Source organism: Stegostoma tigrinum, unplaced genomic scaffold (genome assembly GCF_030684315.1).
Source record: "Stegostoma tigrinum isolate sSteTig4 unplaced genomic scaffold, sSteTig4.hap1 scaffold_58, whole genome shotgun sequence".
NCBI lineage: Eukaryota > Metazoa > Chordata > Chondrichthyes > Orectolobiformes > Stegostomatidae > Stegostoma > Stegostoma tigrinum.
Window position 1 is genome coordinate 1,089,122 of NW_026728516.1, and position 72,089 is coordinate 1,161,210.

General features: G+C 45.8%; 3 non-coding genes across 3 annotated transcripts; 2 read left to right on the plus strand and 1 right to left on the minus strand.

Annotated features, from left to right (window-relative positions):
* The first annotated feature begins 18,374 nt into the window (after positions 1-18,374).
* Positions 18,375-18,447, plus strand: trnav-aac (transfer RNA valine (anticodon AAC)). The gene has a single exon. It is a non-coding gene; the product is annotated as a tRNA-Val (tRNA).
* A 4,334-nt stretch (positions 18,448-22,781) lies between these two features.
* On the minus strand, positions 22,782-22,873 carry trnar-ucu (transfer RNA arginine (anticodon UCU)). The gene is given in 2 exon segments: positions 22,782-22,817; positions 22,837-22,873. It is a non-coding gene; the product is annotated as a tRNA-Arg (tRNA).
* A 45,866-nt stretch (positions 22,874-68,739) lies between these two features.
* trnai-aau (transfer RNA isoleucine (anticodon AAU)) lies at positions 68,740-68,813 on the plus strand. Its single transcript has one exon. It is a non-coding gene; the product is annotated as a tRNA-Ile (tRNA).
* Positions 68,814-72,089: the final 3,276 nt, after the last annotated feature.

Sequence of the window (72,089 nt, forward strand, 5' to 3'; positions counted from 1 at the left end):
TAACTGAAAGGAAAAGACAAATAAAACCATACAAGCAGAGCCTTTCACCAACTGAGGGAGACGGAAGCAGCATTACAGCCGATAAAAGTCTGTTAAAGTTATAAAGTTGATGACTGGAAACTAATGCGATATTTTGATAAATATACTGATTCGACAGACAAAAGCGATAATTTCCCTGCTGCTATAATATAGAAGGGCAAAACTGACCTGGCTCTGACGAATGCTTCTAGGATCTGAAACGTTAACTCTGTATCTCTCCACACGCCTGCTGGGTCACTCTGTCAATTCCTATTTTTGTTTCAGATTTCCAGCATCCGCAGTTCTTTGTTTCATGTTAGCTTGAATATTGTTTGGGACACAGTTAGTTACCTCACAGCCCCTTTCCTTCTCCTCATAGGGGAGGTGATGCAATCCATGCAATCAATTGTCAGAAGAACACATCCGGGACACTAATGCCCTTTCGGGATGAAAATTGCCCACCCTTACCTGGTCTGGCCTACATGTGACCCCAGACCCACAGCAATGTGGTTGATTGAATGAATACTGCCGAGCCAGTAGTGCCAGTTAATGAATAAAATTAGAATGAGTCAGCAAAACTGGTGTCACTAAAAGCTAGGAGGGAAGATCTTCAACTCAATATTTCAAACCAGGGCCGTGGTTCCAAAAACACCAAATCTGAACCACGAGACAACCAGGGAACACGCTGGAGGGCTTGTCTCATTTCTCAATGACATTGATTTTGCCTTTCCATTATTGATCCTTTTGGTGACAGGTCAGTTTCTCCTTGTCTTCGAGTTTTTATCACATGTAAAAAATGACTATCTGGGCCATTGTGTCAGTGTGCGTCATCAGGCATCTATCTATCCTAATCTCAGTTTCCAGTATTTGGCACACCGTGTTGTGCATTCTGATGTATCAAGGGCAAATATCAATGAGATTAACACTGTAATCAAGGTTTTGTGACAGTAAAGGTGTGTTACAGCCCACTTATGGAACTCATCCTCACGTTTAGCCACAGAGGGAGATATACAGACACATCCCTCAGGATGACACTGACTCCAGGTGCTTAACATTCACTCTCTGTCCCCACACATGTTTCGCCGACAATAGGCAGATTTACATGGAACAGAAACAAGTTCTCCAGGCAATGAAACCTGTTGTTGTGAGATCGGAAATGAAACCAACAATGAGCTGAAAAGGTCCCCAACACTGCTCATGCATAACTTCCAATTTCATAGTTTAGCTTCGCGGAATCTGACAACAAAATCACCCGCCATATATTCCAAATTCAGATGAACATGTCAGCTTTCTAGCCTTGAAAATGGGCGAGCCGTACTCCAGCCAGGCAGGACTCGAACCTGCAATCTTCTGCTCCGAAGCCAGACGCCTTATCCATTACGCCACTGGCCCACAGTGTGCACCTGGCTTCTGGTTGAGTTGAGATGTTTACGGGGACCAAGGTGGAAATGTGATACATGAGGTGAGCACCACAAAAGGTAGCCTCTGTTGCTGCTTCACTTCAATGGACCCCACTTTGGGAAGCAGTAAATTTCACTTGCAAAGGAAGCAAATTTGTCCTCAGATGCCTGTTTCATTGTCATCTGTTTCTCTGCTGAGACTTGGCATCGTTTTATTCAGTTATTGCGCCAGTTTACGAACCAATCTAGTGAAACATTATTTCACACAATTACTAACCCTAAAGTTTCGTCCGGTGAAGTGGATGCATGTGACATATTTGCAGCAAACACCCTTCGCAATCATAGACTGAAATCAATTTCATAAAGAACCACCCCCATGCTCCCCTGAATATTAAAAAATTCAGAGGCAACAACGGCTCTTGCAGGATTCACGCCAGCAATGTCTCACATTTCTAACAGCCACCTGATGTGAGAATCAGACCACAAGACCAATGCCGCAGTCTGCTGATGCACCACTTAACAATAAATGAGGTGCCAATCATGCAGTGATGGTCTCCCTACCTCGGATGCAGCAGACAGAGTTGAAGTTCTATCTGCTCCAGAGGTGTGTAATAACATATCTGAACGTGTTGCTTAAAAAAAAAATTCCTATTCCCTGTTGCTTCAATGAATGCAGCAATGAACATTTTCTGTTTATTCTGTCTCACTATCCCGGAGACAGAGCTCTCTCCATCGGCAGACTCGTTAAACTATTTTTCCACGGGCAGGCTGTGCTGGGGGTGGGCCACACTTTGTCGCTGTCTCTCAAACACTGTCAGAAGGAAAGAGCAGAAGGGGTGGAGTCAGACTTATGCGGCAAGTTGTAAATGGTGATTTTGAAATTTCATGAAATGACATTTATCAGAGGCAGACAGAAAGATGGAGAGCTGCTGGGAAAGATAGAAGACAAAACTAGAGATTAATCTCTTCAGCAACTTAAAATGCGATCATTCTGTGCAGCCTGTTTGATGTTCAGAACTTGTCCGTACACCGGGCGTCCGTTTGTTTGTGATCTCCACAGCCGGAGTTAATGTCTGACACCAACAGTCCCACGTTGAGAGAATCCGAGTGAAGCACTCACACACTGAGAAACATTCCCAACGGCCCTGAGTTGCGGGGCTGCAGACTGTACAACGCAGAAGGGAGGTTTAATAATGAGCCATTGTTTCTCCCCCACCCGCTCCCTCACAGAGACATGGAGAGTGACGTCATTAATCCATGGTGTCATTCCCGTGCAGAAAGAAGCTGTTCCGCCCATAGATTGCACAGCGACTCGCTGCCTCTTGTATTTCTCTGTAGTTATTCAAAATCGGTGATATCTGTCCCGAATAATGGTGAACTCTGTCTGTGTCATGATGCAGTCTCTGACATCCTGATTCTTTTGTCATTCATGCCTGAAACAGCGTGGGGAATTATTGCCAGGCATGAAAACAAAAATACTGCAAGTAATGAGTTTCTACTTCACCGGTTTATTCCCATCTCAGAGAGGAAGTTTTACATTCCGTTCGGAGCAGACAGACTGAAAACAGGAGAAGACCATTCAGACCTTCACAAGTGTATCAGCTCTCCTGTGTGAACTTGGCCAGTGCATCAACATGACGAATTTATTTCAGATACCATAAGCTGAGCAAAGCAGAGAGCTGATTAAAATGCGTGGTGCGGGCCACTGCAAACCACAACTCTCACCTGCAGAAAATAGCAGAGGATGGTTTTGATCCAGCGATTTCTGGGTTATGACCCCAGCATCATCCCACTGCGCCACTCTGCTACATTGTTGGGCCATCTTCACAGGCAAGTATTCAACTTTCCATCTGCAGTGCAGCATTTCCATTCGAGGATGATGTTAAATGTTTTTCACTGTTGTTTTGTTGCACAGACGTATCACAGCTGTGCAAATATAACCTTTGTCTTATTTCCCACATTCTGTTGGTCGATTTCACTCAGAATCACAAAACTTTCACAGCACAGACAGAGGCCAGGCACCCTACCTTAGTTTTGCCACGTCTCCACAATAAGCAAATGATTATCACTTACAGTATCAATCTTTTGCCTTCTCGCTGTAACATCTGCACAGGTACTTTTAACATAACTGTCCAATTCCGTTATGTGTTGATTGAATCTGCCTCTGTCGCTGTCAGATATTGATTTACCGATCCTAACCACTCCTTGTGTGAGAACGGTCTTCCTGAAGTCACTTTTACTTCGTTTTCCTCATGCCTTCCAATCTCTGCCTGGTCATTCTCAATCCTTTCAGGTGTGGTGTGGTAGCACTTTCACGCTTTATTTCCACTGTCTAGACCCCTTGTGACTTGGAAAGCTGCATTCGGATCGCTTTACAGACTTCTGTTCCCCGAGGAGAAATGTCTCAACTTTCCAACCCATCTTCATTTCTGACGTACAGGTACATTTTAAACCTTCAATATTTGAACCTATCTTCAATGCTCCATACTCACAACACCTTCTCTGCCTCCTGAAACATTTTGTTTTGATGCAGCCTGGCCTGTTGTGTGTTTCCAGTCTCCTCTTTGACCACCATTCACATGAACCTGTTCACCGCTACCTCCAATCAGATCACATTCCTGTTTTCTGAAGTTTCACTCTCGAAATTGAGCAATACTTCAGCCTAAGGATTCAGAGTCCGAGTGCCTGTGTGAACATCCTAAAACTCTTCCTCTTCCTTTGAACAAGAGCGCCCCTTTGCTGTGTTCACTGAACACAGAATGGTACTTCTAGTCTATCCCAAAGTCAAGCAGTTCGACCGCATTTCACGAAGCTGCTTTTTGAGTTAATTAATTGGGTATTTTGACAAAATGAGTGTGGTTGTGTGGGATACAAGACAGGGCCCTCTGGCACTTCTAAATGCTGTAAGATCCAAAGCAAGAATCATATCCCTGGATCAATGAGCCACCTGTAGGCCAAATGGCCAACTCCCCAACCAAATGAGACTCACTTCATGTGACATACATCCCACATTGCTTCAGGAATTCCAATGATCAAACAACTTCCAGAACATCATCGTCTCATTCTGTCTCCCTGCTGCAGGGCGGTGCTGTTTGTCCATTAGCCCAGAACCGTCTCATTAAAACATTGTTTTTCTGCCTGCAAGCAGTGCTGGGGAAGGGCAGTGGCCTTTCGATCTTCTTCTCCCTCTCAGTCACTTGGGGTGGGTGAGTCAGTTACAGGCATACGCAGGTAATTACCAAATTGTGAACTTTCCCCCAACGCCTGTTATCCGAGAGATAGAAAGATGGTGAGCTAGCGGGAAAGAGAGAAGTGGACACAGGAGACTCTTCCCTTGGGTAAATTAAAATAAGTTCTTTTCTGGTGCAGCCTGTTTGATTTTCAGGATTAGTCTTCAAACAAGAATCCCGCAGGCAGTCTTTTGCAAAGCAGGCATTAGTTTCTTTCCTGCATCCACAGCAGGAGTTAATGTCTGACCACGTTAAGTGAATCTGAGTGAAACACTCGCTCACTGAGAGACATCCCCATGGGCCCTGAGCTACGGGGCTGCAGGCAGTACAACGTGGAAGGGGGGGTTAATAATGAGCCATTGTTTCTCCCCCACCCGCTCCCTCACAGAGACAGGGAGAGTGATGTCATAACCCCATGGTGTCATTCCCACGCAGAATGAAGCTGTTCAGCCCATCTACTCTCTGTCACTTGTATTTCTCTGAGGTGTTTTCCCAATTGGTGATATCTTGCCTTAATAATGGTGCCTATGCCGTGATGTTGTCTCCGACATTCTGCTCCTCTTGTTATTTACATCTTAGCATGGAGAATGACTGCAGGGCATGGAAGAATGTGTTTCAACTTCCCCAGTTTATTCCCGTCTCAGAGAAAAGGTTTACAAATCAGTTCAGAGGAGACCGACAGAGAACAGCAGAAGAACTTTCAGACCGTCTCAAGCATGTAACCTCACCTGTCTAAATTTGGCCCGTGTTTCAGTATGTGATATTTAATTTCACACACGTTAAACTATGAGAAGCGGGAAATTGATCAAAACACAGAACAAAACATGACGCACCTGGTGCAAAGAGGAGAGGATGGTTTCTGATGCTTCTACCTCACAGTTATGGTGCCAGCATGCTCCCATTGCACCACTTTGCTGTTGGATACAGTAGTTTTGTTCAGACAAGGATTCAGCTTTACATCTGGTGTGTGGAATGTACGTTCAAGAATGATGCCAAGAGATCTTCACTATTGTTGTGTATTATTCTGTTGCACAAACGTGCCATGGCTTTGTAAATATAACCGTTGTCTCAGTTCCCACACTCTGTTGGTCAAAATCTGATTCCATTCAGAATCAAAACATTTGTCACAAAGCAAGTGGAGACAATGCAGCCAGCCAAAGCTGTGCCCGCTCCCCGCAATGAGTAAATGAGTATCTTTTTTGCCTTCTCCCTGTAACTCAGCATATTGCTACTTTTAACAATAACCATCGAATTCCGTTTTGTGGTGAATGAATCTGCCTCTGTCGCAGTCAAATGTGTCATTTGCAGGCCTTCATTACTTTTTGTCAAAAAAACGCTCCTCTGCATGTCACTCTGACGTTTTCCTCATGACTTTAAATCTCTGCCTGATCGTTCTCGGTCCTTTCAGAGCTGTGAGCATTTTCACCCGCTGATTTCCTCTGTTCATACCCACCATGACCTGGGAAATTTCAATCAAACCAGTTTTCCGTTCAGCAAGGAGAGCTGTCTCAACTTACCAATTTCTCTAGATTGCTGACTTTGCCCATACACGTCACCATTCACATGAACCTGTTCAGTGCTGTCTCCAATTGCTTCCCATCCCGTCGGCCTGAAGTTTCACATGCATATAATTGATCAATAGTACAGCTGGACTATTCACTCTGATGAATAGCCCGGGTCCGAAGCATCAAAACTCCTTCTAATCTGATGCTACCTGACCCACTGTGTTCATTCAGCTCCATGGTGTGACGATTCTGACTCTGGCATTTGCAGTTCTTTCTATCTGCAAATTCATTCAGAGTAGGATTGTGTTGAACAAGAGCATTCGTTTTCAATTTGAACAATTCTTTTCCTTTGCTGTGTTCGCTGCAATCATAGCTTTGCCCCATTTCTATGACGGGCTTCATTGAAGCAAGTTGTTTTTTGGCAAAAGTGAGAGTTAAAAAAAAACACAGGGCTCATGCGGGATTTACACCTGGGACCTCCTGCATGTCAGTATTGTACATGACCCTACGTGAGAATCGTGCGTCTCGACCAACAAGCTGCCTGTATAAAGGTATTCTGCACACTCCCCCAACCCCCAAAACCCCAAATCCCCAGAGTGCGGTACATTTCGCATTGTTTCGGGAATTCGAAGCAACAGGAAAGTTTCAGTAATATTTTCTTCCCAATCTGTATCTCTGCTCCCCAGATGGTTCTGTTTGCCTCTTCTCCTGCACCGGGTTCACTCTAATGGCAGATTATTATCCCATTTTCCTCCAGTTGGATTACAAAAAGTTTTGAAAGATTCACTTAGTTGGAGATTAGATTTCTGTTTTGTTTCGCTTCCATGCTTCCACCGACCATATGAACGTTGTTCCTAAATTTGCGACGCAATTCTCCAGCCTCAGCGTGCCCTAGGATGAGGGAATTTGGATTTTTTGGACAGACTCCAAAGGCTGGGATTGTTCTGTTCAATAAAATCAGATTAAACAGATATTTCTTGGCGCTAGTGTTTGGATGAAGCAGACAGTGAGAAAATGTTTCCACAGATCAGGACCAGTGAACAGGGGGATCGTATTTTAGAGCATTGAAGATAACGAGAGTTGTATTTATACGAGACTTTTCACCACCAGTGATGATATCGGTTGACTATGGGCAGAGGTTGTTTTAATCTTGCTTCCTTCTACCCCATGTGATAAATGTTCACTGCAAAGACTCTCAGGGATCTCAAACTGATCTTGATCTCATCGAAATCAGACCTCATCATTGTGATGCATTTTGATCTGCTTCCAGCAACACCATGCATCTGAAATAAATATCTCATACTGATATATGGATCAAGTTTACGCTGGTGAGGTGGCACACTTGTGAAGGTCTGAGTGGTCTTCTCCTGTTCTCTGTTGGTCTGCTATGATCTGATTAAAGCTGTTCTCTGACATGGCAGGAGTAAATCGTTGAATGTGAAACACATCAGTTGTGGTGTGCTCCACGCACAGGACACCCTCCAGCAGTTGCTCACGCTGTTTCAGACAGCAACGTCCTCCCAGCAAAATGAAAAGTTGTGAATGACAGGAGGATTATCATATCGGAGAAAAAAATCATGGCACAAACACAATACACCATTATTAGGATAGCTATTACAGATAGTGAATAATCTCAAAGAGATACAAGGGTCAGAGGGTGACTGTGGACTCGATGAGCTGAACGGCTTCTTTCTGCACTGGAATCACGCTGCAGGTTTATGGCGTCACGATCCCTGTCTCTGAGACGTGGAGATGCCGGTGGAAAGTTCCACTTCACCTGAAGGAGGAGCAGCGTTTTGAAAGCATGTGACTTCACACAACCCTGTGGGATGGAAGTCTGGTATCCTGTGACTCCTGACATTTTCTACTGTCTCTGTGACAGAGTGGGCGTGTGAGGGAGAAACAATGTCTCATTTTTAACCCTCCCTTCCGCGTTGAACTACCTGCAGCCCCGCTGCTCAAGAACGTTGTGAATGACACTCACTGAATAAGTGTTTCAATCGGTTTCTCTTAATCTGGGACTATCGGCGTCAGTGAATAATTCCTGCTGGGTCGCAGCAAAGGAACCGATGTCGGTGTTGTAAAGTTTATTTGCTGCAAGATTGCTGTGTGAAGTTGAATCCTGAAATCAAACAGACTGCACATAAAGATCCTATATTAAGTTTCTAAACAGAATAGTCCCCAGTTTTGACTTCTATCTTCTCCTCTTTGTTTCTGATTCATGCCAGTTGACTAAAGTTTCCTGTTACCATAAATAATTTCCTGACATCTGATTCTGCGTCTTCTGCTTCTTTGCCCTTCCAGTGTTTAAGAAGGAGCTGCAAAACGTATACCATCTCCAAGCACTGCCTGCCCATGGAAGGAAATGGTTTAATCCATCTGCCATTGAAGAGACCCCGGACCTGGGGGAAAAAGAGAAAATAGCAGCTGCCTCAGAGCAGGGGCAGAATGGGAAGAAATTGTTCGTTGTTGCTTTCACTGCCCGAACTGAGATTTTTTAAAATGCAATCAGCCAGTTGAGAGATATTATTACACACCTTTTGAGCAGATGGAACCTTGAAACAAGCCTCTGACATCTGAGTTTGGGAAAAAAATGTCATTGGATGAGGGTCGCCTCCGCTACAAGTGAAAGGTGTAGTTGGCTATGTTGGTGTCGAAATATGATTCTCATTTCAGGTTATTAAAAGGCTTGTGAGAGGTCCCACGTTCAAATCCTGAACAAAAACTTGTTATCTGCAGCGGTGTACTCTATTCGCTGTTTGGCTTATTTTCACGAAAATCTTCGACAGCTTGGGAACGTGGTTTGTTGTGAAATCAAAGTCTGTCTGAGATCCCAAAGCATCTTTGTCGTGCATTACAATCACAGGCACTTTCGTGTCTGGCCTCACATTAAACAACTCCGATGATTCTGCATTTCTATTAATGATGCTCATGACACTTTTCTTGGTGAAATGAGAGAAATATTGTGTTTTGGTGGCTGAATTAACTGAACAATATCCGATAGAGAAATCTCTTCAGTTGTTTCTTCCCACTCAGATCCTTCGTCTCTCATTGCACCTGAAAGAGAGTCGGGAATAAGCCCTGGATCCAGCCTGGAGTCGATGTGAGGGCAGAGGTTGTTGGTGACAACATAGATTGATCAAAGTCTTGTTTTTGATTGGTGTCAAATGTCTTGGCACTTTTACACGAGAACATAGTTTCGGGATGAGGTGTGCCCAATGTTTTGGACAGAATGCCCTGTTCACTTCGTGTGCAAAGTAATACACCAATTGTTCATCATGGGGTTGAAACGCACAGCCACCTCCCTCTGGACAGCCTCTTCTTTCAGATGGTGACAACACCATTGTAATACTATTATACTGATCTTTTATTAATTAACCAATAAACACCCAATTTATTTTGCAATTTTCAGGAGTTTCCCGCTCCTCCTGTTGTAGCAGAGTGACAGAGTTCTGAAAGAAATGTTTCCAACCAACAGTGATTCATTTCCTCTCACTGGACACAGCGACAGTGATCTTTATCCAACTGCGGGAGCGGGAACCACAGCGTGACCGCACTTCTTCACATTAACGGTGAGCCTGAATTTTATAAACTGTGTCAAGAGCAGGGAGACAAAATGAGAAGGTATTCTTGAGACCCTTTGCTCTTCTGAATTCCAGGAGCAACATGGAATGCACTTCATTGTGAGTGAGTCTCAGCTGGTACAAAGCTGGGTGCAATTGGTGGCAATGGCTGGTTTGTCAGAAGGGTTTTTTAGCTGTACCGGGTCATTGGTTCAGGGGTATGATTCTTGCTTTGAGGATTGTGTATTATGGCTACACGAGAAGCCTCTAGTTCAAATCCCACACAGTCCATTTTTGTTTCCAACCATTGTACCAAATCTCCCAATCAACTGGCACACCCCACCCCGCCAAAAGAAAGCTGGGAACAATCAGTTCCGACATCCTGAAGTCATGAGAGAGCAAAGGAAACACTTGTTGATAACAAAAACAGATACCTCAGGATGTTAGCACAAGCAATACGACACTGGACGAAACCTCCATATAAAACAAATGAAGATGAGACGCATGAAATGCAGTGTGCTCAATGCTCTGGAAACCTGCAGTAATTCCCCACTCTGTTTCAGACAACAGGGTCCTCCCAAAGAAATGGAAAGTTGTGAATAACAAGAGGATCGTGACCGCAATAAATCAAGTCATGGATCAGCCTATTGGAGACAGCATAGCAACACAGGCACTATTATTAGGACAGAAATCCCCGCTCCTAAATAACCACAGAGAGATAAAAGTGACAAGAAACTCTCCTTGGGCTCGCTGTGCTGAACAGTTTCTTTTTTGCACGGGATTGAGGCCATGAGTGAGAGTTCTACGCAGATGCTCTTAATGTGGAATTTCTGGCGTCAGATATAATCGATATAACTCGTGCCCGGTTGCAGCAAAGTTATCGATGGCCTCGTTGCAAAAGTCTTTATGCAGGTTTGCTGTGTGAAGACAAATTCTGAACAACAATCAGGCTGTACAAAATAATTCACACTTATTTACCTGAGAGAAGAATCTCTGGTGTCCATTTCTCTCTTTCCCAGCAGCTCAACCTCTTTCTCTGTCTCGGATGACAGACATTTGTCAGAAGTTCCCAACCAAAGTTGCTGATTTCCTGTGCATGCGTGCCACTGACCACCCCCTCAAGTAATTGCGAGGAATCAGAAGAGCGCATATGCCCCTCTATCTCTCTCTCCAAGTACTGTTTGCAAGAGGAAGAAAATGGTTCAAGCCATAACTGAAGAGTGTCCCGTCCCAGGGCAAGGGAGTAACAATACCATCAGGGAGCAGGGAGACAGAATGGGAAGATGTTCTTCAAATGGTCGTCTGTTTCACACATAATTCTGTGGTAGAAATACAAGAGTTTTACTGGCTCATTTGTGGTCAACCGGAATGTGAGAGGTTCCAGATTCAAATGTCGGACGAGCTCTGGTTGTTTGATATTCGTTTTGCCAGGTCGCCCGACCAGCTTTTTGAGAATTTGGTAGCATTTCACAAAGTAGTGATTCTTGAAATAAGATTGAGCTTCTGAAGCAGAGGTGTCATTGGAGTGAGCATGGCGCGGCAACGCAAATAGTGAAAGTCAAATCAAGTCATTCAGATCATTTATCCATGCAGTCTGGCGTTGAATTATGCTCCACTTGGATTATCCCTAATATTTGGGCAGATAACATCAGTAAATGTGTACGCGAGGTGAGTGGAGACAGCGCTGAGCAGGATCACGTTAATTGTGCCGGATATGTGGAATGTCAGCAGTGAAGATGGTTTGGAAAGTTGGAGCAGTTCTCCTTGGAGAACCGAAGGGTAAAAGTGGGTTTATTTGAACCTTTCCAAGTCATGAGGTATCTATGCAGAGTCAGCAAGGAGAAAATGCTCCCTTGCATGAAAGGATCGAGAACAATTAGGCAGAGAATTAAAGTGATTGGGAAAATAAGTAAAAATGACAGGAGAAACATTTTCTTTTTCACACAGGGGTTGCCTACGATCTGTAATCACTGTCTGATTGTCACAAAAAAGCAGCTTCAATCAAATTATTGAAAAATGAATTAGATCATTATGTTAAAAGTAGCACTGAGTTCCAGGGAGAAGTCAAGAGAATGACACTAAAAGTTCTCCCCATGTACTCATTGTGGAGAATGGGCACAGTGAAGCTGGGTTGCATCGTCTCCGTCTGCGCTGGGACAAGTTTATGTTTCTATGTGAAATCAGAGTTAGACCAGCAGAATTTGGCAATTTAGACAAATGTTACATTTACACAAATGGAGCATATCTGCACAGCTTACAGACTTCATAGGGAGGGCGGTGCTGTCTGAATCAGCATGGGATAGTACTACAAGCTGATTTGTGGATCAAACAAGTGCACATTGCCATTCATGTCATCCCAGAGTGAGAGACCCAGAGATGGCCAATCTCTCTATCGTACATGTGTCTGCTCGCTTGGGTGGAGGCTACAAATAAAGCGTGAAAGTGGAAACACATGGCAGATTTGTTTGAGTTTGATGTGCTTACTGCAAGCAGGAAACTAAGGAAGATAAAGGATAAAGCAATTGAAATCTGCTTGCAGGAACAGCAAACACATTGTAAGGCGCATAGGTATCTCTTGATGCCTTGAATTTGGTTGATAGTCCTAGCATCCCTTTCGCGAGGCCACGCTGCTACAGAAAACATTATGTCACTGCCTCGAAACGTTGTGCCGTAGCGAGGCAAATATTTAATTGTTTATCAGAGTTTCATTGCAGCAAATACATCTTTTGCCAAAGTGAGGGGAGACTTCATGTAACAGACGTCATATAAGGAACTCTTTCAGATAAATAATCTCACTCCATCTCAGCATGCTGTGCGTCTCCTCGGCACTTTAACTGTCATTGTACGTGCACTGAATTTGTTTTGCTTGTTCTGCGTCTCTATCTGCCTGACTCTTACCTTCTGGGTGGTGTGATGCAATGCAATTGCGAAGCCAGAATAAGGCTGCAAAAAAAAACATGCACTCGTCTTCAAATGCAAAGGGAAACTAGCAAGTATAACTGAACGTTTTTTTCTGACTATTCTGAATTGTCTCCGTAAATCTCTGCTATCGGCCCTATACTGGGCTAACTCTTAACCCAATTTTCAATTTCACTTCAGCCCTAACTTCGTACTGATGTCATTGCCCTCTTAAGGTTTGAAACACTCGTCTTTACTCCTTCAAAGTAAACAGGAAACTCAGTCACACTGAGATCACATCTACGAGTTAAACCTTCACTCGAAGGAAGGTCTCGGGTCCAAAAAGGGAATGACAAACATTTAACTCTGGAATTAACAGCCAATAGGCTAGAAGACACGAGTAGAGATACAACCCATGACCTCCGATTTACAAGACAAACACACTCCCATCTGCTTCTGTGGTATTTCCGAATTGACTAAACCACTGCATTACTATGAGTGAGATTGTTTGGAAATATTGGAAAAGTAAGACAAACTGACAAGTTACTTGGTGTTAAAATACATAACGGGACGGTGAAGATAGAACAGCGAATGGTTGTGTTCAGACAAGACAGGATGTCATTCTAAACAATTCGGTCAAGCTTCCCATTGGCAGACAAACGACAATGAGGGGTTGGGTCGACCTTTGCAGCGATCAGTTTGCAACAGCTGAATGTAAAAGTTTTCCTGCAATTGGCTTGGCTTTAATGAGCGCATAAATGAGGGTCAGTGTAGTAATGATTTCCTAGCTCGGAGAAGGGAATACTTGCCTTCAAAGTCACGTCAGGAATGTTCGTTGGAATCATCCTAGGAATGTGAGGACTGTCCTTTGGGAGCATACAAATTACATCAGTCAATGCTCGATAGAGTTTAGAACATTGAGAGGTGAGGAAAGTACGTCCATTCTCAAAGTAATCATTTGGTTCATTCAATATAGGGAAGCATGAAGTGATGCTCAAATGGGGCATCAACACAGAAAGACAGTACACCATAATTAGGAGGGTTTTTTTTTACTTAAATGTAAATTTCAGATTCAGTTTAACATTTGGTAAAGGAATTTACTGCCCTGACCCAATCTGCACTGCAAGTGACGACAGCCCCACAGAGAGGTGTTTGAATATCACTTCCCTTGGAAATGGCCGAGAGTCAGTCGGGTTACTGGGATATTGACATTATAAATTGTTCCCACATTCCAAGAAGTAACAAAGGAGATGAGAGCTTTTGATCCACAGAGAAACGATGTCCATAATGTGATTAGACAGTAATTTGGTTCAGTTTATAAATGGAAAAAATAAGTCACATTAAGTCAGCAAAAAGATCATTGTGCAAGCGTAATGTCTGTAGTTCAGCCTCAATTGGATCATCGTATGTAATTTTTGTCATCGGTCTTCACCAACAATGCAGAGATTAGAAAATACACAGCTGACTATATTGGGATGATGGACAGGATGCAGGATTACATTCACGTGATGTTGCAAAATTTGGAAAAGTTGCATCTGAACCTGGGAAAATTGGGAAGTAAACAAACGTAATTTCCCTGACTATGCGAGTTTCAGAGTGCCTGTATAGGAGGATGATTCCCTTTTTCATGAGAATGAAGTTCAGAGAGGTCAGAGATTCAAAACCATCAGTGAATGATGAAGGAAATATTAGAACAGAGTTTCTTTCTCTCAGAGATTTAAGTTGGCAACAATTTTCCAGAAATAAAGTTAGAATCTGATTCCAGACGGTTTAAAAAAACAAATAAGAAAACATAGAAGGAGTGGATTTAACAATGGAAGAGAGTCAGTAGCTGGATCTTACAGGGATCGTGGGGGAGGTGTTGGGCGAAATGTAGGTGGTAGGGCAAGGGTGGGCGCAGGGCCAGGCAGGAGAATCAATTCAAATTTAAATGACTATAGGTGTAAGGAAATTTTATGAACAGATGATTAAGACAACGCGAAAACGCTTGTGGTTTTGAAAAGTACGACATATTCTTCACAGTGAAACCCATTATATATTGCGACAGGACCGATCAGGATTTTTCAAAGCAGATACAGGAAATTTAGAAGTAAATACATTTCGTGAAGGCGTGCAGTTGAATAGCGTTGACAATAAAAACAATTTATGAATTTGAAATGGGTGGCATATGTTTCCCCGTGAAGCATTAATAATAGAACTGAGGTTATTTTGTTATTGGAAACAAAAGTTATGCCCTAACAATTAGGAAGTGAACTGTCTCTGGGAGATGCAATTCCTGCTTTTATCGGGCGCCTTTTATTGACTGGGTTCAAATTCTGACAGAGGTGTGTTTTCATTCCGTTTCCAAGGGGGATGGATGAATGCCTTTATTATTCTAACATCAAATGCAGACGTGAAAAGGGGATGTTTGATGAAATTAAATCAAAAGAAATATTCATGAAATTGACTCCTTCTTGCTTTTGGCTGACATTTGCTATTTTGACGACTCTGAGTTGGCTTCCTTTCCTGGTTCATGACAGTAACCATAGCAGAAGCAGAGCAGCTCTGGCAGGAATCCATTTACTGCCCCTGATCAACGAATGATCCCCAGAAAATGAGTCAATGCCTGAGACTCTTAAAGATGGGGAAGGTGCCATGACTGTCTCTGTTCACCGGACAGTTCACCCTTTACTCCCTTCGGATTCCACTTCCCAAAGAATATTTAAAGATTCATAAAGCTGAGACTTGGTTTTCTGGTTTGTTTCTTTGCCATTCCTAAAAGCTGCATGATTGGGTCGGTGGGTTCAGGAAATGGAAAAGTGCCTACTCGCAGCTTGTGGGACTATTTCAGCTTGCCTTCCTTTGATGCCGCTGGGACATTAACTCGGATGCTCTTGGTGACGTTTACAAATGTAAGACAGTGAAAGGATTCTCGTTCATGTGCAACAGAAAGTCAAACCTCATCACGGCTTCAGTCGGATGAGAAATATTGAAATGGAAGTATAAAGATGCTATGAGCTGCATTCGAGCCAGAGAGAAAATTACAAACTCCTGATCTTGAAACAGATGCATCACCATTACCTTACCCAGTAGGGAGCTGAGGAAAGCACATCGGGTTCGTTCAAAACCAAGAGCATTCGGTTCCTAATGATCCGAGTGCAGGAATACAATGAGTTAATTGTTTTGTCGTTTTACTTGAAAGGATATTGGTGTAAGATGCCTGAGGGTATCTGTTTTGGAATCTGCCCCCACCCCCATCCAACAAACAAATCGTTTCTTTCTGGCCGTTTCTGATGGAGGATCGAGAATTATTCCTGGATCCGCCCTGTGACATACAGACTGGAATCAATCTCCCCTGGTCACAACAGGATGTTAAAGCACAAGAGAGAGGCTGAAGCAATCAAGGGCAGGATGAGGGGGACAAACAAATTGGAGAATGACCGAAGATGATTGGGGACAGGCAGAGAGCTTGGGAAGAAGTTGGATAAAATGTGCACGGCCTTTTGTCCCCCTTTGCTGGTAACGACGTCTTGTTGGGATACAATCACTTCTCTTAATCCTGCGCAGCAAAAGCTCGCTCATTGAGAGCCGGAGGTGCAACAATAGCATGTCTGCAGGCAGTTCATAAGGTTGTGTGCTCTCGCCACATCAGGCTCATGGTGTTTGGCGGCAACATGAGCCACCGATATTGGGGATGCTGCTTCTTTGTGCTTTGCTTATTCAGCAGCTTTTTAAGCATGGAGGATGTTCTCCTATCAGTTTTTAAATGGGAACATTGCTGCAGGGATGTGATGTGCCCAACACAAACTGTTCATCGTGGGGTTTAAACACACAGCCGCCTCTTTCTGGGCAGTTGCTTCATTCAATCAGTGACAGCGTCATATTGATAAACTATACTGATATTTTCACACTGAATTTGTAAACATGCAGCTTCTCGTTGAAATCTATCAGGATATTCCAGCTCTTCCTGTTAAAACAGGTGGCAATGAGTTCAGGAAGGTAAATTTCCAAACTACAATAATTCCTTTTACAGTTAGAATGATCTTTATTCGACAGCAGGCGAGGAAACTGCTGTCCCACGGCCCCTCTTCACATTACACAGTGAGGCTGAAATTTATAAACTGTTTAGGTAAAATCCAATGGCAAATAAAGAGATCAGGTTGGTTAATGCTGTCCACTTCCTGACTGGTGTCTGATTTAGAGGCAACTCTCCAGGAAATATATGTCATGTGGGTCTATTGCATGAACAGTGAGTCTGAAGTTAGAAAGGGGTAGTTATGGAGGGGTGGATTTCTGACTGGAGGTCTGTGGCCAGTAGGGTTCCATTAGGATAATACCTGGACCTCTGTTTGTAGTTTTTGTAAGTAATTTAGAGGTAAACGTCAGTCATCTGATTAAGTTTGCTGATGAAATGAAAATTGGTAGACATGTGGATCGGCCGGAAGGATACAAAGGATAAAACAGGATATAGGCCAAGTGGAAAGTTGGCAGGACACGTATGATGCATTTTTGGAGATCAAATGTAGGAAGAAAGTTTGTAGTAAATGTCAGGAGGCTGAGGAGCATTGATAGACAGAGGGATCTGGGTGCAAATCCATTGCTTCCTGAAAGTGACAACACAACTGGCTCAGGTGGGAAAGAAAGCCTACAGCATGCTTGCCTTCATCTGTCCAATCAGTGAGTATAAAGTTTACCAATCTTATTGCAATGACTTCAAGACGTTGTTTTGACCACATTTGGAGTACTATGCGCACGTCTCATCGCCACACTGCAGGATAAATGTGGAACCATTGCAGGGTGTGCAAAGGACATTTACCAGCATGTTCCCTGGATTGGAGTGGCTCCCTTGCCATGCCCTTGCGTCAGTGAGCCTTTCATTCTAGTAAGCTAACCAAAATTTCGCAACAGCACAGAAGCTGAGGGGTGAACTGATAGAGGTACATAAAATGAAGAGAGGGATGCATAGTGTGTAAAATGGGAATTTCTTTGCCGGGGGAAATATTAAATATTAGCAGGAATAGGATTGAGATGAGAGGAGAAAAGTATGAAATGAAACGTACAAGGAAACTTTTCTTCCACTAAGTTTTTTAAGTCTCTGAGTAGGCGGCAGAAGCAGAAATGTGAGCGAAGTTTTTAAATGGTATTTATAAAGAGTCGTCAAACAGGTAGAGAACAGGGATGAACTATGATCCACTTTGTTTGGTCTCAATCAACCTTTGGTTAAAGTGACCGAACACTTTGCTGTGGGACGGTCTCATTCCTCGTCGCTCAACCGATTCATACACACACTCAGGTGCCTTTGAAATGTTGTCATTTTTACAAGCGCCCACCACTTCCGCTGGCAGTTCACACCATACACACACCACGTTCGGCGTGAAAATATGACCCTAAGAATTCTTTTAACTTATTCTACTATCACCTTAAATATGTGCCCTCCCATTTTGCACTCGGGCCGACTCTTAGAAATTGACATTGACTATTCCCTCTATCCATATCTCGCGAGATTTTACAGACTTCTATCAGGTCATTCCTCAACTTCTGATGCTCCAGGAAAAAAAAAATGCCCCAGTCGATTCGGCCTAGGCCAACAGTCCAAACCCTGCAACCCTGACAACATCGTCATGAACATTTTCTGGGCAATTTTATGTTGTACCTTTTACTTTTTACAATGTCAATAACGTTGGACAGCACCAATCGATTTAAAACAGAGAAATCAAATGTTGAATGGCTGCAAATTTCAATGGTGTTCGAAGGACAGTGGGTAGAGCAGTGGGGCACTGTGTTTCTGTAGTGTAGTGGTTATCACATTCGCCTAACACGCGAAAGGTCCCCGGTTCGAAACCGGGCAGAAACACTGGCACACCTTTTATCACGGCCACAGGTTTCTTCATTCCTGTGGACAGAGTTTCCTTGCCTTGCCCTTGTCGTCAGTGAGCCTTTCATTCTGGTCAGCCACCCAAAATTGCAGCTGTCATAACACTACTGCTGTGGACAGGAGGGTAATGCCAAAGCATTGCTGTGGAAAGCTTTGTTAAATTTCTCTCGTTCCTGCTCCTGAACATGGGCCGATTTTGAGAGCACAGGTGCTCAAGCTTTTTATGCGTGCATTTGCTGTGCCCGTACATTTTTCCTGTCATGCAGTCATGTTGCCTTCCTCCCACCCCAAGCCGCACCTCCATCTCCTACCTAATAACCTCATTCCACCTCCTTGGCCTGTCCGTCTTCACTGGACTGACCTATCCCCTCCCTACCTCCGCATCTATACTCTCCTCTCCACCTATCTTCTTTTCTCTCCATCTTCGGTCCGCCTCCTCCTCTCTCCCGATTTATTCCAGAACCCTCACCCCATCCCCCTCTCTGATGAAGGGTCTAGGCCCGAAACGTCAGCTTGTGTGCTCCTGAGATGCTGCTGGGTCTGCTGTGTTCATCCAGCCTCACAGTTTATTGTCTCTTTTAATGTTCTCTTTTAGCTTCTCCTTGTAACGTGCACATTATCAATTTTAACAGGCATCGGATTCCCCTTCATATCAACAGAATCTGCACAAGGTGTTCTGTCAGACAGTGATTAACAGACCCGAAACTTCTCTGTTCAAAGCTTCAAACAGACCAACTTTCATTTTTCTACTCTATAAGGTGAGCTTTCCCAACTTTCCAACTGAACATTATTGCTGACATTCTACATACACGACACCATTCACATGAATCTGTTCAGTGCTGTCTCTCATCACTTCAAATCCCGGCTTCCTGAAGTTTCATGCCCAGGACTGAACGATAATGCAGCTGAAGGATTCATTGAGAGGCGGATTGCATGGGCGAACAACCTGAAACACGTGTTCTCGCTTTGAACAGGTGATTCCTTTTGCCGTGTTCACTGTAATGGTACTTCTGCCCCATCCACACTGCAGGCAATCCGACCTCTTTGAACAAGCTGCTTTGAAGAAAAGCTCCTCGGGCAATATGGCAAAAGGGAAAGGAGAAATCCGGTCTTGATGGGAAGTTGAACCAGGGACCTCTCGCACGTCAATGCCGTAATTGTAACCTCAGTGAGGATCATACCCCAAGGCCAGGAAGCCAGCTACACGCTTGCTTACTCAGCGAAAAACCAGCTGAGACGTGCTCAAAGCAAAATACCCCCATGTTCTACGAATTCGAAGCTGCAAACAGTTTCAAGAACATAGATAACAAGGTGCAGAGCTGGATGATCACAGCAGGCCAAGCAGCATCCTGCTCCTGAGATGCTGCTTGGCCTATTGTGTTCATCCAGCTCCACACTTTGTTATCTTGGATTCTCCAGCATCTGCAGTTCCTATTATCTCTGTGTGTAGAGCATGTTCCTCTCATTCTGTCTCGCTGCTCCCAGCCCAGTGATGTTTGTCCGTTGAAGGGAACTGGGTCTCTCAGATGGTGGAGTGAGTTGTTTTCTTCCACTTGGATCACAAAAATATTGAAAGATTCATGGAGATGGATACTGGGTACTTATTTTTTCCTACGTTTCCATGTTTCCAACAACCAACTGATTTTTACCCCTTAAATCTTGTCGTAATCCTCCGGCTTCCTCATGACACGGGATGAGGGAATTCAGTTTTGTGCCAAGATTCCAGAGGCCGGGATTGCTCTGTTTAAAGCAAAGAAGTTTAAATGGAGATGGCGCAAGAGCTTGGATGAAGCAGACAGCAAGAAACACTTTCTAGGGAACTAGAATTTTAGAACATAGACGATAAAGAGAGAGAAATAATAGGAACTGTCGATACTGGAGAATCTGAGATAACAGGTTGTAGAACTGGATGAACACAGCAGGACAAGCAGCATGAAAGGAGCAGGAAAGCTAAAGTTTTGCGTCTGGGTCCTTCAGAAATGATAAAGAGAGTTATGTTTACATTGGACTTTTCACCACCTGTGATGACGTCCATTGATCAATGGGCAGACCTTCTTTAAAGCTTGCATCCTGCTTCTCCACATGCAATTTCTTTGCTGTAAAGAGTCTGAGGCATCTCACCCTCAAATTCATTGAAACCTGCCCTCATGGGTGAAGAATGGAGTGTGATACTGAATGCCTGTGATTTGAACTTGAGAGGTGCCCCTGTTTAGATTAGATTCTCTACAGCTTGGAAACAGGCCCTTAGTCGCAACAAGTCCACACTGCTCCTTGAGGCATCCCATCCAGAACCATCCCCTATAACCCACACATGCCTGACCACTACAAGCAATTTAGCATGGCCCATCCACCCAGCCGGCAAATTTTGAACCGTGGGAGGGAACAGGAGTACCTGGAAGAAACTGATGCAGACTTAGGCAGAATACACAAACTCCGCACAGGCAGTTGCCTTAGGCTAAAATTGAACTCAGGTCCTGGTGTTGCGAAGCTGTTGTGCTAACCACTGAGCCACCATACTATGCTTCCCCATTTATGCATCCCACTTGAAACAGGAAACGTCCCCCTCAGCAAAGAACCAGCAACAGTGCAGAGCCATTAACACTAAATCACGTGAGTTTTCTTGTAAACTGTGTTCATTACCGTTGCTTTGAAGAGTGAAAGCCGCATTAAGTGTTACTAACAAATTCTTCCCATTCTGACCCGCTGCTCCTAAGTGACTCTGTTTGCTCCCTTCCCTCCAGACCAAGCTCTCTCCATTGGTGGCTGGAGAAAATCATCTTCCACTGGTAGGCAGTGCTTCAGGAGAACAGCATGAATGCTCTCTTCTGCTTCCTGTCAAACACAGTCTTGCGGGCCGGGGGAGAGTGTGGTGGAAGTGAGTGATATGGAAAGTCAGAGAGGCTGTGCAAAAAGGAGATTGCACATGCAAAGGAACTTACATTCTGTTAGGAACCTTGTCCAAATAATTGCATCTAAGATTGTCAGAAAATGCAGAGCTGCTTGAAGAAGGATAATTGCTCTCAATTTAGGGGAAAAGTGCTTGTGGCCTTTCAGATGCCACAGAGAGGTCACTGCTGTCCGACTCAGTGTGGAGTATTACCACAGCGAGCCCTGTCCCTCATGCACACTGCACCTATGTGTATAAAACTCACCATCTTCTTCACAGCTCAGAGAATAGAGGTTGCTCTGCAAACCATCCCAGAGTGACTGAGAACGGGAGAAGGCGCTTTAGGCCATCACCCTGACAGCACCTGGAGAGAAAAGAGATGTGTGAGAGCGCACTGTCTCCATGGTTGTATTTTTTCATCATTTACAACCTTGGCCCCTATGATAATAAAATTAATTTGAGAGATTTATTGAGTTGCAGATAGCAGGAAACAGTGAGTCAGTTTAACCTTTCTCTGAAAACGGTTGAGTAAATTGTGCAAAGTAAAAGTTACTTCTCCCTGGTGTTTAGGAAATGAGAAACAGCAGATGACTGTTTCCAGAACATGACGTGAGCCATAGGTGATGGGCCCATCGGGTTCCCACTGTGACACTCTGCTTACATGAGCTGAACACATGTAAAGAAATTACTCAGTGACAACATCTGTTGAATTAACTTCTGCGAGGGTTTGCAGCCGATGGAATAAAAAGCTCCAGGGGAGCAGGGGTATAACATTGTCCGTGAGGAATTGTTTCCCAGATTCGAGGTGGGTGCACAGCACTGTCCTCAGGTTCAGTCTTGGGACCACCTCTCTTCCGGACAGATATTACTGATCCACATTTTGCACAGAGTGGACAATTCCAAAATCCCAAATTGCACAATGTCACTAATTTATTCAACACAGAAACGCACTGAAACTGTTTTTTTAAATCTTCCACAGCCTGATCTGACGCTGGAATATTCCAGCTGTGAGAGGGGCGTGGTGAAGTTGATGAATTTATATTCAGTGCTGTTGATTCACATTGTCCTCACCACGTTATTATTTAGTACTCTTTTCTGCTGAAAATGTGAACACGCCTCACCATTCGATAGAACATTTCAATGATTTTTTCCCCAACCGTCCACATAACCTTGTGGACCATTGGGAATCAGAACTTAATCGATTTCCACCATCAAAAAAATTCGAAAATAACTTGCCAACTGTGGAAGGTAACGTTGCTGTTACAAACCAGTTGAACTTCACCACGAACTCGCTTTTTTTTTCAGGTGAGCAACAGATTCTGGTCTGATTGTCTTTCAAACGGTATTATTCCCAGAAAGCTTGCCCTGAAAATCTGACGAATTTCCTCTGGTCAGCAATAGGGCATGGGCAACTTTCAATAAAACGTGACTCTGGTGGGACTCGAACCCACAACTTTTGAATAGCACTGTTAATGTTGATATAGAAGTCCAACGTGCTCTCCATTGCACCACAGAGCCTCAGGCGTTCCGTTTTTGCAGTACAGAAGTTTGACTCTTGTGCATTATTTTTGTGTCTTTCTTCAGGCATCCGTTTTTATTCGGGTCTTCGAAGCAGGGTCAACAGACCCAAAACGTTAACTTTGCATTTTCTTCACTGATGCTGCCACATCTGTTGAGTTTTTCCAGCAACTTCTGTTTTTGCATCCCATTTTCCAAAACCTGACTCCTATCCATGTGTGATCTGGCACTTCAACTGATTATCTAAACACTCTTAAAATGTTCTGATCATTCTTCGCTTAACCACACGTTCGGCAGTGAATTCCAGATACCCAGAACTCTCTGGGGGAGAACACATGTGCCTAAAATCTCCTCTAACCCTTCTGTGCCTTGTTTTTAATCTATGTCAATGGTTACTCATGCTTTTCAACAAGATAAAGTTTATTCCAATTTTCCGTTTATAAGCTTCATATTTTTGAACACGTCAATCAGTTTCTCCACTAAGCCTTCTCTGCTCTCAGAAAAACACAACAGCTCTAGCCTCACTCATCTATCTTCACTGAGGAAGTGCTCGAGTCCAGACAATATCCTGGTCTTTAAAAAAAACATTAACAGGATGAAGTTATTGCTGGCCAGGCCCATCCCTTTTCCCCGGTGGCCTGCATCCACCCATAGGCCAGACTAGGTAAGAATGGCAGTGTCCTTACCTAAAAGGCATGAGTGAATTAGATCAGGTTTCTCCTGATAATCGATTCATGGTCGTCATCAGCTGTTTTTAATAAAGTAGCTTGAAGTTCCACCATCCGTTACAGCAGTATTCGAGCCCGGGTGCTGAGCATATTATCTAGGCCTCTGGATTAATAGTCGAACCATAATACCGCTGGACCATCACCTCCCCTTTGAAGGACTGGCTCTGGATGCCCTCTGGGACAATTACACTCTCGCTGCAGTCTCACGAGCAAAATGGAACATGTTCTTTGAATTAAAGCAGAAATGTCTGGACAATTCAGCACAACTGGCATCATTGCTGGATATAATTGGTTGTCACTTGTGCCAGAGTACAGTGAAAAGCTTAGTTTATGAGCAGGACAAGCAGATGATAGTAAGAAAAGGATGTGCAGATGAGCGGTTGTGAAAAGTCTTAGGCAGAGGCATAAAGGTCACATTGCACAGGGCGTGCGGTTACCGAAATCACCGTTCGCAAGATCAGCATTATTTGCTGTACTGGGTCTGTGGCTCAGGCATTGTCAGTACTCAGGTCTGGATGGCCATAGCATCCTTAAATTAGTCAGATTTAAAGCAACACTACAACTAATTTTTACAGATTTAGATTTCAGTTCTAAAATGTAGATTGATAATAACACATGTTAGAGTTAGATCTTCTACAGGGATGTCACAAAGAGTCATATGGTGTCAGTGCCATCACGAAGGCAGAGTCCAGCAACGCTTCTTCAGAACGGACAGTGGCAAGGAAAAGCTGGCATATAAAACATGCTTCCCTAAACAATGTGGCCTATGTGCATATGTCTGAATATGAATATCTTTGGGGAATTCAGTACTTTTTTTAATTTCAAGTACATCTTATCTTTAAATTCCTTCCTGAGACATGGATGGTGCTTCATTTCCTTCAAGTCTTTCTGACTGTAATATAGCATTTTCGAGTATTCTGAAATACCTCCTTAAAAGTTTGCCATTACAAGTCTACTGACCCACTCTTAAACCTAATTTTCCACTTTAGTTTAGTCGGTCCTAACTTCGTACTGTTCCCGTTTTCCTCACTTTGGTTTACAGTGCGCATCTTGGAACCAACCTTCCCTTCCTCAAACTAAATATAAAACTCAGTCACGCTGTTGTTACTTCTACTGAGGGGTGGTTTCACAATGTGGTCATCAATCAACACTGTGCCGTTGCATATTACCAGATACCCTACTGTCTTATTGTTGCTGGAAAGTATTGTTCTGATACATTGCCCCAATAACACCTCATCAACTCACTATTCAAACTACATTCGTCAACCTGGCTTAGCCAATTTCTACCATCATTAGAATCACCAAAGATTGTTGCTGTGCCGTGACTTAAAGGGAGAGGACTGCTTTAAATGGAGCAGTAATGGAATGATATGGTCTTAAAATCGAACAGTTGGCAACGGCACACACTTTGGTTCGGCAATTAACAACCAATGCTAGTTAGAGGCAGGAATTAAACTCATGATTTCCAGTTCATGAGATCAGTCCCTTTCCACAAGCCACCACATCTTTACAATGGCCAGGTGCTGCTAAACTACTGCATTCTATCAGTTTGGTACACACGAACCACCATTGTTTGAAATATTTGGAATGGTGCATTCAGACAACTTAGCACGTCATTGTACACGATACAGTACAGGCTACCATGCACAGGAAAATGACACTGAGAAATGCAGCATTTATGTCAACCTTTGCTAGAATCAGATTGTAAAAGCTCAATGTGAAAGTATTGCAGCAATTTCCATGGGTGTAATGAACGCACAAATGCAGGTCGTTGCAGTAATGATCTCCCTGAATTGGAGGAGGAAATACTTGCCTTCGAGGCCACATCAGGAATGTCCATTCGATTCACTCCAGGGACGAGATGTCTATGTTCCATGAGCATACGACTATATAGTGCTCCACAGAGTTTTCGAACAATGAGTTGAGGGAAATGCCTTAATTAATAAACGAATAATTAGGTAGAATTCATGACATGGAAGCACAAAGTGATGTTAAAAGGGGACACGAATATGGAGAGATGATATACAATAAGTCGGGTAGTTTTGTTTCGTAAATTTTAGATCTCAGATCCACGATTGCCTTTGGCGAAGGTATTCACTGTCCTTACCCAGTTAGCACTGGAAGTAAAAGCAGCCCCACAGTGAGGTGATCGAGATCATAGAACTTCTGTAACATCTATAGTTCAGCCTCGCTTGGAGCATTGTGCAAAAACCTTATCGGATTAGGAAAAAAAAGATGCAGATGGACTTTACTGGGGTATAATGTCATTAGAAAGGACACATATGGGTTTTATCAGGGTGGTGGAAAGTTTGCAGGATTATATTCACCAGACGTGGGGTCAGTCAGAAATGCTCTAACTGACTCAGAGAAACTTAGGAAGTGAACTAATGGTGATTTGCCAGAAGACTTGAGGTTCAGTTTTGAAAAAAGTGGAAAATTCCCTCTTGCGACCGAATCGATGTCAGAGAGGGAAGACATTCACAAGTGTCGCGAAATAATAAAGGAAATATTGGAGCAGAGTTTCTTCCCGTCAGAGCATTACTTAAATCCGCAACAATATTCCAGAAACAAAGGTAGTCAGTGATTCCAGAACATTTTGAAAGACATATAAGCAAACATACAATAGATAATTTAACAAGGGGAGAGAGTCTGTGGCTGGGCCTGGGTGGGAGAGATGGTGAGGATGGCGAGTTCGGGGGGTTGGTGTTGTGGGGAATCAATTTGACTTTGAATAACTTCAGATGTGAATGGTTGATTAAAGCTACTTATAAAAATAATCGTGGTTTTAGAAGATGTGGCATTAGATGATCAGAAGCATTATAAATTGTGAAATTACTGAGCAGGATTTAAAAATAGCGTAAAGGAAATTTAGATGTAAATACATTTCGTGAGCGTGTGTGGTTGAGTAGCATCGATAATAAAAATTCTTACGGCTTTGAAATATGTGCTAAACGATTCTCCGTGAAGCATTATAAAGGGAACAGAACTTTGTTTTTATCAATTGGAAAATAAAATTATACGCTAATAATCAGGAAGTGTTTCGTCTCTCGGAGATGCAATTTCTGATTGTATCCTGTGCTTTGAAGATTTGACCACATTTGAAATGATTTTTGCATCTGTTTCATGCTTATTGATCCTGCTGAAGAACTCCATCAAATAGTCTCAGTGGTTTTCGTATTTTCCAGCCTCTGTTCTTCTCAGCAGCACATCAATTCAATGAATTCCGACAAAAGTTGAATGCAATGAGAAACGGTGTAATGAGATAAATCTAATTATTTTTCATTATTGTCATGGGTTCTGCCAATTGGCAGCAAAGTGAATAATATGAAACAGGCTAAAAAAAAACCAACCCTTTTCTTTTCCTGGGGGTAACGCTATGCAGGTTTAAGCCACGTGAGAAAGGTGATCGAGCTGAAACTCTGTGTTGATGTTTCTGTACGTGTTTAATACATGCTGGATATTTGTTGATAACTGAGATGTTTCCCACCAAAAAAACCATTCCCCAATCCACAGAAATTGACATTTTCTAATAAAGTTGAATTTGCTCAACATCAGCCGTATTCTTAGCACACTGCCCCCATGTCATTAAGAGCTAATTCACGTGAAGCTCGAACTCATAACGGGTATTTCACAGGCCTCTACACTTTCATATAACTATCACATTTTGGCCAATTCCATCACTGGACCCACATTTTCCACATTACGTTCATATTTTAGAATGTAGATAATGAATTTTCCATGGTGGGATTACTTGCCAAATGAGGAATGGAGATGTGAGAAGCTCAGAGTGGAGCGAAAATTTGCAATTCGGTGACCCAGAGGCTGTGGGAGAGTCAGTAAATGAGTCTGTTCAAGGCTGAGATTTCACAACATCACACTTTCAGTGTATAGTGCAGGAAAATATTGAAAATGCACACTTCAAAAAGCAATGTAGATTAACATCGGTTTCAGCACCAGTTTGCTCATACAAGGAAGTAACCACTGCTGCAGAAGGCCATTTAATCCCAGCTCCCAGGCCCAGAACCAGAGAGACTCAATGGCACAGCCGCGAATATACAACCAGAAATGGAGGTGGCAATGAGCACGCAGAGCTACTCTGTGGCTCTAATGACACAATCGGTGAGCACGCGGTCCTTCTATGATGGTATAGAGGCGCGTGAAATGCCGAGGCTGCGAGCTCCAACCTCACCCGGAGCAGCATTTATTGACATGGAGCAGGGATTGTTAGGGCATCAGGCTGTCTGAAAGGGTACTCAGCAATTTTAATTGGAAGCAACATAGTTTTCGGCAGCACAGATGTTTGAGAACTGGTGGAGGATCTGTCCGTGAAAATGTCTCAATTATAAAGAAAAATGCTACAAACATTTAACTTGTAAAGTGAGAAACCTGTGCAGGGAGAAATGCAGGGACAAACTAGGTTAATTGCAGGTGGAGCGTTTTCGCTCGTTTCATGTGATTCAACTTCCTGCAAATAGACACAGGCATTTAAAGTAATCTAGACGAAAAATAATGGGAATATACAATGTTGTGACAGGCTCGAGTTTTCACAAGTTGTGGAGGAAAAGTAGTAAAGTGGAATTGAGATTTATTTGAACACTTATAATGTCATTGAATAGCTGAGCTCTCACACCCTGAGGACAAACGTGTTTTCTTTGTCCGTGAAACTTGCTGCATCACAAAGTCAGTGCTATTAATCTGAAGCAGTGATAGTGATCATCTTTACTGGCTGTCCACGTTATGAATGATAGATTAGATTCTCTACAGTGTGGAAACAGCCCTTCGGCACAACAAGCCCACACTGCCCCTGGCAGCATCATACCAGACCAATCTTCCTTCTACCCACACATCCCATAACACTACGGGCAATTTATCATGGCCAATGCACCTAACCTACACATCTTTGGACTGTGGAAGGAATCCCACAAAGACACAGGGAGAAGGTGCATACTCCACACAGACAGTTACCTGAGGCTGAAATCAAACCCAGGTCCCTGGAACTGTGAGGCTGTAGTGCTAACCAGTGAGCCACCATGCCACCTGTTGCTACATGTGTCCGTGTTAACACTAGAACAGTAGTGTGTAAGGGCAGTGTGTGCTGGGTGCCAGTGGTGCGGGGGATAACGTGCCTGATTATTACGCAGAAGATTGTAGGTTTGACTTCTACCTTGCTTGACCCCAATGGTTGCAATTTATTTCACCTCCTGACTACGCTTTCTCACTGCTCTGAAAATGTGATGACGTTTGAATTTCTGCAAGAATCAGAGCACTTTCTGTCTCCGATTGGTGAATGTCCCACGTCCCAGCCTCATCAGAGAAAGGAAAGTTGAAATTGTCCCACAAGTTTCTCATGAGTAGCTTTTAGTTTCCCAAACCCACTGACCCAGTCATTGCAGCTACTGGGAATGGTAAGGAAACAAAACAACTCACCCAGTCTCAGCTTCAAGAATCTTTAGAATCTCTTTGGGAAGTGAAATCAAAGGAGAATGACGAGTGAACTGTCTGACTGAACAGAGACAGTTCAGGCACCATTCCCATCATTAAGAGGCTGGGACACTGAAGTTCATGTTCTTGGGGACATTAACTATTCTGAGATATTCAGAAGGATTCCCATCAGAATTTCTTTACCTCTGCTATTGTCCCTGTCGGTAAAAAAACAATCCTGGTTTCATACTAGGTATCATACACAGGCTGCCGAGGTGAAACTGCCAAACGCTAACCACCAGACCACCAGGAATGACGGCAGAAGCATGTGCATTTTTTCTTAATAACATAGCTTTTGAATTTTTTCTGTCTACCGGAATGATCAAATCAGTGAGGTTTTATCGGCCGATCAATCCCAGTTTCCAGCACTTGGCCTGTAGCCTTGTATGCTCTGATGGTTCAAGGGTTGATCACAACAATATTTTCCCTGTGATGTTTTAATCTCAAAAGTTACAATAAATGGGACTGAAGTTTGAGATTCAGTTCCTCGGGGAACGGAACCTTATTTTCACCTTCAAGTGGAAGCAATTAAGCACATTCCGCCAAAAGTGACAGAGGCGTCAGGAGAGACCAACCCCCAGAAAGCACGGATTTCACCCGCCTGACTTATGTTGTTCAATTTCGGACTTCAAAATCAGACTCTGTTTGCAGCAAAGAAAGGAATCATTCAGCCGCTCCCCTGTCCGTATTACTGCCCCATTGTTTCCTCATTATTCTGCAACTTATACCGCTCCAACTCATTCTTCCTGTCAAAATGGAACTATCCTCACATCAGCTGCTTCCGAAATACCTTTCTGAAATACCCGGAAGGACAAACAGGAATGTAATGTTTCAAATGCAATCCTGGCAGTTGGAGGAAATGACATGTTGGCGTCAATACTATTGCATCAGAAACAACTTCAAACAACATTTAAAGAGTTCCTTTGGATGTTGGATGCAGCAGGCAGTGAAATTTCGCACAGGACCCAGAAAGAAATGAACTCACGGTTACTCAGCGAATCTCCAAACGATAGACCCAACACTGCAGGAATAGGTGTCCTCTGAGAGAGGGTCTCATGCATTAGAAACGGCAGTGTAATAGATGACTGAACAGATTGTGTATAATAGAGCAAGACAGTGTAAAGAATAATATTCTGCAGTGTAGCCGTTATTGCATTTGCCTTACAGCAGTGGTACCTCATTATTCAAACAAGGTTTGCTTTTAACATTATTCCATAAACGGGAGCAGAGTTCATTATATATTGCTGTTCTCATCACAAAATATTGCTGCTTCTAATTTAAAGGCTGGCTTAAAAATGTTCTAAAGACAGGGGGAATCTGCTGCAGCCCCTGTCAAATTGAGCAAAAGCTTTTTCGCCCCTTTCACACGAGAAGAACCGTTCATGCGGAATGAGTTTCTGTAAACTGTGTCCCAGGGATGGGCAGGAAGCCGCTGATTGAAGCTGCAGTGGCCACTTTCTGCTGGCAGCAGGAAATTGGAGAGAGGGGCCAACTCCTGCCACTTGTCTCTGTCTCACTCTGTGTAGAGGAGAGGAAGACAGAATCTTTGATGGGTGTGTTTTGCGTGGGTTAAATTGAAGGAATTGGAGCCTTAATTGCTTGACCAAAGCAACTGAAGCACATGGTCTCGAGCCAGCATCTTTTCTAATTTACATCCTGATGCTGATCCGTTGAGCCATGGATGTGGGCCTCAACAATCTGAACAATCCCCGAATGTCGAAGTGCCGGTGTTGGACTGGAGCGGACAAAGTCAGAAATCACACCACACCAGTTTATAGACCAACAAATTTATTTTAAAAGAGATAATGGGAACTGCAGATGCTGGAGAATCCGAGGTAACAAAGTGTGGAGCTGGATGAACACAGCAGGCCAAGCAGCATCTCAGGAGCACAAAAGCTGACGTTTCGGGCCTAGACCCTTCATCAGAGAGGGGGATGGGGAGAGGGAACTGGAATAAATAGGGAGAGAGGGGGAGGCGCACCGAAGATGGATAGAGGAGAAGATAGGTGGTATAAGATCCAAAGAGAACAGGATCAGTTGTTCCAGTATCTCTAAGCAACTGAAGTCCTGAATTCCTGATGACATTCCTGCAATTCCAGTCTCAAACGTCTCTAGGAACTTAACATCTTTCTGCAAAGGCACAGTAAATATTTGGACTCCTTTCTAAGAGATAGAATTGAAAGGATGAAAATTATATTTCAATTATTTGATTTGAAAGTTTGACTCCACTGGGAGCACTGTCAACATTTGTCATTGTCATTTGGTCAAAGGAAATAGACGCTCCGGAATTATGTCACACAGGTTCAAAAAGACATGATCAGAACTGAAAGCATGTAATCCTCAGGCACGACTGCGGAGCACTTCTCCAGAAAAGAGAAGATTAAAGGATGATCTGACTGACGCCTTTAAAATGATGAAGGGCTTTAAAAATCCAATAGTGATTTCATGAGAAATCTCTTTCCCTATGAGAGGTCAGAATGTGCAACTCACTTCAAGAGCGTGAGATGGAGGTGAACAGAGGAATATATTTAAGAAGTTCGATACATACCTGAGGGAGAAAGGAATAGAAGGATCTGCCGATGGCAGAGATGAAAGGGGAGGATATGGAGCATAAATATTGATGGAGACTAATTGAGTTGATTGGACGGGAGACTCAGTGGAACAAAGACAAACTTATTTACTTCTGATCTAATTGGAGTGGTGAGGGAAACATTGTTTCCTATCCAAGGTAAAATAAATTTACTTTATCGGCTTTTGGGGATCATTTCCTTTGGAATGTGCGGTCTCAGGTTAAACAACATCAGCATCACTGGAAGCAAAGTGTTGAGACCGGCCAGTCCAGAAGAAGGAAACCCTCTGTCCCTCCCACTTAACTCACTGTCAGAATGAACATGGCTCAGTCTTGGATGTGATTTTCCCTCATTTTCAAATCAATTCATGGGATATAGCATCACTGTCTAGGTCAGCACTCATTGCCCATCCCAGTTGTCCTCCTTGAGAAGATGGTGGTTTCTGGGGCTGCAGTCTTTGAGGTGTAGGGTCACCCACAAATTTGTTTGGGAGAAGTTCCAGGATTTAAAATCACTGAGAGTAAAGAAACAGCCAGTATGGAAGACTATGATATTCATGTCCCAGTTATTTTAGTGACTCCATTAGGTTTTCATGTGATGGTCATTTTCAGATTTCTGTCTGCAAATCTTCCCTTTCTAACATCCTGTTAATGAGAATGGTGTGCAGTATGGAGAAGAGCATGCAGATGCTAACTGTCCCTCGTAGCTGCTTCACTTGTTTTTCTAGACAGTAGATACTGTCTGTTTGAAATGTGCTGTCCAGCAGCACATATAATGCAGATTAACAGCAAAATCCGACTCTTCAGATCATTTGTGAACTTTCTTTTACTTCGACAGACTGGATGACTGAATGAATCATTTCCCTCACTCAGAACATATGAATAACTTCTCCCTAGCATGACCTCGCTCGTGTACCTGCAGACCAGATGAATCTCTGAACCGCTTCCTACACTTGGAGTATTTGAATGGTCTCTTCCCTGTATGGATACAGACGGTGGAGTTTGAATTCAACAAATATCTGGAATTAAGAATCTAATGACGACTGTGAATCCATTGTCGGCTGTTGGAAAAACTCACCTGGTTCACTCATGTCTTTTTGGGATGGAAACCGTGATCCTTACCTGGTTTGCACCACATGTGTCTCCAGACCTACGGCAATGTGGTTGAATTTGAACTACCTTCTGGGCAATTAGAGATGGGCAATCAATGCTGCCTAGCCAGCAACGCTCTCAGACTATGTATGAATCTATAAAAAACAAACAGAGCAGGTGAACGGCCTCTCTCCAATGGCAGCACATTGGTGTTTCCACAGAGCACATGAATCAAGGAATCCCTTCTCACACTCAGAGCAGGTGAAAGGTCTCAGTCTCGTGTGACTGCATTGATGAAACTGCAGCATCAACAAGGAATGGAATCCTTTCTCACAGTCCAAGCATTTCCATAATTTATCCATATTATAGGAGGTCTTGTGTCTCTCTAAGTTCCCGCTGTGAATGTTGTGATGTTTCTTTCAGCTGTGAGACTAAGTGAAGGTATATCAGTTCACTGGAAGACTCTCATTTGGGTACAAATGTATCAGTACCTTTCCAGACAAACTGTTGTTTCAAATCTTTCGAAACAAATAGACATTTCTTGATCTATGGTTTCACCCCAATACAATTCACTTGTGACCTATTTCAGTGGCTCCATTGGATTTTTACATGATGGTTGTTTCAAGATTTCAGTCTGAAAATCTTCCCTTTCTTAGATCCCGTAAAATGAGATCATGTTTATTATTATTAGGTTAGAATTTAGGTTAAAAATTCAAAACAATCAAATCTAATTGTTCATCACTTCTTGACTGAACAGGTTCTGCTCCCTCCCTGGGTTCACTTCCTCTCCTTTCAGCTGCTGCAAGTCACTAATTTCATACCAGAATTGAAAAGCATGAAATCAGGATAAATTGTTTTCTCAACGATATCGGAGAGTGGAAGAAGTTTCAGTCTGGGTGAAGCATAATATTCATTCAAGGAGAGGGAATTGACAGCGTTGCTTGACAGCTCTGAGCAGGTTCAGAAGTTGATTGTTCCACATTCGTGTTGAGACGGGGTTGTGGGCGGGCGGGGGTGGGGGGGGGCTCTGATAGAATGGGTTTGCTGGTGTTTCATCAAAGCATTGATGTTTCTAAAGATCTTCTCCCAGTCAGAGCATTTAAATGGTCTCTCATCAGTGAGAATAAGCCCATATCCACAATAATCGGAGGGCTGAGTTAATCCCTTCCCAAACACGTAGCAAGTAAAATGTTTCTCCCCAGTGTGGATGACTGGTGTTCACTGACTATCAGATGTCAGAGTGAATCCTTTCCCACAATGAGTGCAGGTGTACGGTCTCTCTCTAATGTGACCATGCTGGTGTATCAGAACCTGTGCTGATTTAATAAATCCCTTCCCACACACTGAGCAGACGATGGTCTCACTCCAGTGTGACAGGCCTGTCATAAGTGAGGTGGGAAGAACAGGTGACTCCATTCCCACACATGGAGCAGGTGAATCGCTTCTCCCCGCTGTGTACACATCGATGTTTAGTGAGGCTGGGTAACTGACTAAACTGACTGAAGCTCTTCCCACGCTGAGAGCAGATGAATGGTCTCTCTCCAGTGTGAGACGGCATATGTGACCTTAGGCTGGATGATGATGTGAATCCCCTCCCACACACAGGACAGGTAAAAGATCTCTCTCCAGTGTGACCTGATTGTGTGACATTAGAATGGATGAAGACGCGAATCCCCTCCTACACACACAGCAGGTATCAGTCTCTCTCCAGTGTGAACTCGAGCGTGTGACATTAGGCTGGACCATGAATTCTATCACTTCCCAGACACAGAACAGGTGAAGCTTCCTTCCCCGTGAAGACTTTTGTGTGACATTAGGTTTGATCTCCAAGTGACTCATTTCCCACATGTGGAACAGCTGAACACGTTCTCCCCTGTGTGAACAAGTCTATATTGAATCGGACTGTTAGAGCACCTAAAGCTTTTCCCACAGTCAGAGCATTTAAAAGGCCTCTTGTCAGTGTGAACCCACTGGTGTGACACGAGGCTGGGTGGCTGAGCAAATCCCTTCCCACACATTTAGCAGGTGAATGGTCTCTCCCTGGAGTGACTATGACAGTGAGCTTCCAGCTGCCCTGGGTATCTGTATCCCTTCGCACAATCCACACATTTCCACGGTTATTCCATGATGCTGATCTCCTGGCATCTCTCCAGATTGGATGATCTGTTGAATCCTTGTCCATAAACACAATGTGTGCACAGTTTCTCTGCTCTGTGGATTTTTATTTCCGAGAATGTTAACTGGATGATGTTGAATAATTTCTGCAGTTAGCTCACTTGAACATTCAGAATCAGGTGTGTCAGTGTGCGGGTGTTGGCGCTTTCCCACTCACACTGATGTTTGAAATCTTTTCCCACAGACAGACCACATAAACATATTCACTTCTGGTCCTGATGAATTGAATAACTCTATTGGATCTTGACACTATGTTTGATATGATTCTCCCATCTTCAATGTCTTTCTTTCTATTACTCTGTGAAATATTTACAAACATCATCACTGTCTCTACAGGGTAAAATCTCAGAACAAACACATTAAATTCCTGAGGGACAGTCTTCCTTTATTGCACCCACCCCAAAACTTATGACCCACACTAAAAGATGTGAAAATCAGCACCAAAAGCAAAAGCAACATTCCTCGTAAATCAGGTTGTTCTTTCCAATGTCTATCAGGCATTGCATACCCAGAGGTACCAACTTGTGATGGGAAGTACCCAGCCCAGCGGTGGACACTGCAAGTTCCCTGTCCAGATAGAGGTCACAAAAGACACATGATACCCTTTGGGGTTAGTAGGAAGTTCTGATGCTGGGATCTGAGATAACATGGTGTGGGATAACAAGATGTGGGATAACAAGGTGTGGGATAACAAGGTGCGGGCTGACAAGGTCGGGATAACAAGGTCGGGATAACGAGGTTTTGGATAACAAGATGTAGAGCTGGATGAACACAGCAGGCCGGGCAGCTTCATACGAGCAGTAAAGCTGATATTTCGGGTCTGGACCCTTCTTCAGAAAGAGGGGAGGAGAAACGAGCTCTGAAGCAAATAAAGAGAGGGGGAGGCAGCGATAGAAGGTGGATAATGGGGCTGATTGATGGAGAGAAGATGGACAGGTCAACAAGACAGTAACGAAACTAATAAAGGTGAGTGTAGGTCGGGAACAGGGAGGGGATAGGTCCCACTAGGAAGGATGGACGGGACAATGAGGCAGGATGAGGCTAATAGACGTGGAAAAGGGAACGGGGCGGACAGGGAGGGAATGAGAGACAGTGACCGGGAGGGAGGGACACGGAGGGAGGGATGGGGAGGGAGCAAGGGATGGAGAAGGGACAAGGGAAGGACAGGTAGGGAGCGAGGGAGGCAGGGAGCGATGGAAAAGTGATGACAGTGAGAGACAGGGTGGGATCGATTGACGGGGAGGGAGCGAGAGACATGGAGGGAGTGAGGGATGGGCAGGGAGCCAGGGAGGGGGCAAAGGGCAGGTGGTGAGTGAAAGAGAGACAGAGATGAAGCAAGGGAGAAGGAGCAAGGTGGCAAAGGACTGGAAGGGAGTGAGGGATGGGGTGGGAGAGAGCAACAGAGAGGGGTCATGGATTGAGGAGGGAGCGAGTGATGAGGAGGGAGGGAGTGAGGGATGGGGAGGGAGCGAGGATTGGGGAGGGAGTGAGGAAGTGAAGGAGTGAAGGATTGGGTGAGACCGAGGAATGAGGGATGGCGAGCGAGGGCTGGGGTGCGAGGGATAGGGAGGGAGTGAGGGACAGAGTGGGAGCAAGGGATAGAGCACCAAAGGAGTGAGGGAGGGAGTGTGGGGCGAACAAGGATCGATGGAGGAGGGAGCAAGGGGGTGTGCAGGGGACTGAGCAAGGGATGGTGAAGGAGCGAAGGACAGGGTGGGAACAAGAGAGAGAGGGATGGGGAGGGAGCAACGGAGCAGATTGGAGAGATGGGCAGGGAATGGTAGGAACAGGGGGGGACAGAGACAGGAAGTACTTGACAGGCTGGAGTTGATGAAGCGAGTGTTGGGGGCGGAGCAAGCAAGGGACATGGAGGGAGTGAGAGATGCGGAAGAAGCACAGGAGTGAATGAAAGGCAGAGAGCGACCATGAGAGAGTAATGGAGGGAGTGATAGCGAAGGAGCAAGGGAGAGTGAATGAGTGAACAAGGGACTGGGAGGAACCAAGGGACAGCAAAGGTGCGAGGGATGGGATGGGTGTGAGGAAGTGAGGGAGCAAGAGACAGGGTGGGAGGGATGTGGATGGATTGAGGTAAAGGGAGACAGAGCTGGGACAGGGAGCAACGGACGAGGTAGGAGTGAGGGAGTGAGGGATGGGGAGGAAATGAGGTATGGAGTAACAGGGAGAGAGCGAAGGAGGGAGCAAGGAAGAAATGAGGGAGGGCACGAGGGGTGAGTGATGGGAGAGTGAGGAGGGAGGGAGAGTGAGGGAGAGTGAGAGCGAGGGAATGAGTGACGGGGTGGGAGCGAGGGATGGAGTGGGAGGGATTAAGGAATGGGCAGGGAGAAATGTGGAGGGACCAAGGGACAGGGAGGGACTGAGGGATGTTGAGGGAATGTGGGATGTCAAGGGAGTGAGGGACGGAGAGTAATCAAGGCAGAAAGTGATAGAGCGGGACATGGGGGGATGGACATTTAGAGAGCGGGGGACGGAGGCACGAGGAGGAAGCTGGGGTGGGGACGTTGCGAGGGAAACATGGGATGGGGCAAGAGTGAAGGAATGAGGGACAGGGAGCGTGGGGCCGGAGGGACGGGGATACATATGAACACGGAGGAAGAGGGAGTGAGGGACAAGGTGTGAATGATGGAGTGAGGGTTGGGGAGGGAGCAAGGCAGTGAACGACAGGAGGAATCGAGGGAGGGAGCGACATGAACAGTGAGAAGAAGGGTCGGGCATGAATGGAGTGAGCGAGGGACTATGAGGGAGCAAGGAACTGGGAGGGTGCAAGGGAGTGGGATTGAGTGAGGGACGGGGATGGAGAGAGGGGCATCGATAGACAGGAACAGGGAGGCACAGGGAGCGAGGAACAGTGTGGGAGCGATGGAGTGAGGGTTAGGGAGGGGGAAAAGGGAGGGGATGACAGGGGCAGAGCGAGGGAGAGGGAGTGAGGGACTGGGAAGGAGTGATGGTCGAGTTGGGAGTGAAGGAGTGAGCGAGGGGGTGGCAATGACGGAGGGAGTGACAGGGAAGTAGTGACGGAGCGAGCGACAGGGATAGAGTGAGGGAGAATGAAGAAGGGAGCATGGGGCTGGGTGGGAGTGAGGAACAGTGGAGGGAGGAAAGAGGAGGGATCGAGGGACAGGGACAGGGGCGGATGGAGGGTCAGGGATAGAGCGCAGGCGGGTGAGAGTTGGACTGGGAGAGAGTGAGGGAGTGAGCAATGGGGCGGTAACAATAGGGGAGCGATGGGGAGGAGTGAGGGAGGGAGCGACAGGGATGGAGTGAGGGAGCGAGGGACTGGAAGGGAGTGAGGGATGGGAGGAACCAAGGCATGCTGATGGACCAAAGGACGGGTAGAGGGGGATGGAGCGTGGCAGCGAGGGATGGAGAGGGAGGGAGGGAGGGAGGGATTGAGGGACGAAGTGGGGTGAAGCAATTGACGGGGAGATACCGAGGGATGGGGAGGGAGCGAGGGACGGGTAGAGCGGGAGGGAGCAAGGGAGCGAGGGATGGGGAGGGTGGGAATGAGGAAGGGAAGAGGAAGGAATGAGTGACGAAGAGGGAGTAAGGTTCAGGCATGGCAACAGGGAGGGAGGGGGGAGGGACTGGGAAGGAAAGGCAGGAACAGGGAGTGAGAATTGGGTGGGAAGTGAGGGACGAGGTGGGAGCAAGTGAGAGAGTAATGGGGAGAGACCGAGGGAGGAAGCGACATAGTTGGAACGAGGGAGAGAGAGTGATGGAGAGAGGGACTGGGTGTAGTGAGGGATGGGGTGGGACTGAGGGAAAGCGAAGGACCTGGGGGCAGATGGAGAGTGAGGGACCATGGGAGAGAGGAATGGAGAGGGAGCGAGCAAGGGAGCGCATGACGGGAAGGGAGGGAGCGAGGGAGGGATGTGGTGGGATGGAACAAGTGACAGGGATAGAGTGAAGGACAGGAAGGGAGCAAGGGGATGAGTGACGTGGAGGGAGAGGCGGGGTGGGAGTGAGGGACAGGGAGGGAGCAAACAAGGGATGAGGAGGGAGTGAGTGACAGTGAGGGAGCGAGGGAGAGGGAACAAGGGAGCGAGGGTCTGGGAGGGAGCGAGGGACAGGGCAGAACTGAGGGACGGTGAGGGAGTGAGTGATGGGGACTGAATAAGGGATGGGGTGGGAGCAACTGAAAAGGGGTTGGGGAGGGAGCGATGGTCAAAGCGGGAGCAAGGAGTGGAACGATGGGGAGAGAGTGAGGGAGGGAGGAGCAGAAAGAGAGTGAGGAGGAAGAAATGGCGTGGGATGTAGGGAGCAAGTCACAGGGATGGACCGAGTGACGGCGAGGGAGCGAGGGACGGGGAGGTAGCGAGGGATGGGAAGGCAGCGAAGGACAGGGCGGGAGCACACAAGGGACAAGGAGGGAGTGAGGGAGTAAGTGACGGGGAGGGAGCAAGGGAGCAAGGGACTGGGAGGGAGCAAGGGACTGGGAGGGAGTGAGGGACGGTGAGAGAGCGAGGGATGAGGAGTGAACAAGGGATGGTGTGGGGACCAAGGGATGGAGGGGGAGCACGGGACCGGGAGGGAGTGAGGGACAGGAGGGAATGAGGGACAGGGAGGGAATGAGGGACAGGGAAGGAGCGAGTGGCTGGCAGGGATTGAGGTGCAGGTTGGGGGCGAGGGAGTGAGGGATGGTGTGACAGTGTGGGGCAGGGAGGAGCAAGGGAGGGAGTGAGGGAGGGACCGAGTGATGGAGCGACAGGGACAGAGCGAGGGAGAGGGAGCAAGGGATGTGGAGGGAACGAGGGATGGGGAGGGAGGGAGGGAGTGAGGGATGAGGAGGGAGTGAGGCAGAGGAATGTTGGCAGAGAGGGAGGGACAGAGACAGCGATGGAAGGGCAGAGACAAGAATTGAGGGACAGTGTAGGAGCGAGGGAGTGAGGGACAAGGAGTGAGTGAGGGTCATGGAGGGAGCATGGGAGGGGGCACAGGAATGGAACAAGGGAGAAGGAGTGTGGGAGAGAGGGGCTGGGAGGGAGCGAGAGAGAGAGAGAGATGGGACCGAGGGAGGAAAGAAGAGAGTGAAGGACGGGGAGGGAATGAGGGACGGAACTGAGGGATAGGTTGGGACCATGGGAGTGAGGGATGGGGAGGGAGTGAGGGACGGGGAGGTTGTCAGGAGCGAGAGTGGGAGCAATGGGGAGGAAATGAGTGAGGGAGCGACAGGGACGGAGTGAGGGAGAGGGACTGAGGGAGCAAGGGATGGGGAGGGAGCGACGGGGAAGGAGGGAGTGTGGGACTGATGGATAAGGAGGAAGAGAGTGACAGGGAGGGATATTGGGGTGGGGAAGGAGCGAGGGACAGGGAGGGAGCGAGGGACAAGGAGGGTGTGAGGGACAGGGAGCGAGGGTGCAAGGAGACAGGGAAAGAGTGAGCGAGAGAAGGAGCGAGGGGCAGGGTGAGTTTGAGGGAGGGAGGGATGGGAATGAAGGAGCGAACGAAGGTGAGAGAGCTAGGGACAGGAGCGAGGGACAGAAAGGGATCACGTGATGGGGAGGGAGTGAGGGACAGGGACAAGGACAGGAAGCAAGGGACAGGGACAGGGAGCTGCAAGGGACAGGTACAGGGAGGGATCCAGGGACACGGATAGGGAGGGAGGGTGCAAACAACAGGAAGGGAGGGAATGGCAGGGAGGGAGTGGGCAACAGTGAGGAAGGGAGGAAGCAACAGGAAGGGATGGAGGGATTGGGAGGCAGGAACCGAGCCACAGGGAGGGAGCAAGCGATAGGAAGGGAGGGAGCGACCGAGAGACAGGGAGGGATAGAGGGTGAGGGAGAGAGACAGCAACAGGGAGGGAGCGAGCAAGTGATGGGAGGGAGAGAGCAAGCAATACGGAGGGAGGGAGCAAAGTGAGGGAGGAACGGATTGAGAGGCAGGGAAGGAGCAACAGGGAGGGCGGAAGTGAGGGAGCTAGTGACTTGGAGGGACAGAGAATCAAGGTGAGAAGTAGTGAGTGAGCAACAGGGAGCGAACGAGTGACAGGGAGGGAGGGAGCAACAGGGAGGGAAAGAGGGAGCAAATGACAGGAAGGGAGAGATGTAGCAACACGGAGGGAGGGAGCAATCGACCGGGAGGGACAGAAAATCAGGGAGGGAGGGAGGAAGCGAGCGAGCAAAAGGGAGGAAGGAAGTTAGGAGAGAGAGCAAGCGACATGGAGCGAGAGAGAGCAACAGGGGCAGGAGCTGGGGTACGAGGGGATGGGGCCCAGACAGCCAGATCCAGGGCCGTGGAACAGGGGGACATGGGGCAGGGAGCCAGGGAGTTACCGAGATAAGTGAGGGGCTTGAATCGAGAGAGGAAGACAAGGAGGAGGGGGCAGAGAGACTTAGAAAATGGGTCAGCGTTAGAGAGGTAGAGACAAGTAAACAGAGGCAGAGTGAGCGGTGAGAGTGAGGGGGGAGGAGAGAAACAAAGGCACCAGAGGGGGATGGGGAGAGAGATAGAGAGGGGGAGGGGGGCGGAGAGAGGGAAAGAGGGAAGGACCTTGACAGGTGATTTGGGAAAGCTAGGGACAGAGGGAAAATTGCACAGTGGGAGATGGTGTTCACACAGGCAGAGGGAGAGAAAAACGGGTGTGGACATTTGACGAGGAGGGCGAGAGAGATAGGACGCAGGGAGGCAGTAAGTGTGTGCGTTGGAGAGAGTGGGTGGAAAGAGACAAGTAAGGGAATGGAGAGAGGGATGGGAAGGGGGGTACGGAGAAATGTTGGTCAGAGAGGGAGAGAGCAAGCGAGGAGAGACAGTAGAGAGAAAGAGACAGAGATATACCAGAGGTGAATGCAAGGACAGAGTGACTTAAACCCAACTCCTGAGCTCAGTCCCGAAATCCTCCCATTCCCTTGGGGCCGAGTCTGTCTCTCTCCAGCTGAGCTTCTTCAACACAGAGACAAACAACAATATAGTTTGCTGAGCTGCTTGGCACTTTTTAATGAACGTTAATTACATATTGAAGTTATGGATGCAGTCAGTGGAATGGGGCCTTTTCTCTTTGGCCTGTGAGTTGAGAGAAACATTGACATGTTTCCCTGTAACCCCCTGTGGGATAAGGTTGGATAAACCAGCACTACCCTCAGTCTGTTACCAAAGCGACAGGCTGCTTCATTGCTGAAACATTGAACTGAAATGAGAAAATCCTGGATGGATTGATTAATGAGTGAATTTGATTGATTGATGAATTTGGGGAAAGGGATATTTCAGCACATTCTTCAGCTGCTGCCTGAACTTAGTCTGGGTCACGGCATAAATCGCGGTGTTTGTGCAGCAACTGAGGAGCTGCAGCATGAAGCCTGATTCCAGCACAAAGCGACCTAGATACACAGACTGATACCCAAACCCATACATTCGAAACCATATAGAAAACACCATTAACATTGACCATAACAGGATGAAATTGGCCGAGATCACAAACAGTAAAATGATGGATTTTTTTCGATTTCTCATTTCTGTGTCACACTGACCGTCCCCATTGGTGTGAGCCCGGAGTCTCCTGCGGGCTCTGCTGGTCACCAAAATGTGTCTGACGGTGAAAACATTGAGCAGCAGAATCAGGAGAAATGGGAGAGTCGACGTGAGAATGTGATGGAGGAACTCGACTCTTACCCAGACGCGATAGAATCGAACGCCTGTCTGTTACTGCACAAAACCAGGGGTAGTTCACCAGCTGATAGCGAGCTGTGAGCATAAAATACCAGAAAATGTTCTTGTAACAGCTCAGCACAGCCACTGTTCCCAGAACCACAGGCGCCGTTTTCTCACTGCAATATTTACTTTTCAGCCTCTGGCAACAAATGGCCACAAATCGATCAAAGGTGAAAGTGACGGTGAACCAGACAGAACAGTCAGTGGCTGCATAAAGCAGGACGGCGTGGATATTACACACGGGGATGGACTTCAGGAAATAAAACTGTTCCTGATAAACAATGGGAATGTGTCTCAATATCAGGTCGAGGATAATGACCAGTCGATCCGCCACTGCCATGGCCCCCAGGTAACGTCTGACACATGGAGACAATCCACAATCTTTACAAATCAGGACGTAGATCGTCACTACGTTAACTGAGAAGAACGAAAACAAATAAATTCTACATCAGTTTGATAGAGGTCCCAGTGACATTTTCAAATGGATGACAGATTCATTGAAAAAAAGCTGAAATACAAATAGCAATGTCTCAATTTTTTTCCCAAGAAATGGAACGTATAACACAAGAAACACTCCAAACGCAAACATACAGATAAACATCCATAAGAACAAATGGTTTCGAGAACATTCCCACACACTTGATCATTCAAGAGCAGGCACAGGCCACTCCTTTATGGTTTGGATTACATGGAGGTAAAGATGTGGCCTTCCTGGCGGATTCTGTCCCAGATTCTTGACAACATACCGGGGTTGGAAATTTCTGTCTTTTCATCTAAATTGTGGTCAATTTTCGGTTGTGAAGAAATATGAACACAGGGAAATGTATTCACCACTTTAACTGTCTCAGGGGATTTTGAAACCATATCTCCTTCTCCCTGGAATGGGACCTTTACCCTCGAGATCTTATCTTTTGTTCAATTCACTGACATTCGACCGTTCACAAATAATTTCGGTTACAGAATGTTCCAGAGAATGTCTGTTATTGAATGAGATGGAGTCATAGAACATAGAACAGTACAGCACAGAACAGGCCCTTCAGCCCACGATGTTGTGCCGACCATTGATCCTCATGAATGCACCCCCAAATTTCTGTGACCATACGCATGTCCAGCAGTCTCTTAAATGACCCCAATGACCTTGCTTCCACAACTGCTGCTGGCAACGCATTCCGTGCTCTCACAAATCTCTGTGTAAAGAACCCGCCTCTGACATCTCCTCTATACTTTCCACCAACCAGCTTAAAACTATGACCCCTCGTGCTAGCCATTTCTGCCCTGGGAAATAGTCTCTGGCTATCAACTCTATCTATGCCTCTCATTATCTTGTATACCTCAGTTAGGTCCCCTCTCCTCCTCCTTTTCTCCAATGAAAAGAGACCGAGCTCAGTCAACCTCTCTTCATAAGATAAGCCCTTCAGTCCAGGCAGCATCCTGGTAAACCTCCTCTGAACCCTCTCCAAAGCATCCACATCTTTCCTATAACAGGGCGACCAGAACTGGATGCAGTATTCCAAGTGCGGTCTAACCAAAGTTTTATAGAGCTGCAACAAGACCTCACGACTCTTCAACTAAATCCCCCTGCTAATGAAAGCCAAAACACCATATGCTTTCTTAACAACCCTGTCCACTTGGGTGGCCATTTTAAGGGATCTATGTATCTGCACACCAAGATCCCTCTGTTCCTCCACGCTGCCAAGAATCCTATCCTTAATCCTGTACTCAGCTTTCAAATTCGACCTTCCAAAATGCATCACCTCGCATTTATCCAGGTTGAACTCCATCTGCCACCTCTCAGCCCATCTCTGCATCCTGTCAATGTCCCGCTGCAGCCTACAACAGCCCTCTATACTGTCAACGACCCCTCCGACCTTTGTGTCGTCTGCAAACTTGCTGACCCATCCTTCAATCCCGTCATCCAAGTCATTAATAAAAATTGCAAACAGTAGAGGCCCAAGGACAGAGCCCTTTGGAACCCCACTCACCACTGACTTCCAGGCAGAATATTTTCCTCCTACTACCACTCGCTGTCTTCTGTTGGCCAGCCAATTCTGTATCCAAGCAGCTAAGTTCCCCTGGATCCCATTCCTCCTGACCTTCTGAATGAGCCTACCATGGGGAACCTTATCAAATGCCTTACTGAAGTCCATATACACCACATCCACACCTCGTCCCTCATCAACCTTTCTAGTCACATCCTCAATGAACTCCATAAGGTTTGTGAGGCATGACCTGCCCCTCACAAAGCAGTGTTGACTGCATTTGATCAAGCTATGCTCTTCCAGATGGTCATAAATCCTGTCCCTCAGAATCCTTTCAGACCCCAGACGTGAGACATACTGGTCTGTAATTGCCAGGGATTTCCCTATTTCCTTTCTTGAAGAGAGGAATTTCATTTGCCTCTCTCCAGTCCTCAGGTACGACTCCAGTGGAGAGCGAGGATGCAACGATCCTCGCAAGTAGCGAAGCAATTGCATTTCTCGCTTTCCAAAGCAGCCGAGGACAAATCTGGTCCGGACCTGGCGACTTGTCAATCTTAATGTTTGACAAAATTTTCAGCACATCAGCTGCCACTATCTCTATCCATTCCAGCATGCACACCTGCTCTTCAAAGGTTTCATTCACTTGGTTTAAAGTTATTTTGATACATGCCTGTGTAATTTAAAAATAAACTGTTTCATGTCTTCACAATATATGTTTAAAAAGGAATGTGTCTAATTCTTAAACAAATACAGAAATTACTTGGAAAGCTCAGCAGGTCTGGCAACATCTGAGAAGACCAATCAGAGTTAATGTTTCAGATCCAGGGAACATTCTTCAGAATTTGTCTAATTTTTAAATTATTCCCCAGTTATGTTCTCCCATAATAAGGAAATATCCATCAGATATCCACCAGCTACACTCTCCACAAGAACTCATATGGCCAATAAAAACATTTGTCATTCTCTGGCTTATACTGTTTATCCTCCATAACTTAATGCGTTCATCCCTAGACTGAGTCAAGAGAAACATCTTGGAAAAGTTTTGAAGGCAGTGGATTTACTTTTATTTCCAGTTCAGGGATTCATAACTACACGCAGTGCATCAGATGTGCTCTCTGCAATGCCCTGTACAGATGCAGGAAAACATCCCTGAGGTCATACCTGACACTCTTTGCAAGAAACAACTTCATTCCATTTACTTTGCAATTCACTCGCGGCATCTTCAGACCAACTTTCTGTGATTCATTTACCAGGACACACAAATCCCTCTGTTGCATCGAACCCTGCATTTTCTCTCCAGTCCTATAATTAACTGTTGTTTTATCCTTTCTGCAAAACAAAATCTTCCCATGACCCATATTGTACTGTTTTATTTTCTTTACCCAAGGTTTGCACACGAACATCCCGTTGGCAATATAGATGCTCGTTTTCGATGCTGTGCCTCCACTTGACATCTTAATGGATACTGTCCTGGTTTACTTATAACTTAAGAACTAATCCAACCAGCCCTTCATCCAAATCATTAACCCGGATCATAAATTGTTGACCTCACACAGGTCCTTGAGGAGTTCCATTAGGTACAGCTTTCCAATGTAAAAGCAAGTCGTTATTTCTGCTCTGTATTTAATTTTAGCGAACCAGGGCTCCCTGTTCCTGTGTAGCCGCCAGGAAAGGTTGCATGGTCTCCTCCAGTGGTGTGTAGTTGGTTGTCGAAGTGTATCTGAGCTCAGCAATACACTGTTAGGGCCATTTGTTGTCAGGTCATCAGGCAGAGGTAGGACTGTCAATGATTCTGATCCTTGAGAGATTAAAAAGGCAAGTACAGAATATAGCCTAACACACTGCATGATCAAAAATGCTTCTTTTAGATGTAGCAATAAATCTTGTCTGGCCTCTCAATGCAGTGCTTAATTTTCCCTGGAAACATATTTAGTAGGAGGGGAAATTTCCTATTAACCCGGGTTACTTTTGTTCCTGTAACAGTACCACCATTACAGATAATCTTAATAATTAATGTCATTTTTGGCTGTGGGTGCTGTGTGGAAAAATTGCTGCAGTCACTGTGCAAAAAAAAACAATTGTCATTGTTGGGTGGCCTTGTAGCGGTTTATAAAATTATGGGAAATCAGGGTAAAGAAGCATGGTCTTTTCCCTGGTGTGGGGAGTCCAAAATGAGGGGATATAGGTTAAGGTGAGAGGTGAAATATTTGAACGCAACTTAAAGGACAACATTTTCCTGCAGAGGGTGGTGCGTGTATGAATTAGCTGCCATAGGAAGTGGTGGAGGGTGGTACAACTACACCATTTGAAAGGCATCTGGATGGTTATATGAATAGGGATGGTTAAGGGAGGGGTATGGACAAAATACTGGAAAATGGGGCTAGATTCATTCAGGAAATCTGAACATGATGGTTCAGTTGGGACATATGGTCTGCATCCATGCTGTATATCTCAATGAATCTATGACTGGATATTTCATTCTATTCCTATGTAACTCTTTCGAGGGTGAGAATGGTCTCCTCCCATCATGTCATAATCCTGGCTGACTGAATGGGTCTTCCTTTACATCTGTCACATCCTCAAGGGATGGAGCGAGGTAACAACACATCAGGTAGGAGCTGCAGTTGACCATTTGGACCCTTCAAGCTTGCTGCTCAATTTAAAAAGATCATGGCTGGTCTGTTTGGGGCTGAACACCCCTTTCCTATTCATGACCAATAAATATTGACTCTGCTCATCATCAAAGGTCAGTTGAGGTCAGGATTAAATATCTTTAACAACAGAGTCTTCAATGTTCCCTGGGGACGACAACACGAGGGAAAGCATAATATTACAAAGAAAGCAATGCCCAGATCTCAATCTTAGTTAGGAGACTCCTTAAAGTGTGTCAACCTCACAGCAAGTCACCTCTTCTTTAAGGAGCACAACAAATAGGAGCAGATGTGACCATTCAATCCCTCAAACCTATCGCACATTCCCATTGTCTCTGTTCAGTAATGTTCACCACAATTCTCCTGCCGTGTCAACGTAACCCTTGAACCCCTTATTAATGAAAATTTATCTATCCCTGTCTTATAGACACAACTGTGTCTGTGTCCCTATATGCCTGTGTGTGTGTGTTTCTGTGTATTTCTGCTTAATGGGAGGAGACAGGTGATCGTGGAGGGTTGTTTCTCAGACTGGAAGATTATGACCAGCGGTGATCCGCAGAAATCGGTGTTGGATCTATATTTGCTTGTCATTTACAAAAGTGACTTCGGTGTGAATTATAGAAGGCACAATCAGCAAGTTTGCAGATGATACCAAGACTGGTTTTATCGTGGACAGGAGAGAAGTTTACCGAAGATTACAAAGAGATCGTGGTCAATTGGATGAATTACTCATAAAGAGGCACAGCATGGAAACAAACCCCAATTCGTCCATGACGACCAGATCGCCAATGAATCGAGTCCCATTTGCCAGCATTGGCCCATATCCCTCTAAACCCTTCCTATTCATATACCCACTCAGGTTCCTTTTAAATGTGACTTTTAATTGCCTCCACTACTTCCTCTGGCACTTTGTTCCATACACACTTCATCCTCTGCGTGAAAAGGTTGCTTCTTAGGTCGTTTTTAAGTTTTTTCCCCTCTCACCTTAAACCTATGCCTTCTAATTTTGGATTCCCCTACTCGGGCAAAAAGTTCTTGGCTATTTACCATGCCCATACCCTTCATGATTTTGCAAACATCTATAAGGTGCAAATTTTGCTCCAATCAATACGAATGGCTATGCCTTCTGTCATCCTGGGCCTAAATCCTAAAATTCAAAATGGGTGCCTCTTCTCCTCGAGAAAATCACTATTCTAAAATAATTTTAATCACCTTGTTCAGATGTATTCTGAAATACCTCTTTGAGATTTGAATCTCGACCACACTGCAAAAGCCCCTGAATCGGCAACATTATTCTCCTGTATGTTTGCTCATCATCCTGTTCTGACATGCTGTCACACGCCTATGAAACGGGCAGGATTTGAATCCAGAAGTTCGGTTCCACAGCTGGGGACATTATCACAAGTTCGGGATGGGACTCAAATCCAGCGCTCTGCCTCAGTGGCATGGACACCAACCACTGCACAAGGCCTAAACCATGCCCAGATTTTTAGTCGCTTTTTAAGTACCCGCATTCAGCTAAGTTTGGATTCCTAAATTCTGGTTAATTTTACTGATTTACACAGGGAACAGTTGTTTATTGTTAAACAAATACAAGGTATTTACACCAGCTATACGATGTTGAGTGCATATGCTCTGCCATCGAGATAAACTATTGACATCGTTAATTACATGGCTGTGATTTCCAATTTAATGGCTATTATCTGTAGACTGTTACGTTAGTGAACGAAATCCTGCAGACACACACCGTGCTCTGAAGGATCTCAAATAGATATTATTACTGAAAACAAGAGATAACGAAAGAGCATAATTTCTGATTGCAAAAGACCGATTGCATATCTCTGTTTCTCGCCTTTAACGTGTGAATGCTCTCTTCCTAAAACCATTAAATGGTACAAAACAAAAAATCATATTCCAATGTCTTCTCACCAGTGGCTCCCTCCTTTTCCTGCCGAGACAAGGCAAACCAAGCTCAGGATCTTTGGGGAAATAAAGTGGGAGTATCACTCACTGGGCTGTGATGTGGCAGATGGTGTTTAATTTGGGAAATGCAAGGCATTGCATTTTGGTAAAACATATGAGGGTGAGACGAACACATTTAAAAGTAGGGCCTTTGGTTGTGTTTAGAACAGAGACACAAATCGGCAGGGAGGTAAGAAGGCATTTAGTATGCTGCCTTCATTGCTCAGGCCTTTGAGTTCATGAGTCCAGACATTGTGTTGAGGTTGTACAGGACATTGGTGAAGCCTGTTCGAGAGCATTGTAACCAGTTCTGGTGGCACTGGTACAGGAAGGATAATACTAAGCTGGAAAGGTTTCAGAAGGCATTCCTGACGCTGTTGCTGGGAATGGTTAGTTTGAGGTAGAAGGAGAGTTTGGATAGACTGGGAGTTTTTCACTGGAGCATTGGAGATTAAGAGTTGGCTTTATTGATGTTTATAAAATCATGAAGGGTCAGATGAATTGAATGACAGGTGTATTTCCCTAGGGTGAAGGATTTCAAGACTAGGAGAGTATTTTAGGTTTAGAGGAGTAAAGATTTTAAAAAGATATGAGGGGTAATTATTTTCCACAGAGAGTCATTTGTGTGCGGAATGAACTTCCAGAGGAAGTGATGGGAGAAGATGCAGTTACAACTTGAATAAGACATTTAGTTAAGGACACAAATATGAAATTAGTTGGGATGGTGTCATGAGCTCCCGCCCTCCCAGCCCTACTCTGAATAAATACATCCCTGATGGTTCTCAGAGATAATAGGAACTGCAGATGTTGGAGAATCCGAGATAACAAAATGTAGAGCTGGAGAACAGAGCAGGCCAAGCAGCATCTTTGGAGCACAAAAACTGACGTTTTGGGCCTAGACCCTTCACCAGAAAGGACAAGGCGCAGTTGTAGTATGGCATACTGACCTTTACATCGCTGAGGCCTAATGCCAACTCTCCGAAACCTCTTCCTACCGCCCCCTTGATAATGACCCCACTCCCGAGCAGCAAACTATCATCGCCCAAACCGTCCGCAACCTCATCACATCTAGTGACCTCGCACCCACAGCCTCCAACCTCATCATTCCCCAACCCCAACCCGCCCACTTCTAACTCCTTCCCAAAATCCACAAACCTGCCTGCCCTGGTCGACCCATTGTCTCCATCTGTTCCTGCCCAACCGAACTCATCTCCACCTATCTGGACTCCATTTTCTCCCCCTTGGCCCAGGAACTCCCGACCTTCGTCTGAGACATAACCCACGCCCTGGACCTCCACCAGAACTTCCAATCCCCCTGTTCCCAACGCCTCATTTTCACTATGGATGTCCAGTCCCTATACACCTGATGGTTCTCATCCTCTGCTGCTACCTGTGCAATGGAGTGTGGGGAGCAGCAGAGGGTGGCATTGCTTCACATCAAACAGCACAGTCACACAAATGCACTGACGCTTACGCAGATGAGGGGAGACCATCAGGGTTCCGCTTAATCTGTGGTTTGTCAATATTTCATTCATTCCATCTGGTGTGTGGCAGGATTTCTGTTATTCCGTGGACAGCATTTCATTATTTGAGTCACTCCATGCGAGTACATTAGTATTTGCTCTCTCCAGTGAGTGTGACAGTATTTCAGTTGTTCCATGGAGACTGTGGCTCTGTGAGATTTTCAATGCTTGATTATTGAAGATGTAAGGACAAGTTGGGAGACTAGTAAATATTACAGGTTTATTTCAGTATCTGAGCTGTCTGAAGGAGGAGGTGGAGGAGGGAGGCTCCGTGCTCCCTTCCTGGGAGCTGGTGGAGACGATGTGTTGTGAGCCCACCCTCCTGCCCACCAAGGCCGTGGGGATTCCATTTGTACCGGCTCGATATAAAAAGGGAGATGGCATCAGGGGCACGGTTTCTAAACTGTGCCAGGTGGGAATGGAACTGACAGTGGGTTTAAAGTGAGAATTACCCTTCACTGAACATTACTCCTTACTCGTTTGTTGGGACAGGGATGTTTCGTAATCTCCACATGGGTCATATACCCATTCTCTCCATCTCAAACCAAGCTCCTCTCCACATGGCGGTGGCCGGGGTGGACGGAGCTGTCCTATTCTGTCCTATTCCAGGATGTTTCTCCTGGAATGATGGAAAGGAAGGGAGGCAGTGAGGGTGAAAGTGGATGGTCCTGATATTAGTGATGGTGTGGGTTTTTTGGGGGAAATGGTGAGTTGGATGGAGTAAACCAGTCAAGAGTGTTGAATCCAGGCAGCATTTTCATTTCAGTGGAGTAGCAGAGGCCTGAGAGAAAGAGAGACAGACAGATAGAGATAGGGAGCAGAGAGAATACGGTGATGTTTATCCTGACAGAGCGGGAACGGTTATTAGAGATAATGGGAACTGCAGAGGCTGGAGCATCCAAGATAACAAAGTGTGGAGCTGGATGAACACAGCAGTCAAAGCAGCATCTCAGGAGCACAAAAGCCGACGTTTTGGGCCTAGACCGTTCATCAGAGAGGGGGATTGGGAGAGGGGAGGGAGGAGGACCGAAGATGGATAGAGGAGATGATAGATGGAGAGGAAAGCGTAGGTGGAGAGTTAGGAACGAGATAAGACAGTCCAGGGAGGACGGACAGGCCAAAGAGGCGGGATGAGGTTAGTAGCTGGAAAATGGAGGTGTGGCTTGAGGTGGGAGGAGGGGACAGGTGAGAGGAAGAACAGGTTAGGGAGGCGGGGATGAGCTGGGCTGATTTTGGGATGCATTGGGGGAAGGGGAGGTTTTGAAGCTTGTCAAATCCACATTGATACCGTTGGGCTGCACGGTTCCCAAACGGAATATGAGTTGCCGTTCCTGCAACCTTTAGGTGGCATCATTGTGGCACTGCAGGAGGCCCATGATGGACATGTCTTTCCCTCCCCCACGCATGCCAACACCAGCCCAGCTCGTCCCCTCCTCCCACTGCATCATAAAACTAGCCCAAGTTCGTCCCCGCCTCCCTAACATGTTCTTCTTCTCACCTATCCCCTCTTCCCACCTCAAGTTGCACCTCCATTTCCCAGCTACTAAACTCATCCCTGCTCCTTGACCTGTCCATCCTCCACTGACTGACATATCCCCTCCCTACCTCCCCACTTATATTCTCCTTTCCACCTATCTTCTTTTCTCTCCATCTTCGGTCCGCCTCCCCCTCTCTCCCTATTTATTCCTGACCCCTCTCCCCAGCCCCCTCTCTGATGAAGGGCCTAGGCCCGAAACGTCAGCTTTTGTGCTCCTGAGATGCTGCTTGGCCGACTGTGTTCATCCAGCTTCACACTTTGTTACTGGGGAAGTTTATTGTTGCTTGACCTGTTGTTGCTGGACATTTCCTCAGACCACACATACTGCACTGAGCTGGGTGGTGAGCTCAGGCCATGCTCGATGGGTCTGGTAAGAGAACGGTCCTTCTTTGCATTAGCCCATCGACCCCAACCTCTGTGACCCTTTCGATGAATATTGGTGCAATTGCCCCTTTTTTGCCAGGCTCGGGGTATTCTTGTTAATTCTTCACTACTGATAATTAACAAGAATATCGAATAAAAGACAGAAATTTCCAACCTCCATTTGTCTTCAAGGAACTGGGAGAAAATTCTTCAGGAAGCCAACATCTTCACCCTCCTTACTGGAACTGTAAAGAAGTGACGTGTGCCTGCTCTCAACTGATCGAGTGTGTGAGAATGTTCTGGAAACCATCTGTTCTGATGGATCTGTGTTGTGTCTTGCGGAAGGGCGAGTATGTTGCATCTTACCTGACATTACTACTGGTTATTTCAGCTTCATTTTTTTTTCAATGAATCAGTGATACAATTGAAAATGTCATTGGGTCCTCAATCAAACTGGTAAATTTGCCTCCAGGCTGATGTGTAATTTATTTATTTTCCTGCCTCACAGTTAATGTAGTGACGATCTGCGTCCTGCTTTATAAAGATTGTGGATTGTCTCCATGTGTCAGACGTTACCTGGGGGCCATGGCAGTGGCGGATCTACTGGTCATTATCCTCGACCTGATCCTGAGACACATTCCCATTGTTTATCCGGAACAGTTTTATTTCCTGTTGTACATCCCCGTGTGTAATATCCACGCCGTCCTGCTTTATGCAGCCACTGGCTGTTCTGTCTGGTTCACCGTCACTTTCACCTTTGATCATCTTGTGGCCATTTGTTACCAGAAGCTGAAAAGTAAATATTGCAGTGAGAAAACAGCGGCTGTGGCTCTGGGAACAGTGACTGTGCTGAGCTGTTTAAAGAAGATTTTCTGGTATTTTATGTTCACAGCTCGCTATCGGCTCGGGAATTCCGACTGGTTTTGTTTTGTAACAGACGGTGTTGAGCTCTCTCGTGACTGGGTCACAATCGAGTTCCTCCATCACATTCGAACCCCGACTCTCCCATTTCTCCTGATTCTGCTGCTCAATGTTTTCACCGTCAGACACATTTTAGTGACCAGCAGAGCCCGCAGGAGACTCCGGGCTCACACCAATGGGGATGGTCAGTGTGACACAGAAGTGAGAAATCGAAAAAAATCCATCATTTTACTGTTTGTGATCTCGGCCAATTTCATCCTGTTATGGTCAATGTTCATGGTGTATTCTATATGGTACCGGATGTGGTGGATTGGGTTTTACTTTGTGTATTTACATGGCTTTGTGCAGGAATTGGACTTCATGCTGCAGCTCCTCAGTTGCTGCGCAAACACCGCGATTTATGCCGTGACCCAGACTAAGTTCAGGCAGCAGCTGAAGAATGTGCTGAAATATCCCTTTACCCAAATTCATCAATCAATCAAATTCACTCATTAATCAATCCATCCAGGATTTTCTCATTTCAGTTCAATGTTTCAGCAATGAAGCAGCCTGTCGCTCTGGTAACAGACTGAGGGTAGTGCCGGTTTATCCAACCTTATCCCACAGGGGGTCACAGGGAAACATGTCAATGTTTCTCTCAACTCACAGGCCAAGAGAAAAGGCACCATTCCACTGACTGCAACCATAAGTTCAATATGTAATTAACGTTCATTAAAAAGTGCCAAGCAGCACAGCAAACTATATTGTTGTTTGTCTTTGTGTTGAAGAAGCTCAGCTGGAGAGAGACAGGCTCCCTCCCTGCCCGTCCAACCCTGTTTACCTCCCTGACCCTCTCTTCCTGTTCTTTGCTTCCTCCCTGTACCTATCCCCTCCTTGTCCGTCCCTGTCACTGTCCCTCGCTCTCTCCCTGTTGCTCACTGTCCACTTCACTCTCCCTCCCCATCCCTCGCTCCTTCCCTGCCAGTCACTCCGTGTCTCTCACTCACTCCCTGTCCCTTGCTCCTTCACCGTCCCTCCCTCACTCCCCATCCCTCGCTTCATCACTCACTCCCTCCCCATCTCTTGCTCCCTCCCTCCCCTTCCCTTGATCCCTCCCTGCCTCACTGTCCCTTGCTCACTCACGTAAACCCTCTCTCTTTAAGTGCATTCCTCTCTCCGTGGCTCACTCCCTTCTCATCCCTCATTCCCTCTCTGCATACCCATCCATTGCTCCCTGTCTCTCTCCCCATCCGTTGTTACCACCCTCCCTGTCCCTCATTCCTCCCTCCCTCCCCTTACCTCGCTACCTCCCCGTCCCTCGCTATCTCCCACCCTCCCCCTCGTTTCCTCCCTCTCTCCCACTCTGTCCCTTGCGCCCTCCCTCCATCCCTGTCCTTCATACCCTCCCCATCCCTGGCTCCCTCCCTCCCTCCATCCCTCCCCGTCACTCCCTCCCTCATCCCTCACTCCATGCATCCCACACGTCCCTTGCTCCCCATCCCTCAAACCCTCACTCGCTCCCTTCGTCCCCGTCACCCAATCCCTCGCTCCCGATCCCACGCCACCGTCCCTTTTTCCCTGTCCCTTACTCCCTCGCTCCCCGTTCTTCCCTCCCCGTTCCTTGCTCCCTCTCTCCCTATCCCTTGCACTCTCCCCATACCTCACTCCCTCGCCATCCTTAACTCCCTCGCCCCCTCCCTGTGCCTCGCTCTATCCCTGTCCCTCACTCAATCGCTCCCTCCCTTCCCGTCACTCAATCCCTTGCTCCCTCCCTCATGGTCTCTTGCTCCCTCCCTGTCCCTCTCTTCCTCACGCACTCCCTCCCCATCCCTTGCTCCATCCCACCTCGTCCCTCGGTCCCTCCCTCCCTGTCCCTTGCTCACTTGCTCCGACCCTCTCTCTTTCACTCCATCCCACTCTCCCTGCCTCGCTCACTTCTGTGCTCCCTTCCCATCCCTCATTCCCTTTCTGCCTCCCCATCCATTGCTCCCTCTCTACCTCTCCATTCCTCGCTACCTCCTCGTCCCTCGCTACCTCTCCCACTCCTCTCTACTTTCCACCGTGTCCCTTGTTCCCTCCCTCTCTCCCACTCCCTCGCTTGCTCCCTCCCTCCATCCCTGTTTTTTTCACACCCGCCCCATCCCTGTCTCCCTCCCTACCCCTGTCCCTTGTTCCCTTCCATCCCATGCCTCACTCCCTTGCTCCCTGTCCCTCGCTTGCTCCCTTCCTCCCAGTCCGTCCCTTCTTCCCACCCTCCCCCTATGCCCCTCGCTCCCTACAACACTCCCTCTTTCCTCCCCCGTCCTGGTCCCTCGCTCTCTCCCCATCGCTCTTTCCCTCATACCTCGCTCCCTGCCTCCCACACGTCAGGTTCTCCCTCACTCCCCCACTCTCAAACCCTAGCTTGCTCCCTCCCTATCCGTCTCTAGCTCCCTGTCCCACGCTCCCATCCCTTGCTCCCTCGAAACCCGTCCCTTGCTCCCTCACTCCCCGCCCCTCCCTGCCCGTCCCTTGCCCCCTCCCCCATCCCTTGCTCCCTCCCTGTATCTCACTCTCTTACCATCTTTAATTCCCTCACTCCCTCCCTATGCCTCATTCTCTCCCCGTAACTCACTCCCTCACTCGTTCGCTTCCCATTCCTCACTCCCTTGCCCCCCCCTTTTCCCTCCCTCCCAATCCATTGCTCCCTCCCTTCCTCTGCTTCTCGCTCACTCGCTTCATCCATTACTCATTCACTCCCTCCCCATCTTTTGTTCCCAACCCAAAGAACAAAGAAACCTACAGCAAAGGAACAGGCCCTTCGGTCCTCCAAGCCTGCACTGATCAAGATCCTCTGTCAAACCTGTCATCTATTTTCGAACAGTCTGTGTCCATTTGCTCCCTGCCCATCCATGTACCTGCCCAAATATATCTTAAGAGACGCTAACGAGCCTGCGTCTACCACCTCCGCTGGCAATGCGTTCCAGGCACCCACCACCCTCTGTGTAAAGAATTTTCCACGCATTTTCCCTTAAACTTTCCTCCTCTCACTTTGAACTCATGACCCCGGTAATTGAGTCCCCCACTCTGGGAAAAAGCTTCTTGCTATCCACCCTGTCTCTCCCCCTCATGATTTTATAGACCTCAATCAGGTCCCCCCTCAATCTCAGTCTTTCTAATGAAAATAATCCTAATCTGCTCAACCTCTCTTCATAGCTAATGCCCTCCATACCAGGCAACATCCTGGTGAACCTCCTCTGCACCCTTTCCAAAGCATTCACATCCTTTTGGTAATGTGGCGAACAGAACTGTACACAGTACTCCAACTGTTGGCGAACCAAAGTCCTATACAACTGCAACATGACCTGCCAACTCTTGTACTCAATACCCCGCCCAATGAAGGAAAGCATGCCATATGCCTTCTTGACCACCCTATTGACCTGCGTTGTCACCTTCAGGGAACAATGGACATGAACACCCAGATCTCTCTGTTCATCAATTTTCCCGAGGACTTTTCCATTTACTATATAGATTGCCCTTGAATTTGATCTTCCAAAATGCATCATCTCGCATTTTCACGGATTGAACTCCATCTGCCATTTATCTGCCCAAATCTCCAGTCTATCTATATTCTGCTGAAATCTCTGACAGTCCCCTTCACTATCTGCTACTCCACCAATCTTAGTGTCATCTGCAAACTTGCTGATCAGACCACCTACACCTTCCTCCAAATCATTTACATATATCACAAACAACAGTAGCCCCAGCACAGATCCCTGTGGAACACCACTGGTTACAGCTCTTCAATTTGAGAAACTCCCTTCTACTACTACCCACTGTCTCCTGTTGCCTATCCAGTTTTTTTTATCCATCTACCTATCACACCCTGGACCCCATGTGACTTCACTTTCTCCACCAGCCTGCCATGGGGTCCATTATCAACCGCCTTACTGAAGTTCTTTGTTCTTTGATGCTCGCATGCAGCTTTTAATTTCCAATTAATTCCGCCCCTGGGAATCTGACAACAATAACACCTGTCCCACATTCCTCTTTGGAAACATATGTCAAAAAGCTGCTGGGTGCAATCGAGCCAGATCGGACTTAAACTTACAATCGTCTAATCTGAAGTCAGGCATGGTACCCATTATGCCACGGGCCTTACACGCAGCTCCATGCAATACATCTTGTCAAGTTATGATGTTAACCAGGACCAAAGGAGAAATGTGTTCTCGAGGTGAGCATCAGCAAAGGTAATCATTGTCACAGCTTCACTTCAGTGGGCCCCGCTTTGTGAAGCTGTGAACATTGGCAAAGGAAGCACATTTGTCCTCAGGAGCCTGCTTCGCTGTCGCCTGTTTCTCTGTGGAACTTGCCATCGTTTTATTCACAGTCACTGCACTAGTTTATGACCCAATCCAGTGAAACGTACTTTCATACTTTGAATCATGGACTCTTTGAATCAAGACTGTGAACAAATTCAGCGAGAAACCGCTGGCCCTTACCTGCCAGAACTCTGAAAACGGATGGCTTTAATCTGGTAGCCACTTCACCGCAGCTCAGTGCCTCAAAACAAGCTCCTGTCAGCATCAACTTGTGAAGATGCATGAACACAACAGGTCAACCAGTATCTCAGTAGCACCAAAGCTGACGTTTTGGGCCCAGACCCTTCATCAGAGAGGGGGATGTGATGAGGGTTCTGGAATCACCCCTATCCCAGGCCCCAAGATGACTTTCCATATTAAGCAGAGGTTTTCTGCATATCTGCCAATGTGGTATACTGTATCCATTATACCCGGTGTGGCTCCCTCCATATCGGGGAAACCAAGTGGAGGCTTTGGGACCACTTTGCAGAACACCTCCGCTCAGTTCGCAACAAACAACTGCACCTCCCAGTCGCGAACCATTACAACTCCCCCTCCCATTCCTCAGACGACATGTCCATCATGGGCCTCCTGCAATGCCACAATGATGCCACCCGAAGGTTGCAGGAACAGCAACTCATATTCCGCTTGGGAACCCTGCAGCCCAATGGTATCAACGTGGGCTTCACCAGCTTCAAAATCTCCCCTTCCCCCACCGCATCCCAAAACCAGCACAGTTTGTCCCTCCGCCCACTGCATCACACAACCAGCCCAGCTCTTCCCCTCCCCCCACTGCATCCCAAAACCAACTCAGCTCATCCCCTCCTCCCACTGCATCCCAAAACCAGCCCAGCTCATCTCCGCCTCCCTAACCTGTTCTTCCTCTCGCCCATCCCTTCCTCCCTCCCCAAGCCACACCTCCATTCCCTACCTACTAACCTCATCCCACCTCCTTGACCTGTCCGTCTTCCCTGGACTGACCTATCCCCTCCCTATCTCCCCACCCATACTCTCCTCTCCACTTATCTTCTTTTCTCTCCATCTTCAGTCCGCCTCCCCCTCCCTCCCTATTTATCCCAGAACCCTCTCGCCATCCCCCTCTATGATGAAGGGTCTAGGCCCGAAATGTCAGCTTTTGTGCTCCTGAGATGCTGCTTGGCCTGCTGTGTTCATCCAGCTTCACACCTTGTTATCTTGGATTCTCCAGCATCTGTAGTTCCCATTATCTCTCCTGTTAGCATCAACCTGTTTGTACCTCGCTGCAGTACACCTACTGAACATCTTCTGATTGTCACAGCTCCGCTTTCTTCACATTGAAACTCAGGGCGATAATACAAACTGTTTCGAAGCTCGGATAAGGAAACTTTTTTGGTGAAGTTGTTTCTGATGTGAAGAATGGACCGAGAACGTGTACAAGTCAGGTCGCAAGGCTGACTGTCAGTACATCTCATGTTTCGGTGGTAAGGAATCAGAGCTTGCATCGCCCAGCCCTGGATGCAATTCTTTCAGGAAATAAAAATCTCTTTCTCTTGTGTGAATTACTCAAACAAAATTAATTTCCTGCTCACACACAGAATATACACTGAATTGGCCACAATCAGTCCAGTGAGAGTTTGCTTCTATCGAGAAAGATAATGACAACAGATACATGAGAAAACTACCATCCACATTGCCCGCTCTAAGCATCTCACCATCCTCAGTTGGAAATATAGCCCTGTTCCCTCAGTTTTACTGGGTCTCCATCCTGGAATCCCCTCACAGCTGGCATCATTGCTGTCCTTACGTGCTGTGAATTACAGGAAAGTGACTCATCACCTCCACCCATGGAGTAATTACAGTCAGAGAATGTAATTTCAGATTAAGATTATGATTTGACAAGAAGAACCTTTGTTGTTTCACATTTCCAGAATAATGTCTCGGGCATTCATTGTGGACACTCGGAAACGGTCTGATCCCACCCACTGCTGAGACATCGGTGTCACCGGGAACAGGCTCCCCTGCAGCCGGGCCCACCTCCCTTCGTGTCTTTCTGCTTTTTGTCTGTTCCTAAGTATATTATTGTGCCAGTTCCTACATTTTTACATTGAATTCAGGATATTTCAATGTCTCAGATCAGGTAATGGCATCGAGAACATCAGAGTCAATATCCTAGTATCTTAAAAAAGGGAAAGGTGATTTGACAATCAGAAATGTCACCCTTAACTCTCCCCTGGGTCTGGTTCACACCGTGCTTTGAACGGTTTACGAAGCTGGAAACTGGGTTATCTGTTTTATTTCCTTTTTATTTTCCAGCTACCAGCTGACAGGTTTGGTGCTGTTTATAATGTTGGAGGTGGATAGCAGTGGGTTTGGGCAGTTTGATTAAGTTGATAGCGGGAAATTCTTTCCACTGACCAGGGTCAGAAAACAGAGTACGTGTATTTAAGGGCAGTTAAAGTAGACATGCTTGTTTTAATATCACGCTTCACCAGTGAGGGAGCCAGTTTACCATGAGCAGAATCATCATCTAAACCTGATTCAGTTTCCTCCGAATGTGATATAAAGTCAGAAGTCACACGACACCAGGTTACAGACCGACAGGTTAATCTAAAATCACAAGCTTTCAAAATATGGCTCCTTCATCAGGTGAATTGGATGCGTTTGAAACATACACAGTTAGGGCCCTTTCGGATCACAGACCAAAACCGATTTCATAATGAACCACCTCCTTGTTCTCCCAAAGATTAAAAAAAATGTCAAAGGCAGCAAAGCCTCATACAGGATTCAAACCTGCAACTTCTCACACTCACAACATCCAACTGCAGTGACAATCAGGCCACGAGACCAACGAACCAGTCTGGTTATTTCCCCATTAACAATAAATCAGATGCTACTCAGGCAGCGATAGTGTCCCTACCTCAGAAGTAGGAGACCAGAGTTCAAGGCCCAGCTGCTACAGATGTGTGTAATAACATCTATGAACATATTGATTAGACAATTAAACCCCTTTGCTTCAGGCAGTGAAAACAGCAAAGAACATCTTCTTCCTCTGCTTCCCTGTTCCTGAGACAATGCTATTTGTCCCTTCCGCTGGGACAGGGTTCTCTCCATTGACAGCTGCATTAAACCATTTCCCTCCACGGACAGGCAGTGCTGGGAGATGGTATATGCTCCATAGCTCCCTCGCAAGCACTGGGAGATGGAAGCAACAGAAGCAATGGAATCAGGTTTGTGCAGCAAATTGGAAATGGCAATTTGCATCTTTTGTCGAATGACGTTTAGCAGAGACAGACAGAATCTTGGAGAGCTGCCGAGAAAGAGCCGTGATGAAACTGGAGTTTTGTCAATTCAGCAAATTAAACTGGGAACTTTCACTACAGCACTTTTGGTATTCAGAATGTGCTTGCACACAGAAACACTGCAACTATCACCTTGGCAACGCGGGCGTATGTTCATTTGCTGCACCGAGACCTGGAGTTAATATCTGACACCAACAGTCCCAGATTAAGAAAATTTGAGTGAAACACTCCTCACTGAGAGTTACCCTCAACGGCCCTGAGTTGCGGGGCTGCAGACTGTACAACGTGGAAGGGAGGGTTAATAATGAGCCATTGTTTCTCCCCCACCCGCTCCCTCACAGAGACAGGGAGAGTGATGTCATAAACCCATGGCGTCTTTGCTGAGTAAAAAGAAGCCGTTCAGCACATCCAGTCCATGGCGACTGTTCTTCTCTTGTATTTCTCTGTAGTTAATCACAGTCGGTGATATCTGTCCTTAATAATGGTGAACTGTGTCTTTATCTTGACGCTGTCTCCAACATGATGATCGTTTTGTTCTTCATGTCGGAAACAGCATGTGCATAACTGCATTTCTTGGGGTAAATACTGGAAGTAATGTGTTTCAGCTTCCCCAGTTTTATCCCAATTTAGCGAAGACCGACGGTGAATCGGAGTAAAGTATTGAGACCTTGACCTTGGCAAGTATGTCACCTCACCTGTCTATCAGTATGAATGATTAATTTCAGACACATGAAGCAGAAAGCTCATCATAACAAAAACTGCAGAAGAAAATGTCATGTGCCTGCAGTGAACAGGAGAGGATGGGGTGGCTCCATCAACCTCTCGGTCATGGGCCCAACATGCTCCCACTTCACCATTCAGCTTGGTGGGCCCATATGCTTTTTAGGCATTTCATTTGACATGTGGCATGTACCTTCAAGAATGAATTCAAAAACCTGCATGGTTGTTGTGCAGATGTGTCTCACCTGCGTAAACATAACCTTTATCTCATGTCCCACATTCTGTTACTTCCACATTCAGATTTCACTCAGAATCACAAAGTTGTTACAACCAGATAGAGGCCATACAGCCCAACTTAGTTGTGCTGCTCTCCGCAATGAGTAAATGTGTGTCTCTTTTAGTGTAATTCTCTTGTCTTCTCTGTGTAACTCTACACATTGTTACTTGTAACATGACTGTCAAATTCCCTTTTGTGTTGATTGAATCTGCGCCTTTAGTACTGTTAGATTGACCCTTTGTTCTAAACTTCAAACATTCCAGCTTTCGCCTTTCTGTCCTCCAAGGAGAGCATTTCCAAATTTCCAATCCATCTTCATTGCTGACATTCCTCATACACAGCACCATTCAGTTGAATCTGTTCAGCGCGGTCTGAAATACTTCACATCCCTGCTTCCAGAAGTTTTACGCCATGAAGCCCTGTCAGAGCCACACTGCATGGGCGAGCAACCTGAAAAACTTGTTTTCGCTTTGAACCAGTGTTTCTTTCGGCCATGTTCACTGCAATGGTCTGTCTGTCCCATTGCCAGTTCAGGCAACCCGAACTCTGTCCACAAAGCTGCTTATTTTTTTCAGAATACTCACTTGGCATCGGGATACAAGTGAAGCAATGAACCTGGGCTGGTCCAGGAGTTGAACCCAGGACCTCATGCATTTAATCACAGCATAGTAATGTAAGCGAGAATCGTACCCCTAGACGAAAGAGCCATTTGCCAGCACAGGCTAAAGGGGGCACAATGAAATAGTCGTACTTTCTCTGGCCTGTGAATCCAGAGATCCGGACAATGTTCTGGTACTCAGGTTCAAAACTACAGCAGATGGTCGAATTTGAATATAATAAATACCTAGAATTAGGCATGTAATGATCACCATGAATCGATTGTTAGGTCAAAGCCTATCTGGTTCACTAATGCCCATTAGGGAATGAAACTACCATCCTTTCCTGGTCTGGCCGACCTGTGACTCCAGAACCACGGGCAATGTGATTGACCATGTGTCTGAGCAATTAGGGATTGGCAATAAATAGTGGCCTAGTCAAAGACGCCCTCATCCCGTGAATGATTTTCCTATGTATTATAATAAAAGTTAACTCGCCACAGAAACCCTGAGGGATCTCATGCTGAACTCGACCTCAACAAAATCAGACCTCTCCAAGTGAAGAATGGAGTGAGCTACATGACACCGGGGATTGCCTGTGATTCGAATGCGAGAGATACTCCTACTTAATCCACACGGAACAGGAACCATACCTATGAACCAATGAACCAGCAACAGCTCAGTGCCATTAACACGAAAGAAGCACTGAGTTTTATTCACAGCTTCTTCCCATTCTGAGACCCTTCTCTGGGAAGGGTCTGTAAACCCTCTTCTCCCGGGACCACGCACTCTTCATTGGTGGCTAGAGGAAGTGATCCTCTGCTGCCAGGCCATGCTGGCGGAGAACAGCATCAATGCGCTCTTCAGCTCCCTGTCACACAGGCTGAAGGACAGAGGAGGGGTGTGGTGTGAGTGAGAGACATGGCAAGTGTAGAAGGCTGTACAAAAGGGAGGCCGCACATGCACAGAAACTAACATTCTGTTGGCAACCTTGTCCAAATTATTGCTTCTGAGACAGCGTTAAAAATGCAGAGTTGCTGGGACAGTAAAAAAAAACTCTCCTAATAATGGGGAGCTGTGTCTGTGTCCTTCTCAATGTTGCAGGGATGGTGCAGCTGTCTGATTCATTGTGGGGTGTTACTGACAGGAGTCCTGTCTCTCAGGCACACTGCACCTGATGTGTATAAACTTCAATATGTCGTTCAGAGCTCAGAGAATAGATTTTATTATTCAAATGATCCCACAGTGACAGAGAACGGGAGAAGGCAATTCAGGTCATCACTGAACAGCCCCTGGAGAGAAGTGAGATGCATGAGAGCAGAGAGCATCGACTAGTGCATGGTTTCAGCATTTACAACCTAGGTCTGTGTGATTATAAAATCAATTTGAGAAATAGATTCTGTCAGAGATAACAGGAAACAGTTGATAAAGTTTATCGTGTTTCTGAAACACTCGTAAACCCTGTCGGTGTCTTTCCTAACGCCTTCATATCCCAGCAAACCCAGTCTGTGTCTTTTATGATGTCTTTATATCTAATTAAACACTATCCATGTTCGTTTTAATATTCTTATATCCCAGTAAATCCTGACTTATGAAAGGATGCTGGGCCCCCCAACTCAAATTCAATGCTTCAATTCTCTCCACTGTGCTGTACAATCTCCTGTACAAGACTTTGCAGCTCCTGCAGCCACATGTGAATTGGTTTGCCCCGAATCTCCCTCAGCTTCCTGCTTCAAGTGAACATTTTAGTTTGGAACAAGCCTGTCAATGTTTGTTCATTCCACATGGATACAAGTTACAAACTTCACAACTGCCTCGCTGTCTTCAGCTTTACCAAATCGTCAAGCAGCTTTCCGAAAACACTGCTTTGTTAAATGAGGTCACACTGGCTGAAGTAGGGACAGGGCAGAGCTACTAGTGCAGCGATCACAGCAAAGGGAAGCACTTTTTCAAAGGGAAAACAATTGTCTCAGGATGCGTGTCCATGCAATTTGACTCCGAATGTTTCATGAATGTTGTGAATGTCCTTGAAAAGTGAGTTCGAATAACAGAATGTGGGAAGTTGGACAACGAATATACAAACACAGCCAGGAAATTATTACAGTCTTTTGATATCATTCTCGAATGTACCTGTCACCTGGCGGATGAAAAGTTCGATACTTCCCTTAAAGCACAGTACTGCACGCTAACAGAGTGGTACAGTGTGATCATGCTGGACCTTTAAGTAAAGATCAGTAGATTGAAACCACCCCCTGTTCTTTTGGAGCTCCGTGTTGCGATCTGCGTGTACTGGTCCCTCCCAGGGCAATTCTGGCACAAAGTCCCGTTATGCAGTGCACTGCCCTTTGATCTGCTTCCCGTAAGTGCGTGCGTCAGATGAATTTCTTTCAAATTGATCCACATGAATTGCGGTGTGTTTCATGCGTAGGAAGCCCTGCAGTAATTGCCCACGCTGTTTCAAACAGCAACAATCTCCTGGTGAAGTCCAAAGTCATTAATGGTAAGAGTATCTTCTTGGCAGAGACAACATCACGATTCAGGTACAGTTCATCATTATTAGAATAGATATCACCGATTGTGAAAACGGACAGAGATATACAAGTGACAGAGACAGGCTGTGGACTCGTGGGGTGAACGGCTTCTTCCTGCACGGGAATGAAGCCATGTGTTTCTGGTGCCACTCTCCCTGTCTCTGTGATGGGGAGATGCTGGTGAAAAGTGTCACTTCACCTGATGGAGGAGCAGCGCTCAAAAAGCGTGAGATTTCACATAAGCATGATGGACTACAAACTGGTGTTGCGTAACTTCTGAATTTTTTCATTGTTTCTGTGACAGAGCAAGGGAGAAACGATGGCTCATTTTAATCCCCGCACCCCGACCCCGCCAATCACCCCACCTTCCACGTTGAATTGTGCAGCCGCGCAGGCAAGGGCCACAGGAGATGACTCTCAGTGAGTGAGTGTTTCACGCGGATTCTTTCACCCTGGGACTGTTGCTGTCAGATAGTAACTCCTACCGGTCACAGCAAAGAAACAAATGTGTGCAATGCAAGCCTTTCTGCAAGGTTGCGATGTGAACCCTGAGCACCAAACAGGCTGCACAGAAATATGCCATATTAAGTTTCCAAAGGTAATAGTGCTAAGGTTCGACTTCCCTCTTTTCCGGCAGCATTGCATTCTTCTTCCTGCCTCTGATAAATGTCATTTGATGAAAGTTCCCAATCGTTGTTTATAATTTCCCGACAGAAATCTGGTTCTGCCTCTCTGTTCCTTTCCCCTTCCAGTGTTTGAAAGGGAGCTGCACAGCATATACCATCCCCAGCACTGTCAGCCCGTGGAGGGAAGTGATTTAACCTATCTGCTAATGCAGAGAGTTTTCAAAGACGCTCCTTTAACAAACTGTCCCCACGGCTTCAAGCTGCAATATGACGTCATATGGCATGAACGGTAATAGCCTTCAATTATGTGATGCAACAAAGATACTGGCTCCTGGAATATGAATGAGGATTAGTCGTGGCTCACGTGGTGCTGAATCATTCAATGAAAACTAATGACATCCCCACGCATTTACATTTCTACTTTACAATCTCAGACACTTAAGAAATCTTTGGGAATGTATATTTCTATTAATGATATTCATGACGCTTTTTCTTGGTGAAATTGGAGAAATAGTGTGGGGTTTGGTGTCTATATTTACTGAACGATACTCGGAAAGAGGAAATGGAATCTCATCGAGTTTTTCTTCCCTCTCAGATCCTCTCCTTTTTGTATTTGAAGGCGGTTCGAGAACAAGTCCTGGATCCACCCTGCGACGTATAGAATCAATCTCCCCAGTGCCCTGCAAAATCAAAACAGGGTGTACGAAGACAGGTAGGGGATGAGGAGAGAGAAGTTGAGACAATGAAATAGAGAAGGAAAACATGAATGAGACAAAGGCACAGACATATAAGCAGAGAGAGAAATAAGAGGAATGAAGAGAGAGAGAAAAGCCGAGTCGGCTGGGGATGGTTTAAGCGAGAAAGGGCACTATATTTAGACCTCCTTTGGCAACAACAGTTTAAAATCATTGTGATGCGATCACTTCCCATAACCCTATACAGTAGGCTTACAGCATGTGTGACCTTGCGTTGGAAAGTGAGCACATTTGGCTCCAAATAACTGCGCTCCATGTTTGAATCATGTCAGGCTTATGCTGCTCATGGTTAGGCTAGCTTTCCAAGAATGTATGTTGGGTGGTGGCTTTTGGCGATGGTGTGCATGGATCACAAAACTTGTTTCCAATTGGTCTCCAGTTTTTTTTCCATGGGAACAGTGTTTCAGGACTGTGGTGTGCCAATTGTTTGGGTAAATGCTCACCTCCCCTCGTGTGAGAAGTCAAACACAACCTATTCATCATGGGGTTTAAACACACAGTCTCCTCCCCTGGGCAGCTGCTTCATTTAGTTATTGATGGTGCGGTGTAAATAATATTATACTGATCTTTAATTACTTAATCTGTAGGCACTAAATTTTATTTCTCAATTCATCAGGATTTCCCAGCTCCTCCCTTTGGAGCAGAGTGACAGTGAGTTCATGAAGAGATGTTTCCATTCAACAGCAGTTCCTTTTCTGCTAGTGGGCACAGGTACAGTGATCTTTATCCAACCGCGGAAGTCACAATGCCACAGAAGAAATTCATTCAAAACGCGAGCCACTCTGTGTTAAATATTTGCTGTCTCATGTCCTTTTAAAATATCTCTCCTCCTTCTTTAGAAATGTGTTCCGTAGTCTTGAAATCTCCCATCTCAAGAAAATAAACACAATTAACACCGTCCACAGCTCTCGTTATTTATAAATTGCTTTCAAGTCATCTCTCAATTTCCCATGCTCGAGTGGAAAAAGTCACAGCCTATGAAACCTTTCTCTACACCTAACACCTTCCATGCAACGCATCGTGGCACTTTCTGTACCTTATCCAGTGAAACAAAAATCCATCCTCTATCAAGGCGAACAGAACTCTAAACAGTATTCGATAAGAGGCTTCAGCAGTGTCTTGTTAAAAACTATTTTGCCAGATGGCTATCACAGGCTTTCACACGAGCAAGAGTAGAACTAATTTCCCTGGGCTCTCCACAAACATCTACCTTGAAGATAACAAATAAACCTGTCCGGGAATTAACAATGCATGTATCAATATTTTTCTCCTCTTTGATGCCGGCAGGAACATTTCCGTCAATAACTCGGTGTTCCAGTAATAGGACGTTATATGCAATCTGAAGCAATAATTTTTCAGCTCGATTGACCATTGCTCCGTGAAGGTGTGATAACTTGCTAATAAGTGCCATCAACCAAACGTTGCGTAAGCTACATGAGCCTTTGTTCAAAATGAAAAACTTGGATCTGAGATACTGCTGAAGACAAAGAAACATTCCCGTTGAAACGTGGAAGGAATCCGGCTCACAAGTCTTAATTCAAATCTATTTGGCATAAGCTTTGCAGCAAGTAACTCAGCAGTGTATCAGTATGAGACAAAATGTCTAGGAGCTTGAAGAAACAAAGCGTGCATCCCTAGAATTTGAGATGATTCTCAGCACAACGACTGTGAGGTGGGCTCATAGCTTTGCATGTTCTGGGTCTTTGTAGGTAATTTAAATTGCAGGTCTAATGGTTATCTCAAATATGGCGATAATACCATTGACTATTTGTCGTGGAAAACAAATGAAACAGAACATTTTATATCTGCCTATCGCATGAACAAAGTTAAAGACAGAAATTTGCAGGCTGCTGATGCCAATTCACACAATTTGCCAACGCGCAGCCACAAAACAGTGAAGAGATGACGTTATGCAAGACAGTGGTACATTGTGGTTGTCAGTAAGCTCAGCAGTTTCGAGTATGGTTTTAAGAGCGCCAAAGTCGTGGGTTCATTCCTTCATGCGATTTGACCATTCACAATGAACTGATCAATGGTAAAGTCAGAAATGTGGAGACGGCCAACGTTGCGATCATCATGGAAAAAGAGCTGAGGGCACTCGAGGGTGTAGAGCAGCTTGGTGGTCAGTTAGCTCAGCTGGGTAGAGCATGGTGCTAATAACATCAAGGTCGTGGGTTCGATCCCCATACTGACCAAGTGCATGGAGTCCCCAGGGCTTCCTGCAGCTTTTGTGTTCTTGTCGGAGGCTTGTGGTGCAGTCTCTGCTTTTGCCCTTCGCCATTGGCTCGCAAGTGATGTATGTCACTGGGTATTTGCTGAGGCGCAGATTGCAATCAGAAGATGTTTCATTTGTTCTGATTCACCCCGCAGCCGAGATGCTGCATTTTCACACAATCTGCCAACGTGCAGCCACACAACAGTAAACCTCCACTGCACAATGTCACATTCAAAAGCAACAGTGTAAGCAATAACTAACCGGACCCATCATCACAACTTTGACCAGTGCAGCAAATTGATCCGGGTTCACTGCTCCTCACCAAGTTTTGCAAATAGCCGGAAGTAAATGCTGTAGAAACTAAGAAGATCTGACATCATCTGGAAGTGAAGCACAGTTAGTGTTTCGAATTGAAAGAAACTATTGAACATTATTTTTTGAATGTCTGTTATTACACTTCCCACGACTGCCAGTGGAACTAACTTCCCTGGTGAGGCCACAAGCATCTGTATTGAAGGTAACAAATAAACCTCTTCTGGAGTTAACAAGGCTCCCATCACGTTCTGCGGAAGTGTCATTGAACTTGAATCGTTAACTCCAATTTGATTATTCTCAACACATACTGCCGGAACTGATGTGATTTTCCAGCAACGTCTCTTTTTGCCCATGATTGACAGCATCACAGCTCTATTGGTTTAACTGACGAAGACATTTTATCGTTTGAAAGATGAAACAAACTAGCTCACCAACTTCAGTTGAAATCTATTTGGCATGAGTTTCATGACAAGTCCCTCAGCAGAGTTTCAACACGAGTCAAAGGATCTGTGAGCGAACTTGAAGAAAAACAAAACACGTGTCAGTTGAATCTGAGGTGTTTCTCAGCACAACGATCAAACAACATGCATAAAACAGGTTGTTGGCTTTGTGCCTGAAATTGCTTGATTCGAGTCTTCGTCGGCAATTGGGATTGCAGGTCAAACAGTTCTCTTGAAATTGTGCGATTCTACCATTGACGATGCACTGATCACTGTTAAAGTCAGAAATGTGGAGGCTGCCAATGCTGTGACCATTATGGGTAAACAGATGAGGTTACTCACGAGGCCGTGTCGTTGTTTTGGTCAGTTAGCTCCGCTGGTTATCGCGTGCTGCTTATAACGTCATGTGACGAGCTCAATCACAATATTAAATATGTACGTCAGACCCATATTGCTAGTTCCGTGCTTTGCATCCTGTTCGGTGGCGTGTGATGCAATCTCTGCTTTTTCCCTTCACCATCGGCATGCAATTGAGATATGTTTCTGGGTGTTTTCACTGCTGCATCAGAGTCTGCGATCAGAGCAGTTTTGTTTGCTCTGATTGACCCCGCAGCTGAGATGCTGCATTTTCACACAACTTGTCAATGTGCAGCTGCACAACAGTCAACCTCCACTGCACAATGTGACATTCAAAAGCAACAGTGTAAGCAATGACTAACCGGACCCATGATCTCAACTTTGCCCAGTGCAGCAAACCGATCAGAGCTCACTGCTCCTCAAGAACTTATAAAAATAACAGGAAAAGAATTTGAGTACAAACTAAGCTAACCTGGCATAATCTGTTCGAGAAGCAAAGTTATTGTTTCATATCGAACAAAACTATTCAAAGTTATCTTGCTGGATGTCTATAACCACTTTTCCCACGACTGCCAATTGTGCCAACTGCCCTGGTCCTGACTCAATTGTCTGTATTGAAGCTAATAAAGAAACCTCTCCTGGACTTAATAAGTCTTGTATCAAGTTCTGCAGAAGCATCACTGGCCTTGAAACGTGAACTCTGATGCCTTTTTTCACAGATGCTGCTAGACATGCTGAGCTTTTCCAACAACTTCATGAACAAAAACGGAATTTTCTGGAACTGACCGATATCATTGAGTGCAGTCTTTTTCGAAAATCTGATCAGGGTGTTTGTCAAAATGAAGGCAAGCGGCAGGGGTGTGCCCACAATTTGCAGCATCGTCACTATAATGTTCTGAATCTCAAACCTGTTATAGCTCTTCCTAAAGTAAATCAATTCCCCATTGCTTGGGGAGAAAAGACACCAAACAGCGTCAATAACAGCCTTTTCCCTTACTCTCTCCGTGCTCCCATGAGCCTGCTGTTTGCGTCCAATCTCTCTTCATCCGGCTAATGCCCATTGCTGAATGGATTTACCCAGTTACTTCCGCTGGTAGGCAGTGCTTTGCATTTGGTTCAGAGAATTTGATTGGGAAGCTGCGCCTGTCTGCACATCCCGACAGCGTCACAGGACCCATGAGGAACAGAAACAGTTTGAGAGACTGTATTTAGATTGAAGGGTTTACTGTTAGTTTGTGGGAAATCACTGTCAAGGAAACAAATTAAACTGTCAGATCAGCATACAAGAGTTTCTGGCATAAAGGATCTTTAGAGGAAATATGAACAGCACAGAGCCATTTCAAATCAGCGACTCCTGTTAATAGGCCCAGGGTGCTCCCACTAGACAAGGAATTCTCACCGTGTAATAAAAGCTCGCTGAAGGAGACAAATATCCACATTCATTCCACACAACAGCAACATTACGTGGTTAGGAGGTGCACAATGACAGGCCGACAAAGCTGTTGAGGGAGCCATCATCTCACTGATATAATAAAATGGTCAGTTATGTAAAGGTGCCTTCTCTCTGTCATGTACAGTCGAATCCAATCAGTGTGGAAGCAGGCCCTTCGGCCCAACTTAGAACACACTGAGCCACACAGCATCCCACCCACACAGACCCCCCAGCTCATCCCACTTCATCCACACATCCCTGCGCACTGCAGGTGATTTAGTATGGCCAATCTACCTAGCCCACACATCTTTGGACTGAGGGAGGAAACCGGACCACCCTGAAGAAACCTACGCAGACACGGGGAGAACATACAATCTCCACACGGACAGTCACCTGAGGGTGGAATGGAGCCCACGTAATTATATCCGAAATTGTTGTAAAACATACGGACTGGAAGGACGTAACTGTCCAGTGTCTTTGAGCTGAAGGAGAAGCAGGCACTTACTGAAGCCCACTTTCCAGAATTACAGCTGTAGACACGCAGTTGATGAACATGAGTGCAAAATCCATGCAAGTTTTAAATGAATTCAGTGTTTCTGCCTGTTCAATATTTCAGGCAGTGATTTCCATATAACTGTCACCTTCTAGCTGAAAAAGAAGTGTTTGTCCTTGTCCCCTAAATCTTTCTGACTCCGATAGTTTACATCCATGT